Genomic DNA, 69039 nt, shown 5'->3' on the forward strand with positions numbered 1-69039 from the left:
GCCCAGAATTTAATGACTTGTCAGGAGTCATGTAGCTAGTAAACATTTGAGGCAGGATGCAAATTCACATTCTAATTCTAAGTGCAACTCTCTTATCTACTGTATCATACTCCTTGGAGGTTAGGGGAAGACACTGTTGCTCTGGATTGTTAGAGATAGATCTTCTGTTCTTTGGAAGGGAGAAAGAAAGGGGAAAGGAAAGGAGTAAAGTAAGTTGCAAAAAGAGTGGGTAAAAATGATTGAAAAGGTAGTGATGGAAGAAGCAGGGGGAAGAGAAGGGACAAGGAGGAAAAGGAAAGAGAAGAGAGGGAAAGGAGAAGGGATAAGTTATCTAGAGTTTAATAAATCATTCGATAAAATATTTCATTACTATTGTCATGGAGAAGATGGAAAGATGTGGAGTAGATGACATTAAGAGGAGAGATGGAAAGAATGGAAGGAAGGAGAGGAAGGGGGGAAAGAAAAAAGGAAGATTAGTTGTAAAATCAAGGTAGTGGGGAAGTTAAAAAGAGAAAAGAGAAGGAAAAAAGGATAAGAGGAGGAGGAATTAGGGAGAGAGGGAAAGAGTGGGTGAAAGGAGAGGCAAAGAAGAAAGAAAAAAAGGAGGGGAGGAAAGGGAGGTGAAGAATGAGAAGCAGAAAAGATGAGGGGGACAGGAGAGGAGGAGGAGAAGAAAGGAAAAGAGAAAAAGGAAGATTAGCTGTAAAGTCAAGGAAGTGAGGAAGTTAAGAAGAGAGAAGAGAAGGAAGCAAGGAGTAGAAGAGGAGGAATTAGGGAGAGAGGGAAAGAGTGAGAGAAAGGAGAGCAAAAAAAGAAAGGTAGAAAGGAGGGGAGGAGAGGGAGCTGAAGAATGAGAAGCAGAAGAGAGAGGGGGACAGGGGAGGAAAGGAGAAGTAGAAGGGGGAAGAAGAGGATGAGAAGGAGGAAGAGGAAATTAGGAGCGGAAAGAGAACAATATGGAGAGAGGGGGAAAGGAGGAGATGGGAAGACAAAAGAAAAGAAAGGGGAAAGAGAAGGGAGGGCGGGGAAGGGAACTGGGGAGAGAGTGAGGGGAAGAGGGGTGAGAGGAGACCAGGCAGGAGAAGGAGGCTAGAAGGGATGGCCACAAGGACGGCATCGCGCCTGGTGCCATCCTCCACTCACCCACGTGCCTCTCACCTTTGGGCATTTCCCGCCTCTCCCTCCCATCCGCTTCTCCCCCCCTCCCGGACTGTCCATTCGCTGGGCTCTCATTGGCTGGCCTCTAGAACACGTGCTCGGGACCATAGCAATTGCTGCCCTTGTCTGGCGCCGCCTAGAGGGAGAGCCGTGAAACTTTGCTCCCTAGGTCGAATTGGTAGTGGTACGAGAGGGGGCGGAGAGAAGGCAGTGGCTGGGCCTGCGCATGGGCAACAAGCCAGAGTGGGGGAGGGGTGAGAAGGTAAAGAATGCTTTCTGCGCATGCTCAAATCACTGCAGTACACGCCGAGAGATTCGGGAGGCTAGTGAAACGTGCGCATGTGCGGGGGACCCACGTTGGGTCGGCTAAGGGGGAGGGGGGAGGAGGAGGCGAACTTGAACTTGACGTTCTTCCAGTGCCCCTCAGGACCCCAGGGAATGTGCCCGGGCCAGCTCTGGGCCTCTCAGTCCCCTCCCCCCCTTCAAAGTTGCCTCTAATATGGCTTAGCCCTTACTATAACGCCGTTTATCCTGCTGCCTACATTTAAGGCGCAATTCAAAGTTCTAAGGGTTTTCTTCTTTTTTTAATGGCATTTCCATTTCTCCTTTACGTGATCCCTCCACGTCCCCCCATCCCCGTTTCCCCTTGTTCTGTAAACAGCCACCGTCCTCTTCCCTCCTAGCTTCACAATGGCCACCATACCCATAGATCAGGGTGGGGAGAGGTGAGAACAATAAAAACAGGTCCCATGTCTAGGGCTCCTTCTTAGTTACCCCATGCCTTCCCATAACGGAACAGAAGACGTGTTTCTTTACTTCTTTTCCTGCAGAGGAGAAAATCTGACGGTCAGAGGGTCTCAGCCAGCACCCCACAGCTAGCACGTGTCAGAACAAGACTTCAGACCTTCTAACTGTAACTTGCTGGAAAAGACTCTCTTTTAACTCTGTAAAGGTAGTGGTGGGCCGTGTGAGAGGCTGGGCCAGAGAGACCTCTGTGCTGTTTGCTGGGCAAGTCCTTCAATTCTCCACCTCAGCCTTCTCCTCTGCAAAATGGGCTGGTCCTACTGGCAGCATTTACCTTCTACCAAGGTGGTTGTGTGACTGAAAGGAGATGTGCGTTCTGCGCAGTCTGCGGAAGAATGAGCTCGAGAAATGCTGACTATTACTGCAGATGAGGAAGGTGAGGTCCAGAGAGAAATGACTTACCTCCAAAGTCCATTACAGAGCTGAGGTTCAAGCAGATTTCCTGCAGATCAATCCTCTCCTCCACCAGACTTATCTTAGGGGAAGAGAAATGACTTACCTCAAAAGTCCCTTACAGAGCTGAGATCCAAGCAGATTTCCTGCAAATCCAATCTCCCCTCCTCCACCAGGCTGATTTTAGGGGGAAGAAGTTGTGAAGGGAAGGGGACAGAAGGAGTAGGGAGGCAGATAGAGCAGGACCTACAGGAGCTAGCTGAGGTGAGAAAAGAAGCTGAAGCCTCAGAGATATCTTTAGAAAAAAGGGCCTGGCTGATTATCTAGTTTTATTATCTCATTTTTCCCAATAAGAAAACTGAGGCTGAGAAGTTAAATTGGCGGAGATGACACAGGTTGGAGAAGCCTGGAGAAGATGAGGGGAAGGAATGGGGAAAAGAGCTGCAAGTACAGAAAAGAAGACGGGGAGAGAGTTGAAGGGCAAAAAGGTCTGGAGAATGTGCCAGGCATTGCACAAAAGCAATTTATTTACAAATATCTTATTTGATCCTCACTGTAACCCTGGGGGGTTGATGCTGATATTACTCCCATTTTAGAGTTGAAGAAACTGAGGCAGATAATAATGAAATGACCCAGAGAAAGGTCTAAAGTTGAATTTGAACTCATGTCTGTCAACACTCCAAGCCAAGTAGCGTATCCACTGGGCCACCTCAGTGTCTCTGGGGGACTCGGGGAGCCTAGTGGAAGGTAAGAAGGGAGTTGAAGGCTGAGTGGGGGCTGAAGGATGTGGTGGTTGGTGGAGCATATTGGGGTGAGGGAGGGAGGACAGGATTGGCTGTGAGAAGGTTGAGGGGCCTAGATAAACAAAGGGTGCTTGGGGGAGCAGAGGGCCCTGAGGGAGGTGAGAGTGGTTAGTGCTGCACAGGGGGTTGAACCAAAGGGAAGAGGTGAGGATCAAGGCGGTAAGAAAAGTGGAAGTGGTTAGAGCCCTCATGGGCTTGATAGGGGTGAAGACAGCTGGGAGTAAGAGGGTTTTGAGGGAGATGAGATGATGAAGGAGGATGGAGGCTGGCGATTCAGAGGAGACTGAAAGTGATGAGAGCCAAGGGGTGATTGAGAGGTTTGAAGGTGGGGGTGATTGGGGGTCCAGAGTGTAGTAGTGGGCGCCACTCTGAAGAGGTCCCCCAGACCTCCTGTGTGAGGGGCACAAAGGAAGGTAAAGGAAATGGGGACGTTTGGGGGTTCAGAGGGAGATGGCTAGGGGTGCAGAGGGGGTTGAAGGACGCAGGAAAGCTGGGAGATGGTTGGGGGAGCTGAGGAGACTGAGGGAAGGAACGAGGGGCGCAGAGAGGGGAGTGGGACGGGCAGAGGTACGCAGGCGAGCTGGGGGAGGGGGTATGTCTGTGCTGGAATGGGGGATGGAAATGGAACAGAGGGGCGCCCCCTCCCCCATGTTCCATTCCTCCTCCCCCGCACTCTTGAGTGACACTCCGCGTATCCAATCTCCGAGCTCTAGGGGGGCCGGGACCAGTGGGGCGACCAATAGTTCGGCGGGGGGCGCATTAGGGGCGGGACTGGGGAGGGGGCGCCTGGGACCGCAGGAGGGGAGGGGAGGGGAGGAGAGGGGGCGGGGCCCGGGCCGCAGCTTCTGCAGTGGCGGCGGCGGCAGCGGCGGCGGAGGCGGCGGAGGCGGTGTGGTGGTGGCGGCGGCGGCAGCCATGGATCGGGGGCTGCAGAGATCCAGGTACGGGAAGGGAGCAAGTCCTGGGGGCAGGGGTGGGCCTCGGAGGTTGCTCTGGCCCTTTTGCAGCGCCCGGGGTGCGCAGGATCTACCCTAACTCCTAAAGACCCTGGTCAAGGGGCGCCCCCTTCTGGGCCGGTTGCAGACGGGGACCCCCGTAGCAAACCTCCCCAGCCTTTTGGAAACGCCGGGGGAGGGGGGGGGGGGTTCACTCCATTTTAGAGTCAAAGGTGAAGCCATCCTCCCTTGCCCTCAGATGAGAATGTCCCAGACTTGGAGTTGCCGTGGGTGGAGCTGAGGCCGGGGTCTCCCTCGGAGTTCGAGCTCTGGGGCAGCTCCCGGGCCCCCGGGGAGAAGAAGCAGGAGTTCCCTGCGCTCAGGCCCTGGGAGGCCGAGGCTCCCGCCTTCCCGCTCCCTGGAAACTCTCCCTAGATCGACGTGTCTTAGAGAAAGGAACCGAGTCCCTTTAAAGAGTTGTCAGGGAGCCCTGGGAAGGAGCAGAGTCTGGGTTAAAGATCGGAACCTTCCCCATTAGCACCAAGAAAACAAGACAAATCTTTTCTGGAGTCAAGTTGCTCCCCTTTCTACCCCCCCACTCCTACCCCAGCTTTCCCAGAGAAAGGGGAGGCTCTGGGACTCCCTGGAGTTGTGGGGACTCCCTGGGATCCCCGGGAGTAAGAGGGAGCCATTTAGCAGCAGAGATATTAGCGGCACATTCCTGGACCCCCAAACCGGAATCTGGGAGACTGAGGGAAGAGTTAGGAAAGCCTGGGCTGGAGGGGGGCTAGAAGAGCCTCTCCTTGTCTCTCCCCCACTTAGTCTCTCCTCTCGGGGCTGTGGAGTTAAGAAGGGGGTGCTAGGAGCTAATGCTGTAACAGCAGGTGCAGCGGAATGGGCGTGCCCGAAGGCAGATAGTGGGGTACCTGGTGCCAACAGCAACTTCCCTAGGGGTCCCGGTTCTGGGGCTCTCCAGGCTCCACCTCTTCCCCCTCCGGTTCCTGGCCTGGTTAGATCTCTTCCCATGTTGTAGACATCTCCGCCCCTACTGTGTCCCCCCCCCCCCATCCTGAGTCGTGGCTCTCACCCTGGCAGGGAACACCCCCTGGAGGGGGGAGGCAGGTTTGGCCCCTCCCCTTGGCGCCTGGGCCTGGCTGGGTGCGGCCCCACCCACCCGGTCTCTCCGCCGAGCTGGGGTGTCTCTTCCCCCCAACCCACCCAGAGCCCAGCCCCTTCCTGTCCTGTCATCCACCCCCCCTCCCTTTGCTCACTGCCACCCACTCACAACTCGCACTCAGGCCCAGGAACGGCTCGTTCTCTCCTGGCTTTGCTTACCCCCAGTCTAACCCCCCCCTGGACTGATAGGATCTGGGGGCACAGACACCAGCGGGGGAAAGGAGAGGAGGGATGGCCCTGGAGGCTGCCCGGAGTGGTGGGGAGGCCAGCAATGGTGAGTGGGCCCTGGGAGGCCACTGGGTTTGTGAGCTCACTTTTCCCCCGGTTCTCCCTCCCTCTTCTGGGTGATAGGGACCCCCTTTGGATGGGGAGGGGGGTGCAGCGAAGGGCTCCCGGCTGGGCACAGTGCCGGGGGCAGGCCTGATCCTGGCTGCTGAGAGGAGGAAGCAGTACCCAGGAGACGGGGCTCCCTGGGGTCCCTGGCTTCCCCAGATGCTAGGATGTGCTTGCCATATCCCTTAGCCCTTTCCATGGGGCTGAGGGGCTACCCTGGCTCTAGGAAGACTGTAGGGGTACCCGGGGCACTTACCCCCCTCTTGGTGTCCTCTGTGAGTCCTATAGCGGTTCTCAACTGCCTGGACTGGGATCTAGCAAAGCACCCCCTAAACCCCGGGCCCCAGGTAGTCAGCTTAACATCCACCCCACCCACCTCTCAACCTTTCGTTCTTGGGTGACAGGGCCACAGGCCGGGGAACAGCCAGGGCTTGGACCAGGGAGGAGCCCCCTCCCCACTTTTTCACTGGTGTTTTGGCCCAAAACCCCTGTGTTTCCATGTGGGGAACTATGGGGGCCTTTCCTTGTTTGGAGATGAGTGAGAGGCATCCCCTTTCCTGCCCTTCCCCCCTTTCCCTGGCCTCTGCTAGGGGCCTCCCTGACCCCGCCTCCTGTTCTCAGCTGGAACATGGGGAGGTGATGGGCCCCCCCAGCTGCACGTCCCAGCCGGGCACGGGGCCAAAGAGGCGGAGAAGGGCCAGGCTGGGAGCCAGGCGGGGAGAGGGGCCAGCCCGGGGCAGAGAGGAAGCCAGGGCGGGGTACAGAGGGGAGTGTCGGTGAGAACTGACAGGAGGATGTGCGGGTTCCCTGGCCAGATGGACCCGGAGGCCCACACCCACAGCAGGGGTGCCGGCACGGAGGCCCATGTGCGTGAAGGCGGGCTCCGGCCCAGAGCCGCCACCCACCGTGAGAGGCCGGGCCTGGGAGACCCAGAGCTCTCAGGCCTCGGGGAGGAGAGGGCTTCTGGGAGCCGGGTGGGGGACGGGGACACCCGGGGGTCCTCAAAGCCCAGAATCCCTTGGAATCTTAGAACCTTGAGGTCCTAGAATGTGCCAGGAGACTCTTGAGAACCTAGAACATGGCATATCAGAGCCGGGAGGTCCCTGAGAACCTAGAACATGGCGTTTCCGAGCTGGAGACCCCTGAGAACACAGAGTCTCAGAGCTGAGAGAGATCCCAGCCCAGAGACAATGGCACTTCCTTCCCCGCCACCACGTGGTTACAATGTATCCCCTTCCCTGTAATTACTCTCTCCTTAGATACTTTGTTTCACTAGCCCAGATCTTATTGTTTTCCTTTTTAAAGGGGACACTAGGGGTAAGATTTCAATGTCCAAGAGCCACAGCTCCTGGATTCTCCTCCCTGGCTGGCTCCAACTTCTGCCTTCCTACCAGCGGGCCAGCCCCGCTCCATCGTGCTCCAGGCAAAGACTGGGGGCTTGCCACAGACCTCCCCCCCTTCACCCCCATTTTACAGATGGGGAAATTAAGGTCTGGGCAAGTACAATGTCTTCCTCAAGGTCACAAAGTTCCAACTCAGATGTGGATTCCCGATCCGGCCGTTTACCGGCCATACCTCCCAGCCCTTCCAATTGTGGGGGGGGGTTGCCTCCCTCCCCGCTGGGCCCGCAGCTGCCAGAGGGGCAGGGCCTTCTGTCCCGGGGCCTTCCTTCTCCCCTCCTCCCCCTCCACTCCCCTGTTCCGGCTTGTCTGGGGCCCCCCTGGCTTGGGTTGTCCCTCCCACCCCCACCCTCCAGGCAGGAAAACAAACGGTCAGAACAGAACAGAATGTCCTCCCAGGACGGGGCCCCCGGCAGCCCACCGCAGAGGGGAGGGGGAGTCAGCTGGAGCTCCCAGCCCCACCCACTTCGGGCCAGGGGAGGCCCCTGCCCCACCCCCTTCTGCAGTGATCCCAGACCAGGGGAGACAGGTCTATTTTTGCCCCGGGCCGGCCCGGCTGCCGGCTTTGAGGCGGCGTCCCCACCCTCTGGGCTCCGGGGAAGGTCGCAGGGGCTGCCGGGCAGGACTAAGAGAGGCACCTCAAAGGGGGGCCGGGCCCTCCTGCCAAGCACTTGATTTTCCTGCTCTGAGGCCGGGCCTTCGCACCTTGCTCTGCCCTGCTTCCTTCTTATTTCTTTATCGCTCCCCTCTGGGCTGAGTTTCTCCATCTCGGGAACCCAGGGGGCTCAGATAAAACAGAAAGGCCCTTCCCACGATATCTGTGCATTCTGAGCCCCTTCCAAGCTCCTTTGGCTTAACTAAGCGCAGGGACCTGGGGCTAATGATGATGCTGGCGGCCGCTTTCATGATACATTAAGATTTGTTGGTCACTTTATGGATCTTATCTCACCTGGCCCTCCCAACGATCTTGTGCTCTTGTCTCCATTTTATAGACAAAGAAAATGAGTTTGCTTTTGTTGTCCCCATTTTACAGATAAAGAAACTGTCCATGTCCCCGTTTTACAGATTAAAAAAAATTGAGTTTGTTCTTGTTATCCCCATTTTACAGATAAAGAAACTGTTTGCTCTTAGCCCTATTTTACAGATAGAAAACTGAGTTTGAGTGTGATTAAGTTAATTTGCCCAGGGTCACACAGGTAGCTAGTATCTGAGGGGGAGTTTTCCTGACTACCTGTCTAACCCTCTACCTACCAAGCCGAGCCCTACCCCGTGGAGAGAGGATTGATGTTGATCACTCTTCTGGCTCCTGTATTCTGTTCCTAGCTCTTGGCTGTGCTAAAAGGGAGCACCGGTCTCTCCCGAGACCTACAGGAGAGATGCCTTCTGCCCCACCCCTCCTTCCCAAGACCCGAGACCTTTAACCCCTCGTTCTGGGGCCTCAGCACCCTTCCAGGGGCTCCTGGCTCAGTCCCAGCCGTGGGACCTCTCCCGGTCTGGTAAACAATAGATAAGTTAAAGCATGGAAGGGGCCTGTAGGGAGGGGGGGGGGGAAGGGAGTCAAGGAGCAGAGTGGATGAGCAGAGACCGGAGAGGAGCCGGGAATCCAGGTGGCATGTACTGGAATGGAAACAGGTAGTGCTCTGGGACAGGGAAGGCTCTCAGAAGCAAGACTGTAAGAGTTGGGAGGGCCCTTAGAACAGAGAATGGCAGAGCCGGGGCTGGGCCGGGAAGAAGGAAGGCCTGAGCTTGGAGAGCCTTCGGAATATAGACCGTGGCCTGTGATAGAGCGAGCCGTCCACAGCCAGAGACGAGGGACTGAATGTGGATCGCAGTCAGTATTTTCCCTTTGCGGCTGGTGGGGTTTGCTTGCTTGATTTTTCTTTTTAATCTCCCCCCCCCCTTTTGATCTGATTTTTCTTGTGCAACATGATTAATGTGGGAATATGTTTTGGGGGGAAAGAATATAGACCATGAGAAGTGAGACTATTATCCTCTTAGAGCAGGGAAAGTCCTAGAACAGAACAGATCAAGGGCCTTTAGAATATAGAATGTCAGAGGTGGGAAGGCCTTAGAGCAGGGAAAGTCAGAGCTGGAGGGGCCAGGGTAGAACAAGGAATGTTGTTGAGTGGGGTTTAGAACAGTGTCAAAACTAGAAGAGAAAGTCCTAGAACCGACTGGAAAAAAAGTCTTAGAACAGAGAATGACAGAGCTGGAGGGGCCAGGGTAGAACAAGGAATGTTGTTGAGTGGGGCTTAGAACACAGTGTCATACCAACAGGATGATTTCAGAAAGGCCTGGAGAGACTTACACGAACTGGTGCTGAGTGAAATGAGCAGTGCCAAGGGATCATTATATACTTCAACAACAATACTATATGATGACCAGTTCTGATGGATCAGGCCATCCTCAGCAACGAGATCAACCAAATCATTTCTAATGGAGCAGTAATGAACTGAACCAGCTACGCCCAGAAAAAGAACTCTGGGAGATGACTAAAAACCATTACATTGAATTCCCAATCCCTATATTCATGCCCACCTGCATTTTTGATTTCCTTCACAAGCTAATTGTACAATATTTCAGACTGATTCTTTTTGTACAGCAAAATAACATTTTGGTCATGTATACTTATTGTGTATCTAAGTTATATTTTAATATATTTAACATCTACTGGTCATCCTGCCATTTAGGGGAGGGGGTGGGGGAGGGTAAGAGGTGAAAAATTGGAACAAGAGGTTTGGCAATTGTTAATGCTGTAAAGTTACCCATGCATATATCCTGTAAATAAAAGGCTATTCAATTAAAAAAAAAAGAACACAGTGTCATAGCTGGAAGGGAAGGCCCTAGAACAGATTGGAAAGAACCTTAGAACAGAGAATGCCAGAGCTGGAGTTGGGGAGTGGGCTGGGCTTAGAACACAGAATGTGCAACCAAGGCAGTCCTTAGGAGAAATTTTATATCTCTAAATAGTACGTGTTTAAAATAGAGAAAGAGCTGCTCAATGAATTGGGCCTGCAACTAAAAAAAGAACAAATTAAAAACCTTCTCTCCTTCTTCCTCCACTCAGCTCTTCCTCGTTGCCCAGCTCCTGGGTCTCCCCTGGTCTCTGTGGCAGACCTTGGGGTCCGAGGGGCTGGAGAGCCTCAGAGGTGGAGATGGGGCAGAAGCTGCATCCCATTTTATTCCCATCCCTCTTCTTGGGCAGGTCCAACACAGAACTTCGGAAGGAGAAGTCTCGAGATGCAGCCCGGAGCCGCCGGAGCCAGGAGACTGAGGTGCTCTACCAGCTGGCCCACACTCTGCCCTTTGCTCGGGGGGTCAGCGCCCATCTGGACAAGGCTTCCATCATGCGCCTCACCATCAGCTACCTTCGAATGCACCGTCTGTGTGCAGCAGGTGAGGGCCTCAGAGGGATGGCTTCCCCCTCCCTAGCAGCAAGACCTCCTTACATGAGCCATGTCCTCAGGAGGCAGCACCTCGGAAAATCTCTCCCCCTTGCTCAGCCCTCTTCCTTCTGCCTCCTGAGCAGCTCCTCTTCCTTCCCCCACTACAACCACCTTGCCTCCTAGTGCCCCTGAACCCCTTGCTTGGAGAGTCCAATCTCCCAGAAGCCTTCTGGGCAGAGCTGGAAGCTGGAAGTTCTCCCGGATGGCTCACTGGCGTCTCTCCTTCCAGGGGACTGGAGTGAAGTTTCAGCAGCGGGTGCGGGGTCTGGGGAGCCACTGGATGCGTGCTACCTGAAGGCCCTGGACGGCTTTGTCATGGTGCTGACGGCCGAGGGGGACATGGCCTATCTGTCTGAGAATGTCAGCAAGCACTTGGGGCTGAGCCAGGTGAGGCCACTGCCGCTGGGATGGGCTTATAGACCATGAGAGTCCCAGAGCGCCCCCAAAGCTCATTGAATCTGAACCCTTCCAGCGTAAGGGAGCCCCCTGAGAGGGCGAGGGACCAAACAAAGCTCACACAAGTCAAAGTTATGGGGCAGCGCGTTTTTATTTTTTATTTCTTTCTTCCAACATTTCTCCTTCTCTGTCTCTGAGAAGTAGTGAGGTCCCCACAATTGAAGGGATTCGAGCAGGGGGTGACTGTTTTGAAGGGGCTGGTGTTCAGGAATGGGCTGATGAGGTGTCCTTGAGCTCTCTGCCCCTCTCTGGGCTTATCCGCCTGATTCCGGAGGTTGAGGGTGTGGCCCTAGGCAGGTGCTGGACCCGGGAGGGATTTGGCTATCCAGAGCCAGGCTGGAGAAGTGAATTCTGGGGGCAGGAAGGAGAGACTGAGCCCAGGCAGGGGCTAGGCAGGGAATGGGGGGGGGGCAGGTTTCCAGAGGCTGCTTTTTGGTCATCAATTTAGGAGGAGGGGTCCTGAGGTTGGGAAAAGGGACCCCCCCCCCCCGACACCTTCTTCCCTTTGTAGCTGGAGCTTATCGGACACAGCGTCTTCGATTTTGTCCATCCCTGTGACCAAGAGGAACTTCAAGATGTCTTGACCCCCCGACAGGGTGAGGCTTTGCCACATTTTCCCAAGCACAGAGTCCTCTCTGCCTCCGGGGAGTTGCCATCCTCTCCTTTCTTTCTGCCTCCTGGGAACTGTCATATCCAGAGGGAGAGTCCTCTCAGCCTCCAGGAAGGGGGAAGGTTTTCTCTGCCTCCAGGAGCTGCCATCCCCAGGGGAGGGTCCCCTGTGCCTGTCTTAGGAGCAGGAGGGCAGGGCAGGGAACAAGGCCTTGAGAGCTCGGTAAAGTGAAAAGAACACTGGTCCTGCAGTCAGAGGGTCAAATGCCACCGTGCAACTTACCTGTGTGACCATGAGCAGGTCCCGGCCTCCTGGGCCTCCGCTGCAGTGAGCTGATGGCCTTGAGGTCCCTCCCTGCTCTCTTCGAGGAAGGGGGACCCAGGCCTGTCCTCGGGAAGCCTCAAGCTTCCTGTTACGGAATTGGGGACCGGCCCCCATGGGAGAGACCCCGGGGGCAACGCCTGATCCATAACCTTCTTCTGCCCCTCCCCAGGCCTGTCCAAGAAAAAAATGGAGGCTCCCACGGAGCGGAGCTTCTCCCTCCGCATGAAGAGCACACTCACCAGCCGGGGGCGGACCCTCAACCTCAAAGCTGCTACCTGGAAGGTGGGGAACTCCAGGGACGAGGAGGGGGTCCAGGGAAGGCTGGGAAATGGGGAGCCTTAGGGAGGTGGGACAGTCTCTAGGGAAAGGTTTCAGTATTGGGGAGAGGGGGCCTGGACACCCAGGCTTGGAGGCTCTTGAGAACTGAGGACGGGTCATTACAAGGGGAAATTTCGGGGGGCAGTTACAAACCAGGACAATGAGGTTTCTAAAGGGAACGAATGAGAGGCTGGGAAAGATGGAGAGGGGCGAGGGGAGCTGAGGTACCTTAGGGGAAAGTTGGGGAGAAGCAAGGAGACCGAGTGGGGAGGCCTTTGTGACGTCCTTTCTTTAAGTCTCAGTTTCCTGCTCCGTAATATGAGGAATATTGCATTAATGGCCTCTCAGGCTCCTTTCCTCCCTAGGTCAGTGGTCCTTTGAGGCAGGTCCCCAAGAATGGGGAAGATTGGGAAAACCAGGGGGCCCATCTGGGAAACTGAGCCACTCAGGTCCATGGAGGCAGTGCCAGGGAGCCCGAAGCTGGGGCCACGGAGTCTCACATGTCGAGGAAGCCTAAAGCAGAGTCAGGACTACCTCGCTCTGGCCCTGGGCAAAGCTAGGGGGAAGCAGGGCTGAACGAGCTGATGGCCGCCCTTCCCTACCCCAGGTTCTGCACTGTACGGGGCACATGCGTGCCTACTCCCCACCTTCGGAGTCCTCTGCGGGTGGGGCGCCCGGGCCCGAGCCACCCCTGCGCTGCCTGGTTCTGATCTGCGAGGCCATCCCCCACCCCAGCAGCCTGGAGCCACCCCTGGGCCGAGGGGCCTTCCTCAGCCGCCACACCCTGGACATGAAGTTTACCTACTGTGATGAGAGGTGCGTTTTGCGTGCTCCCCGGCCTATGGAGAACCCGGGGCTCCTCCTCCTCCCTCTCCAATCTGTCCTCCTCCCCTCTTCCCTCCTCCCCGGTGCCCCCGCTCCCTCTGCCTCTATTCCCTCTCCTTCTGGTTTCCCCCTCCCCCCGCCCTTGCCTTTGGCCCCCATGCCGAGGATTCTGGGCCGGAGCAGGTCATGAGTGACGGGCCGTGTCCCTCCCCCAGGATCTCCGAGGTGGCCGGATACTGCCCGGACGATCTGATTGGCTGCTCGGCCTACGAGTACATCCATGCCCTGGATTCTGATGCCGTCAGCAAGAGCATCCACACCCGTGAGTGCCCCAGGGCCCCTCTCCCTCATCCTGACCCCCCCCCAATGGGTGACCTTAGTCCAGTTTCCAGCCCCAGCCCCGGTGGGGATGCCCCCGGCCTTTCCTACTGCCCCTGACCCTCCTTCTCTGCCTCTCGCAGTGCTCAGCAAGGGCCAGGCCGTGACCGGGCAGTACCGCTTCCTGGCCCGCAATGGAGGCTACCTCTGGACCCAGACCCAGGCCACGGTGATCTCAGGGGGCCGAGGGCCCCAGCCCGAGAGCGTCGTCTGTGTCCACTTCGTGCTGAGGTCTGTGCCAGCGAGGGGAAGGACTGCGAGCTTCTCGGGGCGGGGGTTGAGGAGACTGGCAGAGGCTGAGACCTTTACAATGGAAGGATCCATATGGTGGGAGGGGGGGGGATTTCAGCCTGGGTTTTGAACCCAGATTTGTTGCCTTCTGGGAAAGCTCCTTCCTTTTCTGAGCCTCAGTTTCTCCATCTGTAAAATGGGTTGGGGTCGGACTCAGTGGTCTCTTCCAGCATGGGATTTTGTGGGAAACATGGCCCTTTCTGTCAGTTTATGCCTATGGGGACCTTGGAGATGGGACATCACCTAGCAGGCTTGGGGGGGTGGCCCTCCAGGGGACACGAATTGTCCCCAGCCCTGACACTCTGCCCCCTCTGCCCCATCCTGCCCCCCCAGCCGGGTGGAGGAGACTGGGGTGGTTCTGTCCCTGGAGCAGACGGAGCAGCCCACGCGCCGGCCCCCTCGCCCCGCTGAACGGGGGCCCCCCTCGGAGAAGAGCCCCCAGGGCCCCGGAGACGGCTTTGGTATGGGGGAGGAAGCGAGGGGGGCCGGGAGGGGGAGGAGGAGAGGAGGGAGGTTCGTGGATGTCCCACCTGCCGTGCAGCCCCCCCCCCCCCCCCCCCCGCTCCGTGTGCGGACATCGTCCCTTCCCACCCGACCAGCCTCTGGCTCCCGCGCCCCCCGGGATCCTGCTCATGCTCCTCAGCTAAGCCTCCCGCCTGCCTTCTTCCCTACCTCCTCCCTCCGCTCTGGCCCTCGCTCCCCCCGCTTCCCCATCCCCGCCTGAAGTGCCTTCAGATGCTCTCTGATCAGTGGGACTCATGCAGATCCCCTCTAGGAAGGCTTCCAGGCTCTGCTCTCCCCAGCGCCTCCGTCCCGTCCTCCCAAGATCCCACGGCTCCCAGGACGAGCCTTCCACTTACGCTGCCGCCTCCCCAGCCTACACGGTTCTTGCTTCCTCAGCCAGATTAGGCAGCTCCTTTCCTGATCCTGAGACACTGGGATTTGCTCCCGCTGTCCTGCAGGATCACAGGAGCCTCCAGGCCCCACCCCCAAATAAAAAGCATAGATATGCTGAAGGGCAGGATCCTCGGGGGGGGCCCCTTGGAGGGCCCGGCCCCCAGTAACCATCCCAGTACGTGTCTCGCAGATACCCCAGGCCCCAGGATCCTTGCCTTCCTGAAGCCCCCAGCTCTGAGCGAGGCTACTCTGGCTGCTGACCCTCGCCGCTTCTGCAGCCCAGACCTTCGCCGCCTCCTGGCCCCCATCCTGGATGGGGCCGCCCCCGCCCCTGCCGCCGCCGCCCCTGTCACTGCCGCCGCCGCCGTCCCCAGCGGACCCTCCGCCAAAGAGCGTCCTCGAAGCCCTCCGCCGGTACGCAGGCCTCCTGGGCCAACTCACCGCCCTGAGCGGGGCTGCTTCTCTGGGGGTCCTGGTCTGGTGTGGGCTTTGTTTGGAAAGCAGTGGGAGGAGCAGGAGAAATCTCTGAAAGGTTCTTGGCGCTGTACCTGGCATATGGTGATCCTTGACCTGTCCCTGCTGTTCGCTCCAGCTCTGACGTTTCTTGTTCTAAGGGCCCTCCCAGCTCTGACATTCCTTGTTCTAAGAACCCTTCCACACATTCCCTGTTCTAAGACCCCTCCAGACTCTGATATTCCCATAGGGTTCTCTTAGCTCTGACATTCCCTGTTCTAAGACCTCTCCCAACTGACATTCTCTGTTCTAAGGTCTTTCCCAGTTCTAGGTCTTCTTCTCTCAGGCCCTATATCCTCATTGGTTTGATTCACTTTCCCCCTCACTAAGATGTTTCACCTAGAACAGGATCTAGACTTACTCTCTAACCTTTGGCCTCTCTGACCACTGACTGCTCCCTCCCCTCGATTCCCTGCCTGTCAGGATTCCTTGCTCCTGGCTCTGGATGTCGGTGCTCCTTGACATTTGATGCCCGGGTGAGGAAGCGAGGCTTTCTCTCTCAGGCTTTGGGCCAGCGGACCTCGGCTTTACTTGGCCCCTTCCCCACCGGAGCCTTTGACCTCAAGATTCCCAACTTCTCAACCTTTTTGCTCTTTTCCCCTTTGTACATGGAAACATTTCTGTTTGTTTATGATGTTTCTTAAGAGCCTTTTAAAAAAAGGAAAAAACATTTCCAGTGGTTCTGTTAGCAACTGAGCCAGTTGTGGCTGCTCCCTTTGACCTCAGATCTGACTCTGCTGACCTCTGGGGTCTGGGCCTTTGGAGCCCCGGCTCCTCCCCCACCGTGCGGTTCTTGGCTTCCTTCTCCATTCTGGCTGGACTTTGAGCTGCCCGTCCCATGTGGGAGACGACACGGGCCTGACCCCGCTCATTTTCTGGAGTTCTTGACTCACCTGTTGCCTAATCTCCGCTCTCCCACAGGCCGATCTCCCAAATGACCTCCTTCTGGAAATGGAGAACGTACACAAAATGTTTGGATTTGGGAAGACCCTGGAAGCGGTGGAAACTCTGGATGTAGAGCAGGTAGGGCCGAGACTGTGGGCCGGACTGGGATTGGGCTGCTCTATCATGCCGGCCTCTTTCTTTTCCTTGAATGGACAGATCTCTTTGTCCCTCTCAGGCTTAGTTTCCTCATCTGCCAAATGGGCACAATAGCAATCTAGAAATGGCATCTGTTGAGTGCCCTACCTGGGAACCTAGCTTTAGATTTGGAAGAGAACTTAGAGGTCGTGGAGCCTGAAAAGTTTATTTCACAGATCTGGAGGTATGCTCAGGGTCCCCCAGCTACTACAGGTCTGAGGCAGGATTTGAACTCAGGTGCCTCCCGATTTTCTGTGCCCCACCTAGTCATAAAGGAGGATCATGGGACGAAGAGCCAGACATGACCTTGGGGGCATCCAGTCACTTTACAGATGAGGTATCTGGGAAGTCAAGAAATGTTCCCCAAGTCCCCCAGCTGGTCAGTGGCCCCCAGGGGGCCTGAGGAAGGATATCTGGGACAGAATCTGAAGCCAGGACCCTGACTTGTGCCCCTCCCCTACCTCTCTTGTCCCTGCTGGGGCAGGGTGGGCCTTGGGGTACCCAGAAGGAAGAAGAGGCTCCTGGGAAGGGATGTGGTGCTAGCGGGGAAGCAGCTGTGTGGGAGGCAGGCCCAGAAACTTGGAAGGCATGAGATTCTGGGACATACTTTCTAAGGGCTCTCCCAGCTTTGACGGTCCCTGGGACTTTTCCTGGATCCGGTCTGGAGCGGGGCTTCATCCGGAGGCTCCGGAGAAACAGTCCTGTGCTCTTTCCTCACTCAGACCCTGTCTGGGGGGCACAGAGGGGCCCTCATGCAGGGCCTTCCTTATGCAGAGGCCCAGAGAGGACGGGCTGATGGGCCCAGGCTGCAGGGGGAATACGTGAGAGAGACAGGATCTCATCGTCCCCTAGCCTCCATGCTGCCTTCTTTTTCCCCCAGCTCCCATGCTTCTTTCCCCTTAGTTCTCATTAAGATCCTCCATCATGGATGCAGCGTGAGATCGCAGACTTGGCCGTCGGGGTTTGAGTTCAAAACCATACTCTGTCACTAAGTAACAGAGTCATCCTCATTGGACCTTGGGGAGCCCCTGAGGTCTTTTGCAGCTCAAAATCTGTGCTCCTGGGAGTCTGATCGGTGTGACCTCTGAGCCTCAGTTTCCTCTTCTGTAAAATTCTGCAAAAAAAAAAAAACAGGCTATCCTTAAGTCCCTGGCCAGTGCTAGGTGTGGGGCTTCCCAGCCTTTCTGGGTGACACGAGACAGAAGGTGCCACAGGAAGGAAGGGGCTGCAGGGGTTAATGCGTCTCCGGCCTCAGTTGTGTCCCTGGCATCTTTTCTCAGCTCCAAGTGGGAAGGTCTCTTAGGTGGGCTTCTCTTCCTCCTCTGTCAGGACATCGAGGCACTGGAGTTAGAGATGCTGGCCCCCTACATCTCCATGGATGATGACTTCCAGCTCAATACCAGCGATCAGCCCTCCAGGGCCTTTCGGCGGCGTCCAGGAGCCACCCCACGCCCTCGCGCCCGCAGTTTCCATGGCCTGTCTCCCCGACCCCCGGAAACTCTTCCTTTGCTCCGGTGGGGCAGCGACCCCCGGCTGAGCCAGAGGACCTGCCCCACAGAAGGGGACTCCACAGACACAAGCTCCCAGGCGGGAGCTCGGAAGAGGTGAGACGGGATGGAATACAGAGGGACGGGGAGCGGGACAGATTGGGTTCTAGATGTGCAATTAGAGCTCTGTGTTGGGTGAGTACTGAGCTTGTTGCCTCATCCTAACTGAGTGACCTTGGGCAAGTCAATTAATCCTGTTTACCTCAGTATCCCTATCTGTAAAGTGAAAAGCTTGGACTAGAAGCTTGGACTAGAAATCCTTTGTTTCTTCCTTCCTTTCCCTTCTTGCCTTACTTTCTTTCTTTTTTCCTTCTTTCCTTCCTTCTTTCACTCTTTCCTTCCTTTCTTTCTTTTTTCCTTCCTTCCTTCCTTCCTTCTTTCCTTCCTTTCTTTTTTCCTTCCTTCTTTCTTTCTTTCTTTCCTTCCTTCCTTTTCTCCTCCCTTCCTCTCTTCCTTCTTCCTTCCTCCCTTCCTCTCTTCTTCTCTCCCTCCCTTCCTCTCTTCTTCCCTCCTTCCTTCCCTCCTTCCCTCCATCCTTTCCTTCTTCCTTCCTTCATTCCTTCTTTCCTTCTTTCCTTCCTCCCTCCCTTCTTCTCTCCCTCCCTCCTTCTTTCCTTCCTTCCTTCCTTCCTTGCTTCCTTCCTTCCTTCTCTTCTTTCTTTCCTTCCTCCATTCCTCCCTTCCTTCCCCACCTCCCTTCCTCTCTTCCTCCTTCTTTGTTTCCTTCCTTCCTTTGTCTCTGAGGTCTCTGTCTCTCTATCTCTCTGTCTCTCAGCCCACAGACCCTTCTCAGAACCACATTGTTAAAAGTATAAATCAAATACAGAGCATGACACAGGAAGTCAATTATATTAATAATATTAAATATTAATATTAATTATTATAATTATATTAATTACTATATATTATATATAATTAATTATAATAATTAATATTAATAATAATATTAATAATATTAAAATAATATTAAACACAAGTTCAGGAACCGTAACTAGAAGCTCTCCAGCTTATCAGCGTGTTCCAAAAACATGGAAAAAGTAAGTAACATCTGCAAGCCCTGAGCACAGTGGCTGGCACATAGTAGGTGCTTAATGAATCCCTCCCATCCTCTAGCTGTAGTTAGACTAAGTTAGAGAACCCAAGGACTGTCCTCCTCCTCCTCCTCATTCCTGGAAGTCGCACTGCTGCCAGAAACCACTAGATGGAGCCATAGTGCCCAGAGCCCTGGAACTGAGTCACAAAGACCTACCTGTGTTCAAATGAACCTTAGACACTCTGTGACCCTGGAAAAATGATTTGCTGTGGCCTGCCTCAGTTTCCCCAGCTGTAAAGTGGGGATAGTGATAGCACCCGCCTCACAGGACTGTTGTGAACATCAAATGAGACGGTGTTTGTGAAGCCCTTAGCGTGGCGCCCGGCATACAGTAGGCACTTAATAAATGCTTGTTTCCTCTCTTCTTCCCCTCTGCCTCTCTTCATATATCCTGAGATCATACTGGCTCCTATTAAGAACCTTCTGTGGGCAGAGTGGCAGGCTGGCTAGAGATCTGGGCTTGGAACTAGGAGATCCGGGTTCAAAAACCGCCCTGCCCTGTAAGCTGTGGGACCCTGGGTAACTCATTTGGCTTCTCGGAACCCCCAGGAAACTCTCTTAAGAATTAGGGTTGTGGAGAGGATGGCAGCCTGCATCAGTAAAGGGAGTTTCCTCCTCTGGGAGGTCTCCATCCCTCGTGCCGGGCTCTGCTCTGATGCGACGGGCACATCAGTGGGCCAGCGATTTCTGCCCTCAAGCGGAGATCGACTGGCGACATAAAAACAAAGGATTATGGGGTGGGGCAGAATGCGAACGGGAGAAAAGAACAGATGCGCCAGGAAACTCTGAGGAGGAGGAGGTAGGGCCCTTTCAGGCATGGGTGAACTGGGAATCTATGGGGAGAGAAGCTGGAAGGGGAGACATGGGGGGGGGGCTAGCCAAGTGCATGGGGGGGTGAGACAGGTACAGTTGCTTAGACTGGCCAAGCCTCGAGCTGAGCAAGTAAAGCCATGTGTTTTAAAGGGGGAAAGGGATCTGGAGCCAGAATTTGGTCGCCTGGAGTCCTAGGGATCCTGAGCAATCTGGACTTTATCTCAAAGACAGGAGGGAGCCACTGGAAGATTTCTGAGCACAGAAGTGATATCATAGTGATGAAAATAGCACTTGTTTTATTTTTTAAGAAGCACTTACTAAAGCCAGTTATGCATTCATTATTAAGCACATTTTATAGATCAGGAAAGGGATTTTTTTTTCTCCTGAGGTAATTGGGGTTAAGTGACTTGCCCAGGGTCACACAGCCAGGAATTATTAAGTGTCTGAGGTTAGATTTAAACTCAGGTCCTCCTGACTTCAGGGCTGGTGCTCTATATCCACTGTGCCACCTGGCTGTCCTAAAATTGATTTTTTTAAACCAAAATGTAAGCAGTTCTACATACCTCCACTCCATTTGCTCTTTTAAGATTGGGCTCATTCTGCTGAGATCTTTATAGGATCCAGCCTCAATTTCCAGAGTGTTAGTTTGCTTTACCTCCCAGAGTGGGTGGCATCTGCAGAGAAACATGATTTCTGTACCTTTATTCAAAAGAGAGATGGTGCTGCCTGCCAGCTGTGCCAGCTGTGCCAGAGGACTCCCCCTTAGCCAAAGACAAGACCCTTTAGGGCCTCTGTCCAACCATCCGTCTGTGAGCGTTTTGTCCACATTTACTGCGTACGTCTTTTTTTCAGCCAAATGATAGGAAAAGAAAGACAAAGAGCTGCCCTTAAGGAGCTCCATGTGCCTCAAGGAACTGGCACGGGACTCTCAGCATGGTGTGCTCTCATCCAAGATGGCTCTAGGCTCCAGGGGCACAGCAGAACCACACTAGCTCGAGTGAATCCCGAGCTGTGCAGATTCAGAGCCACGTCCGCTCCGGCTGTGCCCGTCTGTGCCCGACCCGTGGGAGAGCATTTCTTGTCTGCTCAGCCATGGTCATACGCGCTGTTCCTGGACAATGATGTTACTGTTCAGTGACCATGTGGGAGAAAGCTTTAATTAAGCAGTCAGTGAGCATTTATCAAGTGCCTACTATATGCCAGGCGCTGTGGGTGCTGGGGATACCAAAAACCAAAAGGCCCTGCCCTCAGGGAGCTTATATTCTAGTTATGTGCAGAAGATCGTTCACAGCAGCTGGGGTCCTGAGCGAGGAAGGGCTTATTCCTAAGAGTTCTTGGCTCTCCCATCTCGGTGCCTCCTGGTACGGACCGAGATGTTCTGCCTCAGCTTCTCACAAACACGAGGGAAGGACCGCCGCCCCCAGTGCTCTGCTTGAGCCTTCTGAGTCCTGAACTCTCCCTCCCTTTCCCACAGGGCCCTGCCCCAGAGCTTGGAGGAAGACAGCGGGACGGAGGCCCTGGGAGTGAAGCCCCCCAAGCGTTCCCCCAGCCCGACGACTGACCACTTCCTGCTGCCACCCCTCAGCCTGGTATGTGGGGGAATGGGGGACCGGGGCTTGAACCTCACATTTGATCTGGGAGGGAAGTGGGGCCCAGAGGGAGAAAATCCCACAGCTATTGCATCATGGTGCCCGCATCTAAAGGTCACTGTCCTGGTGCCTTCTGTGGTGGAAGCAAGTCAGGAGAGACTTCCTCTGTTGCTGCCTCTTTTTGTGAAACTCAGGTGGGATCCCAGGTGTCTGAGCATGGGCTCTCCCATGGTTGCCAGGGGGCACCATGGATGATGCCCTGGGCCTGGAGTCAGGAGTACAAATCTAGCCTCAGACATTTACTAGACAAGTTGCTTAACTTCGGTTCACCTTAGGTTCCTCATCTGAAAAATGGGCACAATAGCACTACCTGCCTCCAAATAAGATAATATTTGTAAAGCACTTTGCCAACCCTCAAGTTCTTTATAAAAGGTTAAAGATGATGATGATGATGTTAAAACTATAAAGATAACAACAAAGATAGTAACAAGATTGCCCAGATTGTGTTCCCTTATGAAATTCTTTGTTTTGTTTTTTTTTGTTTGTTTGTTTTGTTTGTTTTTTTCCATTGTGTTTTTTAAAGTTAGAATACAAAAACCCGGGGCAGCTGGGTGGTGCAATGAATAGAGCCCCATCCCTGAAGTCAGGAGGACCTAAGTTCAAATCTATTTTCAGACATTTAATACTTCCCGACTGTGTGACCCTGAGCAAGTCACTTAACCCCAATTGCCTCTGCAAAAAGTAAAGCAAGAATACAAAACCCTCAAACAAGCCTGGCTCTCCAAAAACTTTCCTTCCCCTGGGAGAAGACGCTTGCGCAGGGAGAAGCGAATAGCCGAGATATTCAGAGTCACTGGTAGGGTGAGAGTAGGGCTGCTTCCTTGGAAGAAGGGGTCCTGCAGCTCTGGAGCAGCTCGATGAGGAGGGATGATATTCCTCCCTGCAGAAATGCAGCAACCCACTAGGTTGGCTATTTTCCGTATGTGGAACTCATGTGAGCTTCATCAGTCAGTGAATCATGAGCATTTATTAAGCACCTACTTGGATACTAAGCACCAGGGATACAAAGATCTCACACAATCAACCAGAATTCTGAAAACAGATTTGTTCAGTAATTTTTCAGTTACATCTGAGCCCTGTGAACCCATTTGAGGATTTCTGGGCAAAGTAGTCTGCCCATTTTGCAGATGAGAAAACTGAGGCAAACACAGGGTGCAATATTTGTCCAGGATCACACAGCTTATAGGCCAGGTTTGATTTCAGGAAGGAGGGAACGGAGAGGGGTGGCCGCCTGGGGGAAGGGAGGGAGGAAGGCGACTTAGCGGGTCTGGGAACCCCAGGGGCATTTGCCAATTCCTGCCTTTCCCCTTCTCCACCAGAGTTTTCTCCTAAGTGGTGAGAGCACCCCTGGGACCCAATCGGATCCTGATACCAGGCTCCTGGACCTCGAAGAGCCCATGGGTGAGTGAGGGGATTCTGGATAAGAGGAGACATTTCAGCAAGGACCCAGCAAGGTCTTTCCAGGAGGGTTGCTGGATTCAGGAAAGAAACGTCCAGTCTGAGGGATCGGTCTTCTGGCAGTAGTTAGTGGGGGGGTCGCAGAGGCAGATTTGGGCTTGGCAGAAGGAACCATTTCCTGTAGCTGTAGCTCAGAGCTCAGGGAGAGCTGGTTGTTGAAGTAGAGAGATCACAGGGTCCAGACTTGTCAAAACCCGAGAGGTCAATTTAGCTCGTCCCCCTCAGCATGAGGAACTGAGGCAGACAAGGCCAAACGATTCACCCGCGGTCACCCAGCAGATATGTGTCTGAAGCCAGATTTGACCTTGGGCTCTCGATTCTAAAGCCAGTTCTCCTCCCAGGAGGCCCCGAGCTTCCTTCCCCCTCTGGGACTCTGAGGGTTCTGCCACATGGGAACGTCTTTGTCTCCCCAACACTCGGCACATCTTACTTAAGTGCTTCAGAAATGCTTGCTGGCTGACTGATGGAAATGGCGCAGGAGTTGTGCTCTTCACCCTCCGAGCCATCCCCCCCAAACTGCCCTATCCCCTTAGGGAGTCTTTTTTTTTTTTTAAATTTTTATTTCCCCAGTTAAAATAACTTTTTTTTTTTTTTTTTTTTTTACACATATGTTCCTTTTTTATAAGTTCCACATGAATCATGTGGGGAGAGAAAAATCAGAAAAAAGGGAAAAACCACCATGAGAAGAAAAAAAAACAAAAAAAGAAGTGAGCGTATGTTGATTTACGTTCAGTCTCCAAAGTTGTCTCTCTGGACGTGGATGGCGGTTTCCATCCAAAGTCTCTTGGGATTGCCTTGGATCACCGAACAGCTGAGAAGAACCGAATCTTTGTTGCCGTATACAGAGTTTTCTTGGTTCTGTTCGTTTCCCTTAGCATCAGTTCGTGGAAATCTTTCCAGGCCTTTTTTATAGAACAACGATATTCCATCACTTTCATAAATCCTAAGTTATTCAGCCGTTCCCCAACAGACGAGCTCTACTCATTGTCCAAACAGAAGAGCTTATGTTTGGTTGTTGAGGTAATAGGGAAGCACTGCAGTTTATTGAGGAGGGGAATGACTGGCAGAGATTGGAGAATAGATGGAAATAGGGAGAGACCAAGGCAGGGGAACCCCCCAGCAGGCTGTTCTGTGACAAAGGCTACGGAGGATGTTTCTGGGGTGACTGACTTTCCCTTTCCTGCCCCATCCACAGCCCTAGGCTCCTCCTCCCTGCTCTCTTTCTACGAGGATGAAGATACGGCTCAGCCCAGGGGTCACTTCCAGCTGGAGGAGACCTTGTCTCAGGAGCTCACCCCTGGCACCTGAGGCGTGCTCTCGTCTGTTCCCCCCTCCATCCCCTCCCTCCCCATTTCCCCCTTTCTCCCTCCCCTCACACCCAGGACCTCAGCCACACTCCAAGCCCGCAGCTTACGCACAGGATAGAAGGGTCAGGGGCCGGGGAGAGGGATGCGTACCCCTCCTTGCCCCCCCCTTCCCACACCGGGCCCTACCTCACTGTCCCCAAGCACCCTAGCCCTCTGCAACTCAGGGGATATGGGTGGCTCAGGGAGAGCCAACTAAACCTCAGCTGGGAAGGGGGGGAGTCCCATTTCGTTCCCACTGGTCCCCAACCTTCTCCAAGGGGGCAGGGACCTCCCCTCTCCCCTCTTGCTCCCTTCTCAGGACCTCTTGGTGCTCATTTATTTACACAGTTACCTCACCCATATTTTTAGGGGTTTACTTTATAAATGGGGGTTTTCAGGGCGGGGGGTGGGGGAGGGCTAAGGACCTTTTCTACAGCATGCTTTATTTTTAACTCTGGGGTACACATAACCACCTTATTGATGAGAAAATCTTCCCTTTTTGTGATAAATGATCTCTCTTTGAAATTGTGATAATCTAAAGGTACGGGGAGGGGGTGGGGAAGAGCTGAACCCCCTACCCTCCGGTTTCATTGGGGGCCCTTTTACCCAGACCTCCCCTCTCCCCCGTCCCTCGTGGTACACTTCATCTCTTCAGATCTCTACCTCCTCAGTGCCTCTCGTTCTGGACCCTACTCCAGACAACCAGGCACGTGGGTAAATCCTGGGCCAGTCATCAGCCAGCCTGGCCTCTGGCCCCAGCCCTGGCTCTTGTCTGACTTGATCCGATCTCCCTTGCCTTTTCTGTGCCTCAGTTTCCCCCAATTGGGCTTAACAGTCAATCGGGACCCTTCCAGCTCTGGCCCTTTGTGGGTCTGTGAGGAGACACCCCTCTGTCCTCACTCCACATAATCAGAAGAGGTCAGAGATGGCAGGGTTGGGGAGAGACTTAGAAGTGAGAGATGGGATTTTGAGAGCATCTCCTGCTCCCGTCCTCATTTGCACGAGGGATGGGATGCCCGGAGAGGGGAGGGGATTTGCCATACAGCGAGTCACAGAAGCACAAAAAGAACTCTCATTTAGGATCAATGGAAACAGGCCGGAGTGGGAGACAGACTTGCTCCCAAAGCCGGGACTTAATGTTGGCTTTGCCCCCTCCTGGCTGCAGACTCCCCACCTCCGTCTCTCCCCACTTTTGTCTGCTGCCCCAGCCCCAGGAAAGGCGCGGACTTTGAGGCACTCCCCTGGGGCCAAGCCCCAATTCCAGGCCGCCCAGTCACACGCACATCTCCAGCTGCAGGTCTCCAGGCCGAGACAAGCTTGGGGAGTGGGGTCCAGGACACCCCTCCCTCTCTCCCGCCTCCCGGAGACCCGCCTCTCATCCCTGTCCCCTCTCCCCTCTTTGCACGATGGTGCTGCCCTTCAGGTCTTCTCCCCAACATGCACACACCAGACCTTCCCACCCTCCTCTTCCTGGGAGCTCCCTCCCCCCAAGCTGGGGGGTCGGGGAGTCTGACCAGATGGTGCTAGGGGGGTGTGGGCTAAGGACTGGGGCTTTCTCCCAGCTCTCCTCAGGAGCTCAATGGAGGGGACTGGGGAGGGGGAAGGGGAATTGGGGGGGTCATCTCTGTAACTACCACCCCCACCCCCAATAAAGCCTTCAGCCTGAGAGGCACCAGAACTCCCAGCGTGTGCATCTGTGTTCATTGGCTGGATGCGTGAATGCTTCTGTGTGTCAGTGGGAGAGACCGAGCTGAAAAGGCCCTTGGAGCTCCTCCTAGCCCAGAACGGCTTAAACTTTCTCCACTTGTGACTCCTTTGCATCTGAGACCTTTTTACGGGACCCCAGGTTTATGGATACAAAACTAGGTGTACAAATCAAACGTTTGCTAATAATAAATCATTTCACAACCCCCACGTTCACAGCTTAAGAAGCTTTGGTCTAGCCCAACCCCCTCACTTTACAGATGAGGAAACTGAGGTTTGAGGAAGGGAAATGATTTGCTTAATGTCCTGCAGCTGACTCCATCTGTGTGATTTGTCATTTCCTTGTGATATATATAACTTGCTTCCTGTCTCCTTACATCTCTGTGTTGTGCCCTTTCCTCCGCTGTGCGTAGTTGGGTCACAGATCTAGTCCTCTTTATTTTTACAGACAGGTAAACTGAGGCCCAGAGAAGACATGGGTTGTGCTGAAGGCAGGATTTGAATTTGCAATCTGGTCTTTATAATAATTAGAATTTATATAAACTATCAAGTTTGCAACGGGCTTTTTACAGATCATGTGTGTATTATGCTTATCTCTGCTGGGACTCTTTAACCCAAGTGCCCAGAATACAGCAGGTGCTTACTAAATGCTTGTCTTTTGATTTTGTTATTATAATCCTAACCCCCCTCCTCCCCAAGGGGATAGTGCTAAGGGTTATCAATTGAGCAATATATATATAAGTACTCTCTGGATGTCAGACTCCATTCTAGATGCTGGAAATAGGAAGACAAGAAGTGTAAGCACTTTGCCTCTGGGAGACAGAAGCATCACAAATCAATAAACATTTGTTTTACGCAGGTACCGTGCTAAATGCTTGTGATACCAAAAAAAAAAAAAAAAAAAAAAAGACAAAGTGCAGTCCCTTTTATCAAATCTAATGGAGAGACATGCACACAAATGCAAAGCAAATTATCGACGGGATCACTGTTGTTCTGTTATTTACAATCACGCTCCGATTTTCTGACTGCCCCCTTTGGGATTTTCTCAGCAAAGACACTGGAATGGTTTGCCTTCTCCAGCTCATTTTATAGATAAGGAAACTGAGGCAAACAGATTTAAGTGATTTGTCCAGGGTCACACCGCTAGGAAGTGTCTGAGGCCAGGTTTAAATTCAGGTCTTCCTGATGCCAGGACAGGACTCTGTCCATTGTGCTACCCAGCTGCCCCAATAGGAGATGATGGGGAAGGCATTAGAATTTGGAGATTTGGGGAGTGGGCTCAGAAGAGAAGGAGCTCGGGGTCAGAAAGCCCTCACGTGGAGGAGGAGTTAGCATTGGAAATGATCATGGGAGAAAACTAGGGATTCTGGGAGAAGATCCCGTGTGCAGAAGGCCAAGGGCAGGAACTAGAAGCAGAAGGTCAAATGTGTGGGGTCCAGTTTGACCAAACCAAAGAGAACAATGCTAGAATAAGCCGGAAAGGTTGGTGATAGGTTGGGGGAGGGGCTTTCATTTACCCCTTTTATTGTGTGTCTGTTAAATGTCTGTAGATAGACAAGATAGATAGATAGATGTGGATGAACAGATAGACAGGCTAGATAGATGTTGATGGATAGATGATAAAAGCTATGGATGGAGAGTTTTGGATGGACAGATAGACTAGATAGATGTAGATAGGATAGACGGATGTGGATGGATAGATAAACAGGATAAATAGATTGGTTGGATGGATAGAGAGATAGCTGTGGAGGATAGATAGATGCTAGTAGATGAAGAGTTATGGATGGATGGATGGAGAGCGAGGTAACTGGTGTGTAGTGGTTAGAGCACTGGGCCTGGACTCAGGAAGACCTCAGGTCAAATGCTACCTGGAGACACACGGCTGTGTGAGCCCAGCCGACTCCGTCTTTCTCATCTTTAAGATGGGGGTAACCGGAGCATCAGCCTCCCTCAGGTTGTGAGGAGTAAATGAAAGAACTCGTGTAAAGTGCTTTGGAAACTCTCTAAACACGGGTGGATGTTCCTAAGTAGAGGCACAAGGTGCTGCCTGTTGTCAGGGAAAGGTCCACGGGGGCAAGGTCGTGGGTGCCTTCGGATCTGTGGGAGAGCGTAGTGCGGCCCGTGTGGGGTAGCTTAGGGACCAGGCCTTGAACCCCAGGCACTCTGGTTCTCACTGATCGGCCAACAAGGGTCCCAGCAAAGTCCCAGGGGTCGTCGTTCCCATGGTTCAGAAGTGCTGCTGTTTTGGCCGGTAACCCAGAGCGTCGGTTCCTCCCGGACTGAGTCTTTCTTTCCTGTCTGGGTAAAAGAGGCCATTCTTTGCCTCCTTTCTTAGCCAGCCTTAATCACCGAAGGGGCCTCAGCTAAACGGAGAGCTGGGAAAGGCCTTAGACTAAGAGGGCAAGGGCTCCCGGGGCATCCGGGGCCGTCTCCCGTCATCCTGAGTGAGGGCCCTGGGCCCGGTGCCTGCACCGCCCCCCACCCCCCAAATCCAACCCCCGGGACGTCCCCTTCCCAAGGTCAAGGGCAGACAACAATCAGCAGTAGGAGCCGCCGCTCCAGGGCCGGTTCCCACTGGGCCCCGCGGCCCTCCCTGCCCCTCTCCCGCCTCCCCTTCTTTGGGTGAGAAACGGAGGGGCCTTTACTTGGTCTCCACGGCTATTAAAGTCAAACTGGGCAAATGGAACCTAACTAGGAAACGGGAACCCAAAAGACACCAGAGAACAGTCAAGGGTGGAGGTACTCTAAAAGCCGCAAGTCGCTCCTGGGGCGCCGAGGGGCCTGGAGGCCTGAATTGGAACAGAACCCTTTGTTCTCTGCCCCCACCCCCCACGGTTATCTTCCCCCTTCTAGAATGGAAGCTCCTGGGGGCAGGGACTGGTGCTGGAGCTTCCGGAACATGGGCTTAATGGGTCAGGGGAGGGCTTGGTGGCTTTGGGGTTTCAAGGGCGGTCTGCCAGTCGAGGCTGCCAGTCTTGCGAGAACCGGCCGACAGCAAGTCTTCCCCGCATCCCCAGTGAGTCACGGAGAAGAACCTCTTCCCCTTCTCTCCTTCCTTCCTCTTCCCCCTCCCCCCTTCTTCTCCCCTGGTTGGGAGACTGCTGCTTGACAGGAGCCTCGCCCCCGCTGCCTTGACCTCGCCCGGGGGCCGCGTGACCTCTCTCCGAACTCCAGGCCCGCTAAGTTGTCACGTGGGCTGCGCATCCCGCCCATCGTCAAGGTGCGTCTGACACTTGAGAGGGAGGGGGTGTGTGTGCGCGTGCGTGGGTGTGTGTGTGCGCGTGCGTGGGTGTGTGCGTGCGTGGGTGTGTGCGTGCGCGTGCGTGGGTGCGCGCGCCCCCTCCCTCCTGGGCTGGAGGGCTCGCCCCCCGGCAGGGGTCCCGACCCGAGCAAGCCTCTGGGAGCGGGGCTCAGCCCCCCCCCCCCCCCCCACCCACCGGGCCCGCGGGCCCCCCCCCCCAGGAAAGGGCGCCCATTTACGGCAAGGACAGCTGACGCCGACAGGCCGCTCGCTGCGCCCGCGCTTCACAAGCAGGGCCCCGAGGCCCGAGGCCCGCAGCCCCGGCCCCGCCCGGAGGGGGCAGGGCCACATCCTCTCCCCTTTGGGGGGCGCGCTACGGGCGCCCCCAGCCCGGTTCTTATGCCCGCTCTTCGTCCCCCGCGGCGACCTCCCCCCGAATCAGTTCCCCGGAGTCTTGGGGGGCTTTTCTGCAGCGGACGCGGCTTCTTCCTGCGGCCCGCGCCCCGGCGGCCCCTCCTCCCCCGCGTCAGCACGTGCGGGGCCCCACACGAGGCCACGGATCGGCCCCTGGGGGACCCGGCATCAGGAAGCGCCTGCTTTGTGTAAGGGGCCGAGGGGGAGGGGCACAGGACGGAGCGGAGCCAAGCCTGGCCCGGGGCCTCTGGGCAGGGCCGCCGGCCCCCACGAAGCCCCAGGCAGATCCAGTCAATAAGGATGGGGGGGAGGGGGAGGGGGGGAGGGGACACGCGGCCAGTCCAGGCAAGGCCCCAGGGCCGGAAAATCTCCGCGTTCTACCCCGAGGGCCATAGGGAGCCGGGAAGGTTGCAGGGCACGGCCAGGGACCCCCGGCGAGCGTGCAGAGAGCTCCGTGGGGGGCTAACCGAGGGACGCCCGCCGTCGGACGCCGCTGGTCGGCACAGAACTGAAGCAGCCCCGCCACGAGGCACCGATGACCTCTCGGGAAAAGGTCACGGAAATAAACAAACGGGTGATGAGCGGCTCCTCCAGGAAGCCCTCCGGGACTTCTGGTCCTGGCTCCCGGTCCTGTCCCGGCCTCGCTGGCGGGTTCTGAGCTAAATCTCCCCTCCCGCCTCAGTTGTGCACGTCCGGGTAATGGGACCAGTTAAAGGGGGATACACCGTCTTGAGAGGTTCCAGCCGGCTCTAGACGTTCTAGAAGCCTCAGGGTCTCTCTACGGCTGGCGGGACGCCCCGGGGCCGGTCTAGCCAATCGGGTCCTCCTGACTCTCGATGGTTCGCAGCCGAGGCCCCGCCTCCTTCCCCCGGGGGGAATGTGCGGCCTCCCGGGTCAGCGGTGCGCATGCGCACGGGAGGTCGGTGTGCGAGGCCGGCGCACTGAGCGAAGGGCAGGGAAGGAAGAGGGAGAAGAGGGGCGGGCGGGCGTTTTACGACAGTTGCCGGCGACCGTTGCCTGGGTTGTGGCGGTGGAGGGGTAGGCGCGCTTTGCGGCATGGCGATGGCGGAGGGCGAGCGGCCTGGCTGTGCGCCTCCCCCCCGGGACGAGCCGCCGGCAGACGGCACCCTGAAGCGGGCTGAGGAGCTCAAGACGCAGGCTAACGAGTACTTTAAAGGTGCCCCCCGGGGCTGGAGGGAGGGCGGCGGCGCCGGACGGGCGGGCGGTGCCATGGCAACGGGCGGGCGGGGGGAGGAGGGAGGCTGGAGGGCGCTGCCAGATAGGGAGCCACGGGGAGACTCGGGACACCGGCGCTACCAGATAGGGAGCCGTGGGGAGATTACAGGGGAGGCGCCCCGCAGAGGGTGCCCCGAGGAGGATGCTGCCACCTGGGGAGACAGGTGGAGATCTTGTCCAGAGAGGGAGCCTTGGGGAAATGGGGAGAAGGTTGTCACATACTGAGCCATCTGAAGGCATGAGGAGACTGCTGCCAGATAGTGAGCCATAGGGAAATGCGGAAGGGTGCCACATTGTGAGCCATAGGAAGAGTGCTGCCAGATAGTGAGCCATAGGGAAATGCGGAAGGGTGCCACATTGTGAGCCGCAAGAAGAGTGCTGCCAGATAGTGAGCCATGAGAAAATGTGGAGGTTGCCACATGGTGAGCCGTATGAAGAGTGCTGCCAGATAGTGAGCCATAGGGAAATGTGGAAGGGTGCCCCATTCTGAGCCATAGGAAGAGTGCTGCCAGATAGTGAGCCGTGAGAAAATGTGGAGGTTGCCACATGGTGAGCCGTATGAAGAGTGCTGCCAGATAGTGAGCCATGGGGAAATGTGGAGGTTGCCAGAGAGTGAGCCTTATTGCTTGCTGCCAGAAAGCGAGCCAAGGGAAAGTGGTGTTACCTGGTAAGCCGCAGGGAGACTGCTCTAGACGGTGAGCCGTGGCGGGAGGAAGGGGGGGGTGTGAAGGTTGCCACATAGTGAGCCGTGTGAAGACATGAGGAAACTGCTGCCAGATAGTGAGCCACCGGGAAATGCGGAGAGTTGCCAGATAATGAACCCTATCAAGATTGCTGCTAGATAGAGAGCCATAGGGAACTGTGGAGGTCGCCACATGGTGAGCCGGTCTGCTGCCGGATAGTGAGCCATAGGGGGAAATGGGAAAATTGACTACTGCCAGAGAGTGAGCCATCAGGAAACGTGAAGGTTGCCACATAGTGAGCCATTAAGAGACTCGAGGAGACCGCTGCCAGATAGTGAGCCACACAGTAAGCCATATTGACTGCTTCCAGAAATGGAGCCATAGGGAAATGTGCCACATGGTGAGCCGGTCTGTTGCCAGATAGTGAGCTGTGTGTGGGGGGGAATGGGAAGATTGCCACATATTGTGCCCTATTGATGGCTGCCAGAAAGCGAGCCATAGGGAAGTGTGAAGGCTGCCACATAGTGAGCCATGTGAAGACATGGGCTTGCCAGATAATGAGCCATGGGGAAAGGTGGGAGCGGTTGGAGCACGGTAGCAGGTTGCCACATAGTGAACCATGGGTCGATATGAGGAGCCAGGGGGGAGATGGCTAAATAGGGAGCCAGGGGAAGAGCTGAGGGGAAAGGGCCCAAGATCGGCAGCTATGGGGAGGGAGGGGGCCATGAGGAGAGAGGGAGCGTGCTGGGGAACTGGGAGGATGGGGCTCTCAGGGGGCTTGTGTACTGTTCCAGAGGGAGCCGGCAGGGAGCTGGGAGGGGCACCTGATGGTGACAGGCCTGGCCAGCCCCGAGCCCAGACTAGGAGAAGGGACTTAGAAACAGGAACGTAGGAAAAAGTGGCCTGGCCAGGCCGAGGCCGAGGCAGGACTTGAACTTGGGGCTTCCCCCCATCACCCTGGGCTGGGCTGCGGCCTGTCCCCGGCTCTCCTTGCTGCTCTCCTGGGGCCCTGGAGGGAGAGGTGGCTCCCACGCCCACGTTTCCCCATCTTCTGTTTCCGGAGAAAGCTGAGGGGATACATGGAGCTTCTAAGTCAGGACAGACAGGTGGTGGCCCAGTGGCCTGCCAGAGAGGGAGCCACCAGGGAAGGGGGCGTGTCCGCAGTGACATCATCCTCCGTGGGAGGCAGCACCCTCCCACACAGCAGGGAGGGGACCAGGGCCCCTTTACAGGTGGGGAAACTGAGGCCCCGGGGCAAGCCCCCTGGGCCTGCTGTTCCTCCCCCCTCCACTTTCTGTAAGTTAACAATGCAAATGGGGGAGGGAGGGGATACCCTTCTTTTACCATCAACCCCCATCAAACCCCAACAGGAAATAGCTGAGTCTGAAAAGGAGGGGGAGGCCACAGGAAATTGAGACAGGTGGGAAGGAGGCGCTGCCCTGTGCCTTTTGGGGGTGCCTTCTGTACCCCCGCCTTCTGAGCATATCCTTGTCAAGCAAGACACTCGAAACCACGAGGAGGGGAAGCAGCAGCCCAGAGGAGGTCATCTAGAACCTGGCTCTGCCCTCATGACCTCTGCCCCCACCTCCCCCTGTACCTCAGTCCTCCTGCCATCTCCCCTTCACAGCCTCCGTGCAGTGTGACCAGGAAGTGACCTCTCCCCTTGACCTTCCCCCGCCCGTGACCCCCAGACTAGCTGCTCCCTTTCTGCGCCGTCCCTGGGGAAATCCTTGCTTCTTGGGTGTCACCTCCCGGAAACCCTGAGATAGCGCCTGGCCCTGCCCAGCCTGGCCTCCGCCCCCTCAGATTGCCCGACGCGCTGCCCAGATTTCCTCTGGGCGTCTCTCCTCTGGCTCAGCGGTCTTGGGCTGGAGAGAAGGTCCCCAGGCAGGACCCGGGCACCCCTTCCTCCAGCCCCTGCCTGCCCCAGAGCCCCAGGGCGGGGGCCCCCGGGAAGGAGGCCGGGGCAGGGCCCGGGGGGACGGGCAGAGGTTGGAGTCACTCTGGTAGCACTAGGGAGGTTTAAGGTGGGCCCGAAGGTTGACATTCTCAACATTCTCAATGTGCCTCAAGAGGCTCACAATCCTGCGGTGCTCCGGGGAGGAGGGTGAGCTCTGAGGCACATTGCCGGGCCCGGAGGAGCCCCTGCGGAGGGTGGGCTTCCCTCCAGCGTGGCGGGTGAGGAAGGAGCTGGGCACTGACCCGGGGCCGCCCGCGCTGAGAGGCTGGCTGGCCTTTGGCCCCTCCCCCCCGGGAGGAGCCTTCTGTGGGGAGGCCCTCTGTTCAGTTCTGGGTCCACTGAAACCCCCGGCTCTTTTTCAGACCAGCTGCTCTCTGGCTGTGCCTCCCCCAGCGTGTATCTGTGCACTCTCTCTCACACACAGTCACACACTCTCACATCCGCACTTTTCCGCTCAGACAGAGCTGCCCCCTGCGGCCCTAGAGGAGCTCGGGCCCTCTGGGTGAGAGGGAGGGTGGGGGGGGGGCCATGGGTGTCCCCTCCCCCGTCCCCACGGGGCCAGACATCGAGCCCCGTCTCCCCCCGAGGTTCCTGGGTGACTTTGGCCGAAAGGATGAGCAGCGCTTCCGGTGGGAGGCGGGACCTGCGGCCCCCAGGGAGCAGAGGCCTGGCTGGGGCGGCGCCGGCTCGGGGGCCTCGGCCTCTCCCGGCCCCCTTGGGTTCCAGGTGGGAGAGCCAGGCCGGGGGGCCTGGAGTGACCCGTGGGAGCGCCTGCGACATCCGCAAGGGGAGGCGGCTTCTCACCGGCCCTTCTCCCGCCCGCCCAGGCAAGGACTACGAGAACGCGGTCAAGTTCTACAGCCAGGCCATCGACCTGAACCCCAACAACGCCATCTACTATGGCAACCGCAGCCTGGCCTACCTCCGGACAGAGTGCTACGGCTACGCCCTGGCAGACGCCACCCGCGCCGTGGAGCTGGACAAGAAGTACATCAAGGGCTACTACCGCCGGGCCACCAGCAACATGGCCCTGGGCAAGTTCAAGGCCGCGCTGCGGGACTACGAGACGGTGAGTCACCCCCCCTTCCCCCGGGGGAGCCAGGGGGGTTCCGGAGCTGGGGAGGGCCCAGACACAGCGCCCCCTCCCAAGGGAGGGGGAACGGGCCCCGAGAAGGGCCGCAGGGGGTCAGGGGGCGTGGGCCGGAGCGGGGGGCTCTTCCCCAACCGCCAGGAGGGGCCCCGAGGCCCGGGGAAGGGGCCCCACAGAAGGTTCCCAGGCGTAGGAACAGGTTTGAGAGCGGCTCCCATTTGATGGCCCCCCAAGGGAACCATCTCTGACCCAGAGAGGACACACAGCTCCAGGTGGGGGTTGTTGCTCTGCCGTGGTCAGAACCAGGAGTCCAGAAACTCGGGGAGGCGGCGGGCAGAGCGGGGCACGTGCTCCTGGGAACGTGGGTCTTGTTGCTGTCACAATCCTTTCTGGATGTGGTCCCACCCCATCGCTGCCCCTCCCAAGAAAAAAACCCTGATAGAGCGCGGGTGGCGCTGGGGAGGGCGCCCCTGTTCTGTACCCCTGGGAACTCCCCCCGCCCCCTTCCATCCCCCAGGGAGCCTATGGTTCTGTGTGCAGACCTCCCCGTGGTCTTGCTGTACATCCTCACTCGCTAAAGGTCTGGGGTCTTGGCGCCTCAGCGCGCCGCGCCGAACATCAGGTGTGCAGGGGCCTTTGTCACAGGGGGCTCTCAGGCCCGCGGGTGTCCCCCTGCTCAGCCCCTCCCCCCAATGTTCTAGACCTTGGGGGGGGGCAGCTTCCCTGCGGCCTTCGGTGGGCTCCGGGAGGCACGTGTCCCATGCACACAGCCAGGAGCTGGCCGCTTGGGGCGTCTGTCCCCATTATAGGGGCCCTGCCCCCTTCCCCCCCGCCCCCCCCCCCGACCCAGCAGCCTCGGGCCGAGTGTGCCGTGGGCCCCGGGATGCCGTTTCTCTCCATGCGGGCCTCCTGGCTTCTGTGAGCGGGTGTAGACGGGAGGTCGCCAGGTGTGTGATCCTTGGCTGAAAGGCTGCGCCGTTTCTCCCCTGGCCTCCTGGGCCTTTCTAAGGCCCGGCCTTGCTCCCTGGGCTGGGTCTGTCGGCCATCTCTGCTGCTCTTCCCTGGCCGTGGGGGGCACCTGAGCCGCCTGCTCTGGGAGCTCCTGGCGGGGCAGGCTTCTCCCGGGGCAGATCCCAGAGGCAGCTAGGGGCTCATTGCCCCACTCGGGCGCCACCGTGCCTGTGGCGGCACGGTGAGAGGATGCTCGGCAGGAGTGGGGGCCCGGGGGCCTGCAGGAAGGAGGCGTGTTTGCCTCTAAGGATTTGCACGGGGACTTTTGGACCCTCAGGGTAGGAGCCTCCAGTTTATGAGCTGGGGAATCTTCGAACCTGGTGTGTGCAAAAGGAAATGGGGCATGTTGGGGAGCTGAGGGGGATCCCTGGGGCCTGGGAAGTTGGGGATTGAGGGGGCTGGGTGGCGGGAACTCCTGCACCCCACTGGCGAAAGCCCATTTGTCCTGACTCCACACCCTTGTAGGCCCCCACAAATGTCTGTGTCAGTGGGGAGCCCAGCCCTGGCCCTGCCCACCCCCACCTTGGTAGCCCAGAGGACTTAGACCCCGGCTCGCTGATGTTCCTTCCTGCTCCAGGAGTCTCTTACCCTGCTGCCAGCCCTGAGCCAGGTGGACGGGAAAAATGGCCGCCCCGGCCCCAGAAGTCCTCGGGCTTTCTGGAGGAGGGTGGGGAACAAAGGCGCTCTGGGGTGTCCTCTGGGGCCCTTCCCTCACTGGCCCCTGGCATGTGCACAGCCCCGTTCCTGAGACCTCCTGGGCAGTCATGGGGCTTCGGGGCCCTCTCCCTCCGCTGTAAGCTCAAAGGGTCCTGCCTGGCTCTGGGCCGGAAGCAGGCAAATGACTGTTTCCAGCTCCCTGTGTCTGGGACTTGAGGAGTTTATTTCCAGCCTCGGTTTCCCTCTGTCTCACTCCCCAAGTCCTGTTAGCAAAGCACCACTTGGGGAAGTGCCCCAGGGTCTCTGCGTCTCTCCAGCTCCGGGTGTGTGGGTGTTGGGGAAGGAGCCCCGGCTCCCTTCCCTGCCCCTCCTCGAAAAGATCCCGTCCCCTCTGGGTCGTCTGAAGGCTGCTGTGCCCGGCACTCGGACCCCAGAAACCTCCAGTGTTTGGCAGCAGAGCCGCCCCCTGCCCCGGCCTGGGCAGGAACCACCAGGATCTGCCACCCAGAGGCCCCAAGCCGAGGCCTTCCCTGGGGGTGCTTTAAGTGCAGGAGCTGGGCCTTCCTGCCCAATTGGGCCCGCCCGGGTCCCACCTGGGACCCTGGGACCCAGAACTGGACTGGGCGGATGTGCCCTTTGGCCTGGGACCAGCTCCCTGTGCCTTCTGGGCTCAGACTGCACGCTGCCACTGGTGGCCGTTGTGGGCCCTTCCTGCCGCCTCCTCCTGCAGGATTCCCCCCGGCCGGGAGCCCCTCTCCCTTTGCCCTTGTTCTGAAGCGGTTCCATGGCCTCCCCCCACACCGTCTCCTTCCTCATCTTCAGAGTCAGTCAGGCCCGGCCCCCGCTTTCTGCTCCCTGACACGCTCCCCATCTCCCGTCCAGGTAGTGAAGGTGAAGCCCAATGACAAGGACGCCAAGATGAAGTACCAGGAGTGCAACAAGATCGTGAGGCAGAAGGCCTTTGAGCGCGCCATCGCCGGGGACGAGCACAAGCGCTCTGTCGTGGACTCCCTGGACATTGAGAGCATGAGTGAGTTGCGCGTTGCCCCCGGGGGCGGGGCTGGGGCCCAGGGCAGGGGGCTTGGGCTGGCAGCTGGGTCTTGGCAGCGGCCCTGAAGCTGGGAGCCTCCTTCGAGGCGGGCGGCAGCATCACTCTGGTGCTCTGTCTGCTCCTAGGGGCTCCTCCCCTCCCCTTTCGCTCCCACAGCCCTCTTGCCTCCCCAGGGACAAGCTCAGGGGAAGGTGGGGAGCAGGGCAGCCGGGCCTGGGCCTGCCCATGTTGCCAGCTGGTGTCCCCGAGACAGGGCAGCTGGTGGAGCTCGGGCGGAGGGGCCGGCCCGTCTTTCTCCATGTAGGCCCCCACCTGCTCCCTCACCCTCCGCCCCCGCTCTGGTCCTAGGTGGCCCAGGTGCCACGGGGCGAGAGCCTGGCTCTTGGGCCCCATCCCTGGCTCTGTGCTGAGCCTTTGCTGCGGCCTCAGGTGGCCCTCCCGCTGGCGCTCCTTGGGGTTCTCTGACAGCCGGACGCAGCCGTCAGAGCCCCCAGCCCCCGAGGGGGGGGGGGGGTTTCTCCCAGAATCCCTGTGTTCTGTCCCTGTTCTCACTTTGTTGGTGTCTCCCTCCTGGTCCTGGGGGGAGAAGCAGGATCTCTTAGCATCTGGTTCCGTGTTGGGGCATTGGCGATCCTGGGGCAGGCAGACCTGAATCTTGGGATGGAGCGGCTGAGCCCGGGAGCTCCGGGGGGGGGCAGGGCCCCCCATCTGGCAGCCGCCCCCCGGACCCTCTTCTGGGGGCTGCGCTCGGCCTCCTCTCACAGCCCTAATCCCCTCGCCCCCAGACTCCTCCATTTCCTGCCCTCTCTTCTCTCCCCCTTCCTTCCTTCCTGCCCTCACTTTCTCCATCCTTCCTCTTTGTCTCCAGGAGAAGAAGGTCCCGAAGTCTCCCCTTGTCTGAACTTTGTTTCCTTTTACCTTGTGGTCGGGGTTGGAGCCTGACCGAGCCAGTCAGCTCCGTATTGTTAAGACATCCTCTGCTTTCTCACATCCTGCTTCCCAGGGTCTAGCCAAATAACATCCTCTTCCCTGCCAAAAACAAAGAACATCGGGCCGGCCTGTGCTCCCCCAGGCCTCTCGGCCAGGGACTGCTGGGGAGCAGCGCCCTGTCTGCTCTTCTTCAAGAACTATTGGGTCTCAGAGATTGAGGGGTCCAGGCCCCCCGGGCCATTCCCGATCAGTCTCCTCCCCTCCTCCTGCAGCAGGAAGGAAGGCCAGGGTGCAGCTCACAAAGAACCCGGACTACTTTTCTTCCCCTCCTGGCGCTGCTCCTAATTCTGGCCTCTCGGGGCCAGTCCATCCCCGGCCCAGCCCGCTCCCCGCTGCCTGGGTTACTGCACCAGCCTTTCTCCTCAGAGCTGCCTGGAGTCCGCAGCTGGGACCCAGAGCCAAGTACCCCCTGGGCCAGGCCAGGCTCTGCGGTGGGCAGGCCTTGTCCAAGACTGGCCTGCTTCGGCATGGAGCTGCGCGGGGCCTGGGATGATGAACTTGGAGAAGGAGGGCCTCCATGCCCACACAGTGGGGAGGGAGGAGATCTGTATGGGATGGGGGAGCGACACCCCCAGACCCCAAATCCTTGTACAGGCAAAGGGACTGAATCTCAGGGATGGAAAGTAGTGCGTGGCTGAGAGGCAGGACTCCGGCCTGGGCTAAACTGGCGCCTTGTAAACACCGAGGAGACTCGGGGTGTCTGGGAGCTCCGCCATGCTTTTCTCCTGCTAAACTCCCTCCCAGGTTCCAGGAGGCCCATTTTAATTTCATGGTGCAGGGAGCTGGTGAAACACTAAGGGAGTCACAAGTCCGTGCTATACTCTTAAGGAAGTTGAACCAAGGGAACCAGTGAAAATGAACCTGATCTCAGAGACAAAGAAGCGGTTTGGGGGGTAGAGAGGCAGGATGCAGCTCAAGCTCCTGCCTCCGGGGCACCAGTTAGTACCCCCTAAATGCTGATGGGGATTCCGGGGACCTCAGCATCGGTTTTGCCTAAGGTCAGTTTGGTGATCAAGCCAGCGCTGAAATGCCCAGTTGGGATGTGTTTTGCCCCAGTCCCTCTGGCTTTATCCCACTTTGGACTTCTGTCCTTCCGGGCTGCAGAGCTTCACGTATCTCAGCCTTTCCCTGGAAATCTCACAGGCAGGGACCAAAAATACCAGGAGTTAAAACTCAGCACTTGTTACTGGTGTACTTTGTGACCTTACGTTAGTTTCTTTCTCTCTCCGAACCTTAGTTTCCCCATCTGCAGATTTAGGGGACTGGACCAGATGGTCTGTTAGGGCTCTTGCAGCTCCAGGGGTCCATGGCCCCATCATTCTAGCTTAAGAAAGACTTGTACTGCTTTTCCCACAGCTTTTTTAGAAGATGCTCTTCCCCTCCACTTCTGCACCTTCCCAGGGTCTCTTCCAACTCTCCTGTCCCTCTAACCACAGGCTCTTCATTTAAGAACAGAGAGAAGATAGAATAAATCAACAAGTTCTTTGCTCATATATCTCAAAATCTGAGTTACTTAAAAGAGTTCAGTGGTTCTCTGTTCTCTAGATTTTTTTTTTTTTTTTTTTTAATTTGTTAAATCTTGATTAGGTAAGGAAGCAAGGTCTAGTTGAGTCCTCATGGCAGCAGCCTCCCTTGTGGCAGCTAGGATGTTGAGGAGCTCCTCTCTCTTCCTCTTGGCCAGGGTGTGAATTCCCACCTTTTTTGGGGTGGGGATGAACTTAGAGATTCACTTATCCTTGGAGGTTTTTACCAATTCCACGGCCTACCTTTCATAAGGAGTAAAGCCACACACGTCCCGGATCTTATCTCTCACAGACTTGGTGGGTTTGGTCAAGCGTCCACAGCAGTGGCAGCGTCAACGACTTCAGACCGTTCTTGGTGACTTTGTGGCCCTTGTTGAGATCCGCCGTGGTGCTATTGTAGCCCCAGTGGCGGCCACAGCAGAAGGCGATGTAGTTTTTGTTCTTTTACCTGTGACATAATCTTTTTCTTTTCTTTTTTTTTTTAAACTCTAAACAAGAAAGATTTGATTTCCCTACATAGTTGTTTGTTTTAATTATACAACTGTATTTACTTGTGTTCCTGTTGTTTGGGATGTTTGCAGATCAAATAATCTTTCTTTTGTGTGTTTTTTGTTTTTGGAGCAATATCTCAAGTACCTAGCTTGTTGAAAGTTTATCTTGCATTGATCAATCAGTGTATAGGATCTATTGCTTTGGTTTATAACTTGAGTGCCTTTTTCTTTTTGGAATATACTGTTTCCTTAGGTTCACTGATTTCTCATGAACATCAAATAATCTTTCCTTCATATTTAGAGAGCTCTCTCCTTGGTTGCTTGACAGAATTTTTTGTTGTTTTTGTAGCTGTGAAATTCAATTAACATATATATCCTAGAGCTTGAAGCATGTTTGTTTTCCTCTCTGATGTCCATCTCTGGATTCTGTGTATTGCTGTCTGTACTCAGAATTTGGGACAATTTTCTTAATGCCCTTTCCTGTAGGCTGTTGCTTTTTGATTTGATGTTCTCTTTTGGAAGGTCTATGATCTGGAAGTTTTCTTTACATAGCCTCACTTTTATGGAATTCATGTGCTCTGTGAATGTGCTCCTCTTTGCTTTCCTTCTGCCAAATTGTTTTCTATTTCAGTATTTTTGTGTTGAGATGTTTATTCTCTCAGAGCCTCTGCTCTGCTTTGGAGGAGTTTTCTGTCAGGTATTCACTTTTTCTTACTCAGCTATTTATGTTTTTAAAGTCATTCTACCTCTGATTTCTGAGCTTCAAACTTTTATCTCTATTTTGAATTATTCTGGAGTTGCTTCCTACTGTTCTAGGATCTCAAGAGTACAGAGTTTTCCTTTTCTTTGGTTCATTTTCTTTAATGGTATAATATTTATTCATTATGCTTTAGATTCTCTTTAAGCTTTTAATTACTTTTCCCTTTTTTTTATAAAATAAATTTTAAAGAATTTATTTTATTTAAAAAATTTAAGAAAAATAGAAAAAGAATACAAAACTAAATAAAGCAAAATGAAAGAACATTGTCTTGTGCCTGACAGAACATCAGGGAGGATTCAGAATATGTAACAGCAAATGATCAGCTTAAGAAAGTATTGAATTATGTTCAGAAGTGTCCATCTTTACTTCCTTATAGTTGTTCTTTGATTCTTACCGTGCACCTTCTGTATTCTTTTTTGCCCTTTCACCCCCTGTCACCCCCAAGCAGGCTAGAGTTAAGAGTCCCTACAACTTGCAGCTCAGTTGCTCTAGAGCAACTTCCCTGGGACTGGTTCCCCCTTCATTCTTTGGCTTCCTCCCCTTCCGTTGCTGGGCTGTGGGAAGGAGCGCGTGGGGCCTGTGGGCGGCTGGCCCTTGCGAGCCCAAGCTTGGCTCCCTCCGCCCCTGGTCTTCCTGTGGGGAGCCCCCATCTCCCCAGGCCGGCTTCGGGCTTCCCTGCCTTTTGTGGTGGCTTGTTCGACCCTTGGGGAACCGCCCTTTGAGGCTGGGGCCGAGGTGGTTGCAGGGGTCCCCCCAGGCTCGCCGGGGCCCACAGCTGTCACTGACCAGAACGCGGGTTGTCAGCTCGGTGCAGGGGCCCCGGGGCCCTCGAGCCCAACCTCTGACTTTCTGCCACGTTGCAGACCCTGCCTCGGGCGGCCTCTGGGAGAGCTCTGACGGTCGGGATGTCATTTGTCTCATTAACCTTCCTTAAGCACTGTCCCTGCTGCTCCTCGTGCCCGCCCTGCTGGGTCCTCCCCACCGCTGGCCTGGCACACGGCTGTGGGCATCCGCCGGCCCCCCCGGCCCCTTACGACAGCCGGGGTGTGGGGCCGTCTCCTTAAGGGCTCTATTCCCACCCAGCAGCAGAGAGAAGGGCCCGGAGCTGGGATGGAGGCCCTGCCGCAGGGGGAGGTGGGGCATGCTGTCCCTGAGACGGCTTCTGGGCTCAGGGGTCGCCTGTGTTTTCTTTGCAATCCTGTGAAATGGATCTTTGTCTTCTCGCCTGGCACCGTGGGATGGGGCCCTTGCGTCACCGGGCCAGGTCCCTCCGTCTCAGGAGATGATTTGGGAACGATAAATGGCGAGTTCAGACTTTGTGACAGACCCTTTGGCATCTGGCTCGAGCCCAGGCCCTGCCTTTGGCCGGCTCCCTCAGGCTGCCCAGGCTGATCTCCAAGACCTGCCTTTGCTCTGGGGTCCGGACCCTTCTCCTCTGAGCCCCCCCTCCCGGGCCCAGACCTCGCGCCCCCTGAGCTCCGGCTCTGCTCCTCTAGGAGGGGCAGGACAGTGGGCGCTGACCCCTCCCCTCTGCCCCCAGCCATCGAGGACGAGTACAGCGGCCCCAAGCTAGAGAACGGCAAAGTCACCCTGCCCTTCATGCAGGAGCTCATGCAGTGGTACCGAGAGCAGAAGAAGCTCCACAGGAAGTGCGCCTACCAGGTGAGCCCGCCCGGCCCGGCCCCCGTGGGGGGGGGGAGCCGGGGACCAGGGGTGGGGGGGGGCAGGAAGTAAGGCTTGGAGCTTGAGCAAGGCAGGGGGCCCTGGGGGGCGGGGCTGTCCTCTGTGCTCATAGCTCCTCTCCCCCCACTCAGATTTTGGTGCAGGTGAAGGAGATCCTGTCCAAGCTGACCACGCTGGTGGAGACCACACTCAAAGAGGTGCCTCTGTGTTTGGGGGTGGGAGCACCCTGGGGGAGGGGGAGGGGAGGAGCCTTGCGGGTGGGGCTGGGGCCTGGCCGGCAGACACTTACCCGGCTTGGGTTTTGTCTCCCCTTGGCTGTCTGTCTCTTCAACCCCCTCCCCCTATCCTGACCTTCCCCCATCTCTCCCTGTCCCCCTTTTGGGCCATCTCGGCGTCTCACCCATCCCCCCACTGTCTCTCCTGTCTCTCTCTCTCTGTCTCTTATCTCTCTCCCCTCCCCCTCTGGTCTCTGCCTCCGCCTCTCTCTGTGTCTCCCTCTTCCCTGACCTCTTTTCTTTCAGACAGAGAAGATTACAGTCTGTGGGGACACCCACGGCCAGTTCTATGACCTGCTTAACATATTTGAGCTCAATGGTCTGCCCTCGGAGACCAACCCCTATGTATCCTTTCTGGGCCGCCGGCCCCCGTGGGCAGCCTGGGAGCTTTGCCCCTGCTCAGTGTCCCCCCCCAGACGTCCCCGCAGTCAGGCAATGGCCCTCGTGTCCAGCCTCAGCTCTGCTCCCCGGCCCCCTGGACAAGCCCCCCCCGGCACCTTGGGGTTGTCCGGCCTGGTGCGCGTGGGCTGCCCTTCGGCTGCAGCTGCTGGCCCTGGGACCCCCGTGGTGCCTGATGGGAGTGGGGCGGGAGGGCCTGGGGGCCCCTTCCGCCCCTGCAGGTTTTCCTGAGCTTCCCCGGCACAGATATTTAATGGAGACTTTGTGGACCGAGGCTCCTTCTCGGTAGAAGTGATCCTCACCCTCTTTGGCTTCAAGCTGCTTTACCCTGACCACTTTCACCTGCTGCGAGGTAAGCGGGAGCCGGGTGCGGGCACAGAGAGGCGGGCGCCAGTGGCGGGCAGGGGCCAGAGCCGCCCGGTCCCTCCCTCAGCCCCGGCGGCGCACAGAGCCCCAGGTTCCTCGAGAAACATCGCCGGGCTCCCTGCTCCCCCCGGGCCCCTGGGAGGCGGGCGCTCACCCTCCCCCGGCCCGGGCCTCTGTAAGGAGGGCCCGGGCGGCCTCGGCCTCGCTCCGGCAGCCGGCGCTCTCCAGGCCTTTGTAGTCAGATTCTCGGTGACGCCCTAGTGGGGGTCCCGCCGGGGGCCGACGCCCCGACCCATGCCCAGCCTTAACCAGCAGGCCTGTGAGCCAGGGTCTTCCCTCCATCCCTCAAAATCCCCCAGGGAACCACGAGACAGACAACATGAACCAAATCTACGGCTTTGAGGGGGAGGTGAAGGCCAAATACACAGCCCAGATGTTTGAGCTTTTCAGCGAGGTATTTGAGTGGCTGCCCCTGGCCCAGTGTATCAACGGCAAGGTGCTGGTAAGCCTTTGTGGGGCAGGGGCAAGGGGCAGCCCTGGGGGAGCGGGGGAGGGAGGGGGGTGCCCTCACCACGCCTCCTGCCTCCCCAGATCATGCACGGGGGGCTCTTCAGCGAGGACGGGGTCACCCTAGACGACATCCGGAAGATCGAGCGGAATCGGCAGCCCCCCGACTCCGGTGAGTTCCGTGGGGCCCTGGGCACGTCCCTGCCAGAGTGGGACTTGGGGCGGAGGCGTCCGGGGCCCGGGCCCTGCTAACTGCCCCTCTCTCTTCCCCGTCCTCACACAGGCCCCATGTGCGATTTGCTCTGGTCTGATCCACAGCCCCAGGTCAGTGAGCGCTCACCTCGCGCAGGGTCCCCGGAGGGTGGGGGGAGACGGCGGTGGGGGGCTGGGGGGGAGATGGCGGCTGGGGGCCCGGGGGGCGGGGGGAGATGGCAGCGGGGGGCTGGGAGGCCAGGGGGCCGGCTCTGACCCTTCTCTCCTCCAGAACGGGCGCTCGGTCAGCAAGCGAGGCGTGAGCTGCCAGTTTGGACCAGACGTCACCAAGGCCTTCTTGGAGGAGAATCGGCTGGACTACATCATCCGCAGCCACGAGGTGAAGCCTGAGGGCTACGAGGTGGCCCACGACGGCAAATGCGTCACTGTGTTCTCTGCCCCCAACTACTGGTGAGGAAGCCGGGCCCTGCTGGGGCCCCCCCGACCCCCCGACCCTCTGGGACCGCTCCCACCCTCAGGCCCTGCTGCCTCCCCCACCCCTGCCGCGCCACCTCTGGGGCTCCCCTGGTTCTGCCTCCTGATGTGGCTGTTCCTTACCACAGCGACCAGATGGGCAATAAGGCCTCCTACATCCACCTCCGAGGCTCTGACCTGCGGCCCCAGTTCCACCAGTTCACAGCAGTGGTGAGTCCCCGGGTGCCCTTAGCTTGTAGGTCTGGGTGAAGATTGGGCTGGGGTCAGGGGCCAGGGAGCAGAGGTCGGGGAGCACAGGCCAGGGGTCAGGTAAAGCATGGGCAGGAGCCCCGAGGAGCCTCCCTGACAGGACTTCTGGTCTCCTGCAGCCTCATCCCAATGTCAAGCCCATGGCCTACGCCAACACGTTGCTGCAGCTGGGGATGATGTGAGGGGGACGCAGGGGCCTGGGCGGAGGCTCCCCTGGAGCCGGGCGCCGGCCCAGCCCTCGCTCCCAGCAGGAGGCTGGCCTGGCCCAGAAGTTGGAGACCCGAGGAGTTCCACCTGCTTTTACTTTGTAAACTTTGTATTTATTCCCCCACTTTGGTTCAAGGGGTCTGCATCCCCAGGACAATGGGCATTTGTGGGCTGGGGCTTCTGGGGGCTTGCTGCCCCAGGGCATTCTGGGAGGAGGCGGTGAGAGCCGGGGGAGGGAGAAGGGCAGGGCCAGGGGAGCCGCTCCCACCCCCTTCGTTTGCATGGCTCTGCCCCCTTTCCACCCATCACTGAAGCAATAGGCCCCATGGAGGGGCTGGGGGTCAGGGGTCCTCTCTGCTCCATCCACCAAGGGCTCTCAGTCTACTGGAGCCCCCCAGGCAGGGGCCGAGAGCCAGGCCCGCCCAGAGCCCTCCCCGCCCCACCCAAGCTATTTTACTGTCTGTAATTAAATATGTTAAAATAAAGTCATTATTGTAAACCAGCCTGGCTGGGGAAGAATCAGACCCCCCTGTCCGCTTCATTCCCCGTGGGCCGCTGAGAGTAACCCCCAGAGGTTGGGAGCCCCAGAGCGGGAGGGGCTGGAGAGAGCTGATCCCTGCCTAGGAGGAGCCCAGGCCCCCTCCCATTGCGGCAGGAATTGTTAGGGGGCCCATGCAGTCTGGGGGGCACCAGGCCATGAATCCCCCGGGATCCGCCCCGTCTGGGCCCCAACAAGGGGGCGCTCCGGCCTCCTCCTGGGCCTTGATGGCTGCTGCTGCCCCCACCCACTCTACCCTGGCCCAACAACAGGCAGTGATGGCCCCTGCCCTAAGTGATGGCTGCCGGCCCTCCCATGGCTTCTCCCCTGGGCCTCCCAGCCTTTGCCCTTAGACCAGCCCGTCATGGGCCAGAACTCTGAACTGAGACAAGGGTTCTCACAAGGTGCTGAGTGGGATGGAGGAGACCGCGGTTACCTGGCTTAGTGCCGTGATCTCGGGGATCAGTGTGACTGATCTAATCTCACCACAGGTAACGGCTCCCTAGGGATACACTGGCTTATACTCCAGGCCGGACCCTCCCTCAGCTTCAGAGAGAGGCAGAGAAGACAAAGGGCCGGGGGCGGGAGCTCGGGCTCTGGGAGCCAAGGGGGAATCGGGCCACCTTCGGTCAGGCTCCCAGGGCCGGGGGGTCTCCGAGTCAGAGTTGGGGACCACAGACTCCCGGGGCCGGGACCCAAGCTCTTGGACCCAGATCCATCGCTTCTCCTGCCCTTGGGTGGTGGACCCGGCCTCCTGCACTTCTCCACTGAAGAAAGCTGCCGGGGCCCAGGCCAGGAGACAAGGCTTTGAAGGGGACAGTGGAGGATTTGGACTTTGGCCCCTTCCCCAGACCTCCAGAAAACCACTGGGAGTACTACCTGGGCCAGGCCAGAAGCAGGGCCCCAGACCGCCCTTCTCGGCCCCTGCTTCTGCAGCAGGGAAGGCTCCTGCTGCACCCGCTCTGCCAGGTCCCTCAGAGGGATCCCAGCTGGGAGCAGGACCCGGGAGCTGGGCAGACTCTGGGCCCTGGGTCCATGTTGGGGCTGGTCCCTGCTGCGCTTGGGGCTCCTGGCCCGGACTGGCAGCAGGCCTCTGGCCTGGAGACTGGCTCCAGTCCCTATCGTGCCAGGTTCCCGGACAGGGTGCTGGGGGACACCTCGGGCATCCTGCCTCCCCCCCTCCCCCAGCACTGATGTGCTCGGTTGCCTGGTCTGGGTGCAGTGATTGGCAGGAAGAGCTCCAGACCATCCAGACGCCTCCCCCTGAGCCCCGGGCAAAGGTCCCTTCACTGTCTCTGGGTCTTATTTAAGCCTGTGGCCTTGCTACAACCAGGCTGTGAGCCTGAGTTCTGGGAGATGCCGCTGGGAGGGGGCTGCAGGGCAGAGAAAGGGCCTCCTGCCCCCTGAGAGAGCGTGGTGAGGGGACTGCTGGGCCAGCTGTCCCATGGGGGGGTGGGCGCCGTGTGGGCCTTCCAGGCCAGTGGGTGCCAGCGGCACTTCAGGGGACCACAGGGGCATCCCTTCTGCCTCAGGGCAGGGCTCGGGGTCCAGCGGAGAGTGCCCCCAGTCTCCTGAGGAGCCTGGGGGCGAGGCCATGCCCTGGGGCCAGTGGTGATTGGTTGCTTTGCCGCCAGCCTTGGCAAGTCAGGGAGGGAAACTGGCACTCGGCCCTTTGATTCGCCTTCAGAGAGGGCAAGGTGGCAGACCCGGCTCAGCGACCGGGCCTTCCTCGGCCTCCCTGGAGAGGTTTCTGGCACTGCTGGGGGCAGCGCGTGGCCTGGAGGCTGCCCCTCCCCCTCCCGCCTGCAGTGCGGGGTGGTCACGGAACAACAGTGGAGAGACCCACACCCCGGCGGTGTGCTCGGAATTGTGGGGCTCGACCCCAGCGAGGGCTGCCGGGCTCCCGCAGTAACAGAGACCCTGTCCCAGCTGGCACTCGGGGGGCTGTGGGGCACAGAGCTTTCCAAAGGAGAATCCCGGGAGGGAGTGCCCTGGTTTTACAGATGAAGAAACTGAGGCAGGCAGAGGGGATGCGGCTTGCTGACAGCCCCCAGCTCCGGAAGTCCCGCCTGAGCGGGGAGCAGGGGCTTCTGGCCTCCAGGCCCACCAGGCGCCCGATAACAGAGCATGAAGCAGTCTAGCCGAGCACAGGTAGCACACACAGGAGGTCTATAGTGTCCGTGTTTAACAACTAGCTGCCCAGCGAGAAAGGAGCGCCCAGCAAAACCTTACCAGTGACCTGCGTTTCCCCGGGCTCGGGCTGGCTCCAGCTCCCTGTGACCAAGGAACGTTGAGGGCTTCCCAGGGGCCGGCACTGTGCCCGGACCCGAGCGCCAAGTTCCTGCCTTCGGAGGGCTTCTGCCGGAAAGGAAATGGCAGCGGCAGGAGGTGGGAGGGGAAGGGCGTCCTTCCTGCAACGGCTCCCGGACCGGGGTCTCCCCGAGAGTGTAGCCGGCAAAAGACCCTGGGTCTGAGGGATGTCACCTGAAAGGAGCCAGCTCTGACCAGGGAGTGTCCGGCTGCTAGTACAAGCTGCCTCCCCCGAACCCGAGGCTCTGGAGGGACCAAAAGGCCCTCCCTCCGCCATCCCTCCCCTGTCCCCCTGGGGGTCCCAAGGAAGCTCAGTTGAGATATCCCAGCCTGAAGTGCCCCGCGGGACAGCTTGGCCACAGGAGATGGGATCCACTTGCAGACTGGGGCTCTCTGCCCGGGCGGGGTCTCTTGGGCAGAAGTGGCTGACGGGAGCATCCCGGAGCATGGAGCCGTCTAGCCTATGCACAGAGAGCAGGGGGCAGCCTGAGGGAGGCCGGCAGAGAACAGCGGCCTCCCTGGCTGGCCTCCAGCGCTGCCCTGACGTTTGGCTGGGAGCTGGGACTCCCACGCTTTCCGGACCTAAGAATAGCTGGTCTCCAGATGAGGAAACGCAGATGGGAGATTAATGTGACCGCTCACGTGCTCGGGGAGGAGGCAGCCTTAGAAAGAGGGAAGGGTGGCCCTGGCAGCTTGGTGGCTCATTCTCCAGCCTTCATTAAGCGTCTGCTGGGGGCCCTTGTCCTTCTGTTTCAGTCATATCTGACTCCCGGTGAGCCCACTGGGGGTCTGGGGAGCAGACATACTGAGGGCTTCGGCGTCTCCTCCAGCTTATTTTACAGATGAGGAAACTGAGGCAAGTGGGGTTAAGTGGCCGCCAGGGTCCCCCAGCCAGGAAGTACTTGGGGCTACATTTGATTTCTGGTCTCCCTGGCTCCCGCTCGGCGCTCTCTCCACTGCACTGTGCCGCACCCTAGGCTGGGGAGCCAGAGACACCCCCAACCATCCCCCCCCTCCGGGAGCGTGCCCGCTTTGGGCCGAGATCTTGGTCTCTGCTGCGCAAAGTACTTTTGTCAGGGTTGAGTCTTGCGGAGTAGGTGCCTGAAGGAGTCCAAGGGATTCTGGGACCATGTCTCCTCTCAGTGGGGTCCTCTGGCAGGCAGGGGGAGAAGCTCCTTCCTGAGACCCGCAGGCAGGGGATAGGGGGGAGCGGCTGCTGCTGCTCTGCCCTCTCCAGCACAGGGAGACACCTGCCCCCTCCCTGGGGGACATCAGGGGAGCTCAGGTGAGGTATCTCACCCCCACCAGGGGTCACCAGGGGAGCACAGTTGAGATATCTCACCCCCACCAGGGGTCACCAGGGGAGTACAGGTGAGATATCTCCCCCCTCCCCCCAGGGGTCACCAGGGGAGCACAGTTGAGATATCTCACCCCCACCAGGGGTCACCAGGGGAGTACAGGTGAGATATCTCCCCCCTCCCCCTGGGGGTCACCAGGGGAGCTCACTTGGGAAGAAGGGACTGTAGGCCTGGGAGCTGGCTGGGCTTTCCTGCCCTGGACCCTTTTGCGGTGGGGAACTCCCGAGTCTCTAAACCGACCTCCCCGAGTTCAGATCTGGCCTCCTTCAGCGCACTGGATCGTCCCCATTCATAGATGAGCTGTGTGAGCCTCAAAAACAAAACTAGAAATCCTGCTGTTTTCCCTTTAATTTCCCCCCGTGATTCTACCTCATTCCCCCCTCGGTTCACACCGTGGACACTAAGAAACGCTACAAATCTGGCTTGGTTCATTGCTGTTACTGCTCAGACTTGAGAAAGGAGCCGCTCTCTCAGCCTCGTTCTCTACTTTGCTCCCCTCGGACGAAGCTTGGCCCTGGGTGGCCGGCTGTCCCCAAGCGACCCCCAGGCTCAGCTTGCTTACCTTGGCCCCGGGGGCCCCTTCATTCTGCCCCTCCAGGCCCCGCTCGGGGAAGTTTTGTCGGTGCCGCTTCCCCAGCAGGGCTGCCTCCTTCCTCGGGTTCCTTAAACAGCCCTTCTGGGGATGTGTCATCTGCAGCCTTAGAACGGAAATCCCAGCCAAGTCTGTCTTACGTGGCCTTGGTCCCCCCAGCGCACAGGTGCTTCGTGAATGTTCGCTGACCCCTTGGGGGGCTTAATATTTACTTGTTCAACTGATCTGAGAGAGGAGTCACTGTGCACTAACCATTGCTCCGCCTGGCCGTCCTACAGCACAAAAGGAGCCGGCCACCCCGGTAATGAATGAAGCTCGTTTGATGTCCTTGGGTTCGAAGGAAAGCTCCCATCTGGCAGTGACCCCGGAAGCCATCAGCTGCTGGGAGGGGGCTCTCCTTCACACGGATGCTGCTCCCTTTCTGGGGCCACTTCCCCAGATCCACACATCAGTCAGCCAGACCCCTCCTACGTGTCCTTGATAAGCGGTCCTCTAAAGAAAGGAGCCCCCCTCCCCCACTCCCCGGGCGCCCACTTTGGGACGGTCTACTCGGTACAAATCCGTGCCGACATGGAGCTGAAATCTGCTTCTTCCCGTTGCTCCAGTCAGAACGTGATGAATCCCTCTTCCGCCACACGGCTCTTTCTGTGAGCCCTCTCTTCTCTGCATTGAGCACCCCGGCTCTCCGTCTCAGTCCTCACATGAGTGAAGCCCTTCCCTTTAAAATTCTCTGTGAGCCTCTGAATTCTTCTCTCCCCAGGGACCCCAAGTCAGTGAGTTCTGCAACTCCAGGACGGGCTTCCTCGGCCCAATTTATCGTCTTGTTCGTGGCTGAGACCATTGCTCTGACCCCAACCGGGGCTTTCTGGGAAACATAATAGGACGGCTCATCATTTCCTTCTCCAGCTCAGGTTACGGCTGAGAAAACGGAGGCAGACAGAGTTAAGTGACGGGGTCACACTGCTAGTAAGGGTCAAATCACCAGACGTGAACTCACAGGATGTCCTCTTAGCTCCCAAGCCAGCCCTCTACCCACTGTGCCACCCAGCTCTAACTGAGACAGGGATCTTCTGTTTGAGAAAACTCTGTCTACCAATAGTGGTGCAGCAACTCATTGGCAACTAGTATTGGAGAGCTGACTAGAATGGTGAAAGGTTGGATAACTTGGCCGGGTCTACACTGCCACTATCCATGGTTCCATGTTTTTGTTTTTTTTGTTTTTTTCATAATAGTCATAGGGTGTGAAAATAGACTTCCTCATGACTGACCACTCATCCTCATGGAGGGGCAGCAGCCCCAGAATCCTTCAAGGATCTCTAATATTACCCAGCGTTCTATTAGACCTGAGGTCCCATAGGCTATTTAGTCATTCTTTATCCCAGGCAAGGTTTCCAAGGCAATCTGGGGCAGCTCCTCCTTGGCTGGCCCCAGACTCCATCCAAGATGGGGGTTGGCAGGGTTGTCCGTCCCTGGCAAAGTCAATCTCACCCGAAATATCTGGAGAGTCGCTCGCTGTCATCAAGTCAGATGCTTTCTGAGCCAGTGGCCTGGCCTGGTTCCCGGCTATGCCCTCTGGCACGGTGCCATAAGGGCAGTTCTGGTCCTTGGATTTGTAACGACTGTTCAATGCAATCATCCGGTTACTGTAACAGTTACAGGTCCTTTCTCCCGTGCTTTGCATTCGGTCTGCAGGATGTTTTGTTATCAATATTCCTGCTTCTTTGCCCTGGTCCTTGCCCAGTATTTATGGCAAGGCCAGGGAACAGAAACAGAGAGGGTGCTGCCAGTAACGGGTAGGAAAGCCTGCCTCCTGCTTGCATAAACCAGAAAGCCACCACCCCTTCCTTAGCTTTCCTCCCTTCCTCTCCCCCTCCTCACGAGGCATACCCAATTAAATTCCTCATTGCACTCCTCATACTTTTTTCCCCCCCTCCAGCATGAGCCTCGTGTGTCTCCCGGTCTCTCCTTCCATGAGAGTTAGGGAGTAAAGGCCCAAAAGCGAGCAGGATGGCTGTTTTCTATTTTCAAAGTTTGCTGGGGGTGAAGGGTCAGCACCTACGGACTGGAGACCCAGGGAGATTTCTCTCCTCTTACTGTATGGACAGCTTATGTTGTCTCCCCTGTTAGAACGTAAGCCTCTTGAGGTCAGGGTAGGTGTTGTGCTTGGAATGTTATTGTTCCATCATTTGTCAGTTGTTTGACCCTATTTGGGGTTTTCTCGGCAACAATACTGGCCCTTTCCTTCTCCAGCTCATTTTACAGATGAGGAAACTGAGGCAGACGGGGTGAATGAAGCTAGTAAGTGATGAGACTCAGGAAAATAAGTCTAACTCCCTGCTGGACAATCTGTGCACCATGTCTCCACCTAGTGGCCCTTCCTGGCACGCAGTGTCTGGGCCAGGCGGCCGCAGGATAGAATTACGGTGGCCAGCACCTTGGAGAGCGGCAGCCGGAGACTGGGGGAGGAAGCGGCTCAGTTGGGGAGGCAGTGTTCTCACTGGGGGAAGCGCCTTCCCCTAATACCTGTGCTCTGTGCTGCCTCCAACTCCTCTTAGAAAGTGGATTCCAGCCAAGAGAGACCCCAGGACGTGAAATGTTAGTGTGGGAGCGGACGTCAGAGTCACCTCCTTCCCTCCACTTTACAGATGAAGAAACTGAGACCCACGGACTGGGGGCAACTTGTCCAAGAGCCATAGGAAGAGCGGGCTCCGGCTTGGACAAGACGTCCTGGCTTTGCATCTCCCTGTTATACCAAATAAGCTAATATCCCAAGTGCCCGGTACATAACAGCACTTCTCAGATGCTTGTCCCCCTCCAATCCCCATCAGCCCCATATTCTGGGCTCCACATCTGGGCCCTGGTGGGAATATCTTCCTCTCTCAGAGGCTTCCCCTCATCTGCCGCTGGGCACCCTACAGCTACTTGGAGCCGCAGGCGAGAGCTGGCTGTCAGGTGGACGCCAGCCCTGACGGACTCCCCAGCTCCCATACTGGGGGAACTAGTCCTCCTGGACACCCCACACACTCACTCACCAGCTGTGTGATCCTTAAGCCACTTACTTAAGCCTGCATAAAACTAGAAGAAAAAGGCAAACCACCTCAGTCACTTTGCCAAGAAAACTCCATGGACAGTTGGTCCATGATGTCGCGAAGAGTTGGACGCAGGACTAAAGAACAACTATAATGATACTAAATGATATTTAAATTAAATTTCAGGGTTCCAAGAGCTCTCTATATGTTGTCATTTGGTCTTCAGAGGTGACCGTCCGACTATTCTGTTTTTATTTAGTTCTCTTCTCCTGACTGTCACTGGGTCTCCCCCATAAGAATGTCAAGTTTGAATCAGGAAGAAGCTGAGTTGGGGAGCAGGGGAGAGACTCCTTCCTTCTCCTCCCACTGTGGGGTACATTAGACAAAGCTCTGTGATGTCAGATGACTTAAGTTCCCTTCCTAGTGCTACCCCTCACTATCCATGTGACTATGGGTAAGTTACTCTACTTAAGGCCTGTTCTCTCATCTGTCGTTTGGGAGTGTTGGGCTCCGCAGTGGCTTCTTCCAGCTCTAGAGCTACAGTCCTTCTACTGCCAGGCTAGGAGCTCTCGTGAACATAATTATCTCTGATTACAAAGACCAAATGAAGGATTACAATTTCATTTTTTAGAAGGCTTTTGAAGAAGGAAGAAATGATTCTCATTTTGCAAAGCAGGAAAGGGTCCCAGAGAGAGGAAACTATTTACCCATCTTCACAAAACAACAGGCCCCCTGACTTCCTGTCCAGTCCTTGCCTTTCTCTCCCAAAGGACCTTCAGCAGGTACATGCCAATCCAAGGCTGGCAATTACACAGACTTTAAAAATATCACCTCATTTGATCCTTACAACAACCTGGGAGCTGGGTGCTACATCTGTTCCCATTTTACAGGAGAGAAAACTGAGACAGGCAGACGTTAACAGGTTCACACAGCGAGGCAAGATTTAAACTGCGATCTTCCTGATTCCACACCCAGCACGCTATGCTGATTATTTTTGTAAGATCACATCATTCCTTGTCAAGTGGTGATGGATGCTTTCTTTGGGGTCTTTCTCCTTAGAGCTGTCCCTTAAAGAAGCTTCCAAGAACCCTCTGCTCCTGGAGTGGGAAGTCATCCCAGAAATAGGTTTCGGGAACACTCCTTGGAAAACTTGAGCCAGAGCTGAACGTCTTCTGAAATTTTAGGATCCAGGAGCCTAGGTTTTGAAGAGGAAGGGGCTGCAGAGGGAGCATTCTTTTTCTGCATTGAATGCATTCTAGGGAGGCATTGACAGGGTCTGGAGCCAAGGAGATCAGGCGGAAGAGAGGACCAGGGACGTTTAAGGAAGTGGGAGGGTTTCCCTTGGAAGAGTTCCCTGAGGCATTTTCCCTGGACAGGGAGTTGGAAGCCCTGGGTTCATATTCTGGTAGGATATTTTAATTCTCCGGGCCTCAGTTTCCTGATCTGCAATTTGGGAAAGGGCTGGGGGATCAGATCCCCAAAACCCCTTCCAGTCCTGAGCGCAGCAAAGCCAACACAGAGCTCTAAACTCGGGGTTTCTTTCCCCTGTACTTGTCTCCTTTGCCCACAAGAGGGCACTCCATCCTCACCATCAACTCCATCGCCTTAAAGCCCGCAAAGCCGGGGTTGCCTGAATCCTCCGGGAATAGCAGAGGAACGGACCCCAGGTGCTCCCATCACTCTCCTGACTCCTCCCCTCCCTGCAGGGTTCATGAGGGGCCTGATGAAAACTGGGGAGATGGGATGGGGAAGAGAGCAGACAGTCCCTGCTGTGCTCCTGAGATCAGTGCTGGGAGCCAATGGAAGAGGATGCATTCTATCTGTTGAGGAAACTGAGGCAGAGGGCTCTCTGCCTAAAGTCCAAGTCACTTGCCTTAGTCATCCAGGTTATGTTTAGAAAGCTGGGCTGCAAACACAGGTTCTCTGATTGCGAATGAACTGAAGCATCTCACAGACCTATTTGGGGTTCTTCATTTTGGAAGTGGGGTGGCGTGATGAAATGTGGGGAGAAGGGAAGGGACATGCTCGAGATCACACACTGGATTAGCTCTAGAAGCCAAATCTCCGGCTTGCCTATCTGCCTCCCGTATCTCTCCTCTACTCTCCAAGCCCCTTTTGGCCCAGGGTCACGGGATTTGAGCTGGAAGTGTCCTAGATATCCCATATCCCAGACTCATCACTATATTATTCCTGACAGGTTGTCATCTAGCTTCTGAATGAATAAACAAATGGGGCACTAATTCAATATTTTCTGCATGCTAACACGTGTGACAAAAACAAGACAGTCGGGCCTCTCAGAGAGCTCACATTCTACTGGGAGGGACCACACACGTGCAGAGTTTCAGCTACAAGTCAGAAGAAAAGGTCCCATGATCCTTAGATAGGAGTGCTTCTTTAAAGGAACTCCCATAAGCGCATCCTCATCTGTTGCCCAATCATTCGCCAACACCTGAAACGAGACCTTTCTTTTCTGAGTTTGAAATAGCTGTGACTGGAGCCCTTGCAGGGGCATGTTTAGGCTGTATTTCCACAGGAGTTACTTCACAGTAGGACGGTCGAAGGCCCCAGACTGGAAACTTGACCATTCTCAAGGCTCTCGGATGCAGCGTTCAGGCCTTGTCTCCATCAGGATCTGAAGGTGACGGTGGTAAGAGGGTGGTGACTTACCTCACCTGCTACATATTGCCTCCTGTCTCTCCCCAGGGCGCCCTCTTGGCTCAACTAGGCTGGCTCACCTTCTCTGTGAGTGGGAGTAGGGATGGAGGCTGGAGGGCAGAGGTAGAGACAGGGATGATGGTCACCGCTACAGCCTCTGTCCTTTGGTGCCTATTTATTGGTGGCGGTGGTTCAGCAGTCATTGCTCCTGCCCTTTCTCCATGGGGATTTCTTCCCTCAATGCTAACCACTGGGCCCTACAAGAAGGGAACCACTACTTCCAGGGCAGACTTTCGAGCAGCATTTGGACAGCTCCCAGAGGTGGGGACTTAAATAAATCCATTCTCTGCCATTCCCACCCAGGGCTCTCTGTACTCCCTCTGGGGCCAAGGAGAGCTAGTCTGGGCAACTACAATGAAAGGGGTTGACCTGTCTCTCACCCGGAACCCAGGCGGTTTTAATTCTAGAGCAACTTCTTCAAGCTCAGTAAAAATGCCTGGAGGAAGTGGGCAGGGAGGGGAGGAGAAGGCCTAGCAAGGGAAAGCTGGCAGAATCCCAAAGCTAAAAGGCCAACCTTAGTTTACTTTCCCTGAGATGAGTAAAGTTGGGCCACTTTAACTCATGGTTCCAGGATATACTCACACATTTGTAGTAAAATCTCATCCGCCAGCTCCAATTAGGCAACTAGTCAATAAAGATTTGTTTTGCACCATGTGTCAGACACTGTGCTAAGTGTTGGGAAAACAACCCTGACCTCGAGAACTTTACCATCTGATGAGGGAGAAAACAAGCAAACGAATATATACGGGGCAGTGCAGGACCAATCAGAGATAAGTATCAGAGGGGAGACGCTAGAATTAAGAAGCTTCCTGTGGAGGATGGCATTTCCTTTGGGGCTTAAAGGAAGTCAGGGATGTCAGGGGTCAAAGTGGGAGAGGGAAAACTAGGAAGCTGTTTCAAGGGAATCATGATGAAAATGAGAAATTGGGAGGCATGTGTAGACACTCCATTAATGATTCTCAGCTACTATCACTGGACCTAGAGCACTGGATCTGGAGAAAGATCTGAAGTCAAATTCAGACACAGATACTTACTAGTTGTGTGACCTTAAACAAATCCCTTAACCTTTCTCTGCCTAGTTTTCCACAATTATAGGATGGAGATAATAATAGCATCTGTACCCCAGGCTTGGTGTGAAGATCAAAAGAGGTAATATTTGTTAAAAGCACATAGTATAGTGACTGGCACATAGAGGTGCTATATAATTGCTTATTCCCCTTTCTCCTTTATTTGGTCATTTCACTCCCCACAACAGGAGAGAGGCCATGCTATAAGTAGAGAAGTCTCTGATCTCATATGGACTCTAAAAAAATGGGACTCAAACTTTGGACTTTTTTCAAGTTCAAAGAAGTTTCTTTTTCCTTTCCCCTTTCCTTTCCTTTCCCCTTTCCTTTCCTTTCCCCTTTCCTTTCCTTTCCCCTTTCCACTTTCCTTTCCTTTCCCCTTTCCTTTCCTTTCCCCTTTCCCCTTTCCTTTTCTTTCCCTTTCCTTTCCTTTCCCCTTTCCTTTCCTTTCCCCTTTCCTTTCCTTTCCCCTTTCCTTTCCTTTCCCCTTTCCTTTCCTTTCCCCTTTCCTTTCCTTTCCCCTTTCCTTTCCTTTCCCCTTTCCTTTCCTTTCCCCTTTCCTTTCCTTTCCCCTTTCCTTTCCTTTCCCCTTTCCTTTCCTTTCCCCTTTCCTTTCCTTTCCCCTTTCCTTTCCTTTCCCCTTTCCTTTCCTTTCCCCTTTCCTTTCCTTTCCCCTTTCCTTTCCTTTCCCCTTTCCTTTCCTTTCCCCTTTCCTTTCCTTTCCCCTTTCCTTTCCTTTCCCCTTTCCTTTCCTTTCCCCTTTCCTTTCCTTTCCCCTTTCCTTTCCTTTCCCCTTTCCTTTCCTTTCCCCTTTCCTTTCCTTTCCCCTTTCCTTTCCTTTCCCCTTTCCTTTCCTTTCTTTCTTTCTTTCTTTCTTTCTTTCTTTCTTTCTTTCTTTCTTTCTTTCTTCCCCCCCCTCTCAAAATTGCATGAAGTCTGGCCCTGCTGTTTCCCAGAGACCCAGACGATATAGGGGAGAGTGTGCCCCCTTGGAAGAAAGGGAAGTGGAAATGTCTGTGCCCTGCTTCTTGTTGAAACTTCAAAGTAAATATAGCTCTATAAAAGCTGATCCATGTTAATTAGTTCAATGGAACTGGGACCTTGTCACTGGCAGCTAGGGGTAGAGATGGGGAGAGAGCCACAACATAATGGAGGCTCAAGCCAATAGCATTAAAGAGGGAAACCCCCAATCTTTCAGCAACACCCTTAGACATCCTCAGAATGAGATATGTCGCCAGCCTCGTTCTGAGAGAACGATGCCAGAGTACTTTCTGCACACTGCAACTTGGCAGGTTTACACCAATTTATCCCGGATATCACCAGATCTCTGACTCATTAGATAAATTAGAGAAAGTTGCCAATTCAGTAAGAGCCTGTTACTTGCCCAGAGTCTCATATTCAGTAACAGGGAGAAGCAAGACTTTTATAGCAGCTCTGCTAGAATCCAAATGTCGTATTCCATCCAACACACACACACACACACACACACACACACACACAAACGCACGCACACGCACGTGCGTGGGCCTGTGTGTTTTGTTTCTTTTTTCTATCCATCCCTGTGATCTCTCCTTATTTCTGTTTCTCTCTCTCTCTGTCTCTGTCTTTCTCCTCCTCTTCCCTATGTCCCACTCTAAACTCTAAATAGTTTTATGAACTCCTGGAAAATGGAGTTCAATGTCTCAAAGAGACAAGGATGTCTTTCCGGCATGCGACGGCCTTTCTCCAGGGCAAGCAAAGGATCCTAGATTTAGGGCTAAGAAGAATTTCAGAGGCCATTAAGCTCAACCTCCTTGAGCACACAATGAAGGTAAAAGATTTGGAAGGGAGAGGCATTAGAAGCTGGGGGGATGAGAAGGACCTCACACAAAAGTAGGGTTTTGAACTGAGCTTGGAAAAAACAAAGCTGGTAAGAGGGAAAGTGTCCCAAGTATTTTCCAAGATCAAGAGGATAAGAATGAAAAATGCTCAGGAGTCAGGAGATGGAGAATTCTAGGGGAGCCGGTGTCATCCTCTGGGAATTTAGCTCGGATGAAGGACTCAGAGCTTGAAATGAAAGCTTGGCTCCAAACTTGCTCCAACCTGCCAGAGGCTGTGCCCTCTTGGCAAAGCACTGCCCTGCGTCACTTCCTTTCCATAATGAAACATTATAAGCTGGGAAGATCAGAAGTGTGATCACATTGCTTCCTCCTGGCTTTCTTCAAGTCACAATTAAAACCACTCATTGGAGAGGAAGCCTTTTCCAGTCCTCCTAACCCTAACACCTTTCCTCTGAGATTATTTTCCATATATCCCGCATAGGGCTTGTTTGTACAGTTGGTTCGTCACTGGTGGAACCTGAGATAATTGATGATTTTGTGACACTCTGCCTCATTTACGGTTACCCATGAATCAAAACATCACTCTATGATGTCATCAGCCTCTTTGAAATGAGGGGTCAACAAAATGTTTGAATTTCTGAGCATATCAGTTTATTAAATAATGCATTCCCATTGCATGACAAATCTGGACCAGCGTCCTCAGCGTGGCGGTGCACCTCAAAATATAGAGGAAGACAGATTGTCAAGCATGAGAACAAAAGAATCAACAGGATATAAAACAGGATACAAGATTAGGTCATCGGATTTCTAATTGAGAAAAAGACTAGGGCCTTTATGAGTTTTAAAGGGGTGAATAAATTTCAATGGTTGGGAGGGGGACAGAATGAAGAGGTATAATTCTCTGAGATTAGATAAAGAGGTGACCCACTCCCCCCCAAGTGTCTATATTCAATCAATCAGACGAATCAGGAAACAGTAACTGACTGACCAATACAAGGTCAGTTTTCTGATAAGACATATGGATTGTTTGAGATGTACTACTGTGAGAAAACTTACATTATTCTTTGGATCTGACTGGATTTCTTTGGTCAGAAATACTGAGTCCCTTAGTTAAGGGTCTCTAAGCAGCCGGTAAAGGAAATCCAGCATCCCAACCATTCAGGGCTAGGTTTAAACAAGGCTATAAAGTTTTCTTACAATTCACAAAATTGAATATAATCTTCTGACAAGACAGAAAATAGACTAGACCCATGATCAGATAGAAAGTGATTGGAGCCACAAGGATCCATGGGGTTCACTCAATTCCCACAATTCCCATAGTTTGCATATTGACTCTGATTAACACATATAAGTCACATTAGACTGTAAGTTCCCCAATGACAGGAGTTGTCTTTTGCCTTTCTCTGTAAACAAAGATCTTGGCACAGTGCCTCGCACTTGGTAGGCTAGACTGCCTGGCCTTTTTCATTGAAGAGATTTCCCAAGCAGCTGATAGAAGGGGTTCTCTCCCCTTCTCTCTTACAGTTTTCCATTATCTCTTTTCTCAAGCGCAATACTGAGAAGCACACACTGTACCTGACATTTATTTCGATGTCTGGTTTTCTTGAATTAACCTAAATATTGAAATGTTATCTGTGATTGGTTCAGAGCATGACCTTTTCTTGAGGGTTTTTCTTTTCTTTTCTTTCTTTCTTTTCTTTTCTTTTCTTTTTTTTTTTTTTTTGGCTGAGGCAGTTGGGGTTAAGTGACTTGCCCAGGGTCACCCAGACAGGTAGTGTTAAATGTCTGAGACCAGATTTGAACTCAGCTCCTCCTGACTTCAGGCTGCACCACTCAGCTGCTCCTTCTTGAGGTCTTTATTCCTCTTATGTTTCTCTAGTGAATGGAGAAAAAAATCACAAAAACACCAGAATGCTTGGGGTTAATAAGACTAGCTTGTGAGAGTTTTTAGTCTATGGAGAAGGTTCCAATTCCATCTGACTTCCTTTCTCTACAAAGAAAATAAATTAAAAGCACAAATTGCAAATATGATTTCTAGAATACTTGAGTCCCCAGGCAATCTCTCTCTCTCTCTTTTTTTTAATTATTTATTTAACATTCTCCCTCACTTACATACAAAACAAGTTTTTTTATACTTGTTTTTAAGACGTTTGAGTTCTAGGTTCTCCCCTTTATTCCTACTCACAATTAAGAAACCACATATAAAATTATGGAAAACATTTCTATAAAAGTCAAGTTGTGAAAGAAAACATAAATGTCCCACCCCAATGAAAATAAAAACAATCAAGAAAAATTAAGTTAAAATAGAGATAGAGTAATAGAGAATGCGTCAATCTATATTCAGACTCAGTTCCTTCTCTGCGTATGGATAGGATTTTTCATATAAATCCCTCAAGTAGGTGTGGATGATTGTACTACTGAGAATAAGAAAGTCATTTACAGATGATCATCCCAGAACATTGCTGTTACTTTGTGCACAATATATTTCACTTTATTCATGAAGGACTTTCCAGGTTTGTCTTTTTCTTTCCAAGAGCATCCTGTTCATCATTTCCTATAGAACAATAATATTCCATCAGAGAAACTTCAGGCAATCTCTCAATTACCAAAACAAGATCTTGATTTCCCAGCCAGGTTAATTTCAATCAATCATTAAACATTAACCACCCAGGAAGTGCTGGGGATACAAAAAGAGACAAAGGACTCTGTTCTCAAGGAGATTACAAGCTAATGGGAAAAAGCCTTAATCAAACATCCTTGGGTTTACCTTCCTTCTCCCACACTTTCTATAGCAAGATACGAAACTCTAGATGCTCCTAAAATGATTTTATCTGTGGTAAGCCTCTGTTAGAAAAAGCAAACAGAAGACAAAAGATGAAAGCTCCTTTGTCACTTATTTAAGGCAGCAACATAAAGGGAGTGGATTCACCAAAGTTCTAACAGAAATTTGATCTATCTCTGTGTCTCTTAAATTGGGCTACAAGCCTAGACAAGGCCTGGTTCAAATAAACTGTTAAGAGACTTCCAAGTCTCCTGGAAAGAATTCTATGACTACATTCTCTCCTCCATCCTTCCTTTTCAAACCTTTTAAAAAAAGTTGGGGCAGGAGAACAGCCTTCAAGTCCTGAGCCAAGAGTTCCCTCTGCTCGGCTTGGAAATACAGCTCCTTCTGTCCTCCATGACTTAAGCCTCCTGGGAGGTAGTACTTGCTGCAGATATATTTGAAAAAATGAGAAGATTGTATAAATACACTATGTATGTAAATACACATATTCTGTTTTAGCAAATAAACAGTTATGTTTCTATCCCCATATTTGCAAGTTGTTTAAAAAAAAAAAATAGGTCCCCTACTATTACCACCGCTACTACCACCTACACACACATGACTATAGAACTTTCTTGGGGAACCCCTTTATTTTAGGTAGTCCTTCCATAAATATAAGAATCCCGTAGGGTGAGGTTTTTTTTTTTTTTGTTGTTGTTGTTGTTAAGATTTCTGTTAACTAGTCTTATTGCTGGAATGGCAGGGTGTGTGTCATGGGATTATCTTTGAAAAAATCCAGGCTCAATTTATCATGTATAGGACTGCTTGCCATCTAGGGGAGGGGGTGGAGGGTAGGAGGGAAAAATCCGAACAGAAGTGAGTGCAAGGGATAATGTTGTAAAAAAATTACCCTGGCATGGATTCTGTCAATAAAAAGTTACTATAATAAAAAAAATCCATGCTCACACCATCTCCAAATAAAGCAAAGGAATTGATTTTGGAATGATGCACCCCATGAGTTGTTCTCAAAGGGAAATGCCCCAAGCTGGAGCAAAAGTGATTCCTTTAGAGGGCAAGTGTCTAGGATTGGCCAGCGAAAAGGTGCCAAACCATGACCATGTAGAGGCAGGTGGGATCTAGCATGCATGTGATTCTCCAGGGGGCAAAGTCTTTTCTGTGATTTTATGACCAGCATCCTATTTGAGATGAATACCATTGTTCATATGTGGCTCATGAGAGAGAGTTCATAAGTGTCAAAATATTGGAGCTGGAGCAGCAGCTAAGATTCCATCATCTCCCCTCAAAGAATTGGGACCCAAATTCACTTGGAGCTAGGTATGAAGGGCTCATCTTCCATAACTGCTTCAGGCTGATAAAGGGGATAGGAAATGGGCCAGTCAAAAGAGGGTGCCTGGGGGTGAGATGTCCCTTCCAGAGATTAAAGTGGGAGTTGATATCTCTCCTGTAAGGCCATCTGAAATCTGATTAAGGCTAGTCTGGAAGACACAAATTTTATTTAAATGTTTAAAAGGAAAGCCCCCCCCCCAAAAAAAAAAAAGCAGAATAACAATTAGGAGAAGTGTTGAGAGGAGAAAAAAATATATTAGTTGTAGACCAACATCAAATGAGTACATGACTTAGGTATAAAGGGTAATACTATAAGCAAGTTAGAAAAGCAAGGGATAGTTTACCTGTTAGATCTTTGAAGGAGGGAGGAATATATGATCAAATAAGAAATAGAGAACATCATAAAATGCAAAATGGATAATTTTGATTACATTGAATTAAAAAGCTTTTGCACAAACAAAACCAATGCAGCCAAGAAGGGAAGCAGAAAGCTGGGGAAAATTTTATAGCCTGTGTTTCTGATAAAGGCCTCATTTCTAAAATATATAGAGAACTTTCTCAAATTTATAAGAATACAAGTCATTCCCCAACTGATAAAGAGTCAAAGAAAAAATACTCTGTCACTATTGATTAGAGAAATGCAAATTAAAACACTCCAAGGTACCACTTCACAACTATCCAGATTGTCTGAGATGACAGGAAAAGATAATGATGAATGTTGGAGATGATATGGAAAAACTGGGACACTAATGTATTGGTGGAATTGTGAACTTCTAGAGAGCAATTTGGAACTCTATCCAAAGGTCTTATAAAATTGTGCATATCCATTGATCCAGCAGTGCTATCACTGGGTCTATATACTAAAGAAATCATAAAAGAGGAAAAAAGACCCACATGTGCAAAAAAAAAGCAGCTCTTTTTATGGTGGCAAGAACTGGAAAATCAGTGGATGCCCATCAGTTAGTTAAGGAATGGCTGAATAAGTTATGGTACATAAAAGTAATGGAATATCATTATCCTAAAGTAAATGATGAGTGGGCTAATTTTAGAAAAGCTTGGAAAGGTTTACATGAATTGATAGTGAAACAATCAGAACCAAGAAACATTGTACACAGCAATAGCAAGACTGTGTGATGATTAATTATGGTAGACCTGGGTCTTCTCAGGATTCAGTGATCCAAGGCAATTCCAATAAACTTTGGATAGAAATCCAAAGACATCCAGAGAGAAAATTATGAAGCCTGAATGTGGATCACCTTTTCACCTTTTTTTTTTCCTTGCAATTTTCCCCTTTTATTCAAAATTTCCTCTCCCAACATGACTCATATGAAAATATGTAAAAAAGGAATGTACATGTATCATCTGAAAAAACAAACAAACCAGGATCCCAGAAGTTTGTCCCTGAAACCTTTTAAATCTGAATCTTGAGTCTCCAGAGATAAGGTAGTCACAAGTAGTTAAGAGACCAGAGCGAGTAGCCACAATGAAGAGATTATGAAGAAAATATTGGATAGAGTAGATTGATCAGCAAGGTTTGGTGGGTGGGCATTAAAAAAGTAGTATTGAGATCAGTACAAGAAATACATCTAGCATGGGTGAAATTTAAAAGGGAGGTGTTGGGGTAATGGTAGTATTACGTTCAGTGGTAAAATTGTTCCATTTATAATAACAAGAAAATTGTTGCCAGTAGTGAGGAAAGAGATATTATTGATGAAGAGGCTGCTAGTCTCTGGAGGATGAGCAATCACCTCTGGGAAATATCCTCTAAGAAAAAGGATTGCTGGAGAGACTTACATGAACTGATGCTGAGTGAAATGAGCAGGGCCAGGAGATCCTTATATACTTCAACAACAATACTAGATGATAATCAATTCTGATGGACCTGGCCATCCTCAGCAATGAGATAAACCAAATCAGTTCCAATGGAGCAGTAATGAACTGAACCAGCTACACCCAGCGAAATGACTAAGAACCATTACATAGAATTCCCAATCCCTATATTTTTGCCCGCCTGCATTTTGGATTTCCTTCACAGGCTAATTGTACAATATTTCAGAGTCCAATTCTTTTTGTACAGCAAAATAACGGTTTGGACATGTATACTTATTGTATATCTAATTATACTCTAATATATTTAACATCTATTGGTCATCCTGCCATCTAGGGGAGGGGGTGGGGGGAAGGAGGGGAAAAATTGGAACAAAAGGTTTGGCAATTGTCAATGCTGTAAAATTACCCATGCATATAACTTGTGAATAAAAAGCTATGAAATAAAAAAAAAAGAAAAAAAAAAGGATTGCACTAAAATTCTCTTTTCCAAACCACACTTAAGACATTTCTGACTTAGTTTCAATAATCAAGAGAATATCAGGTAGGTCTCACAAACAGTTGTATCAATATTCCATAATTCTTATGTCACTTTGAAATATTTATAGAGCTTAATTCACCTATATGCACATAATCACACATAAGAATATTCACATATTCTTACATATATATATACATATGTATATATATATATATCTATATATAGCACATGACTAAGTCAGATACTCATTTATGGGTTGTTTAGAATATGACTGAATATTTTCAGTCTTGCTGGAAACAGCAAGGTCTTATTTGCAACTTTGCTCCTTTCTTCCACCGATTACTTGCTCTGATTATAGAAATTTACTATAAGAGAAAAAAAAATCAGGGACATGATTATAATGGTCCTTTTGGCTTAAGTACAAAGGCATATCTATCTATCTATACTATGTATGTATATATATATATATTATTTATATATATATATATATATATATATATATATATAGAGAGAGAGAGAGAGAGAGAGAGAGAGAGAGAGAGAGAGACAGAGACAGAGACAAAGAGACAGAGAAAGAGAGAGAGTGTACAATAAAGCATTCTTAGCTCCATTTGACTTCAGATAAAACTCACAGTTGACAACCAATGTAATAATAATTCTACCTTATAGTTTGACTCAGGTATAATGAGGCTGAAAAACTTTCTGCTCAAAAGCATTGGAAAATTGAGCCAGAAATTGCCCCATATAAGCTTAAACCAAAAGTTGTTCTACGGGTTTCAGCCTGGATACAGAACTCCACTTGAAACAGCTCAGGATCCCATTCCTCTTGTGGCATTTCTCTTCAATGATGCCTTCCTGGCTTAATGAGTCATCGTTGTCAAATGCAAATGAATTATATCTTCCATTTCTTCTTTCTTAAAGACATATTTTGCTAATAGTAACTAACAATTAGGAAAGAGATTTCTTGTTAAGTATTGAACTAATGAACTCTTGGAGGCTACACTCCCTATGGGTCTGGATGCTTTTTAATCTCTATAATTTGAGTTAGAAACTATTTGTATTAAGATAGGGAAAAGTAGGATGGGGGACTGGAGAAAAAGTTGGCAAGAAAGAATTTCTGCCTTTCTAATGGGAGAAGACATATAAAAGGAGGCTGAATGAATATGTTTGACCTAGACATTCTCCTTAAATTTGTATTTCTGGGAGGAAGTAGATAATCAGAGGCAGACTTTTTCCAAGTTATGGTCCCAAAGATATGCTGGCCCCTCTGAAAATCTTCCCTGTTGTCTTGGACTAGTAGGTATGTAAGAATATATTCTCAAAGTCCTGAGGACAATTTCTATAAAAATAATTAGCAAATATAATGCAAGTTCCTCATTCTACCTCTCACACAAGTGTGGAACATTGCTCTCCATCAGAAAAGACAAAGTCCCATATGTCGGAGCCTTGAATTCTAGTTAGAAAATTAAATTCAAGTTTGGTATTGAAAATGGAAACAAAAAACTGTTAAGTAAAACAGAGCCCTTAAAGAAGCAAGTGGGATTTTCTGTATAAAGATGGGCCAGAAACCTCTAACCTCAGGCTGCCTCTTTCCTCCTTTCACTAGTGTTTACTCTAATTTACTCTAGTTATGCTAGTTTATTACCAGTAGACTTGGAACCGGAAATGACAGATGCGAAAGAGTGTAATTACTCATATACTCCCTGCAGCTGTTTCTGCCTCTTTGCCCCCACTGTTTTAAGAGTCATTGAAAACTTATATGCATAGTTTTGGGGAGAGGCTGTCATTTCCTGCTACAGTTGCTAATAAAATTTTATTACACATCTACCGTGCGGCAGATGCTCCGTTAAGTGATGAGGATATAAATAAGAAAATGAAAGACTTCTATGTTCAAAGAGGTTACAGTCCAGTGGGGAGAAGACAACATGAAAAAAGGTGAAAAGGAGTAAATGGCCACAGGGAAGAGCATGTTCTATGGGGTTGGTTAAAATGTTAAGTCCAAGTCCTGCCCTCTATAAAAGAAGGCTTTGGGAGGATTTTGCACTCTACTCTCTAGCCCTTCAATCAGACAGAAGAGGAGGCTGAGGTAGATAGAAAAGTTCTGAGTATCAAAAGCCGAGTTAATAACTTGATGAGATCTACCCCAAAAGCAGACATTTAGAAAGGATCTACTGTTAAATGGCCCCAAAGGGATTTGATTACTTGTCTTATTTCCAATAAGCTCCCTAGGTTTTCCCCAAGTAGTGGTGCTATGAGCCTAACAGATTTTTAGATAGGCTCTTTTGAGAAATGTGAAACTTAATGGAAAAAGAAGAAAAATTGTACTGATTATTTATGGGCTATTGTTTTCCTTTATGTTATTTCAGTATCTTGGGGGAGGGCAATAAAAGCATCCTATACTTAATATACATTTTTACCTTGAGTGCTTTTTTTTAAGGACTTTTTACCCATATCTGTTGAGACCTAGATATGAGGTATATTTGAGCTATATTCTGAGATCTCCTAGGGGCAATTCTGAATGGGCATAAAAATGAACTAAAATAATAATGATTTTTGGAGCAACTCCTCTGAGACTGAATTGGAGCTAGGTAATCTAATGGTCTAGAGAATCCTCTATGAAACTGTGAGTTATATTAATATTAATATGTTTAATTTTCAGATGGGTTTGAATATAATTGGTATAATAGTTTCTGATAATTTTCTTTTTTTCACTTGAGTATTTTATTTTTTCCAATTACATGTAAAGATAGTTTTCAACATTAATCTTTGTATGATTTTGAGTTCCAAAGTTTCTTTCTACCTCCTTTCCATCCCCCCTCCTCAAGACAAGCAACCTGATATACATTAGCCACATAAAATCATGTTAAACATATTTCCATATCAGTTATTTTGTGAAAGAAAAATCGGAAGAAAAGGGAAAAAACCACTACAAAGAAGAAAGGTGAAAATAGAGTACCTCAATCTTCATTCAATCTCCATAGTTCTTTCTCTGAATGTGGATGACATTTTCCATGACAAGTCTATTGGACTTGTTTTGGATCACTGTATTTCTGAGAAGAGCCAAATCTATAATAGTTGATCATCATACAACGTTGATATTACTGTGTAAAATGTTTTCCTGGTTCTGCTCACTTCACTCAGCCTCAGTTCATGTTAGTCTTTCCAGGCTTTTCTGAAATCTACCCACTCATCATTTCTGTTCATTTGTTTTAAAATTATGAATTTGACAAATATGACTTTTTCCATATACAAAGAATAACAGAAAAAAGATTATTTATAAAAATGTGAAACTGTTATAGATAATATATTTTTAACAAGTTTTTATTCTAATGATTTATCAGCTTATTCTCAAGGTTTGAGTTTTCTTCTTTCTAAAATCTTTAATAATTGCAGTCTTTTTTGCCTTTATTTTCTGCTATAACTCACTTTCTGGCTCCTTTCCCTCTGATTGTGGTTTCCTTAAAGAATGGATGTCAAAGCATCTCAGTTTCTTCCCATGATGTTCAATTCATGGCTCACCAGCCTAGGTCTCTGCCCCCATTGAATTTTGGGTTAGAATTGACCCCAGTTGAATGCTGTGCTCTTTCCTTCAGAGTTAATGGCGTGCTGCACAGACCCCGTGTTCCATGTATCATTCCCAAAACACAGTGTCCTATCCTGTTCCCTCAGTTCCTTAGTTCTTTGGTCATCACTAGCATTTCAGAGCTTTGTAATATTGGTGCCACAGAGTTGTGACCCCCAAAAGGGTTTTGCTCCTGAGGGGTTCTGGCTTTTTGTCTCCACCATGGCAAATATCCAAAGTCTGGATTCAGGGCCTTTATAGAACTGGAAAGAAGGTAGGTGGATCAGAGTGTAAGGGTAGGTTTTGTTGTAAGTCTGTAACTTGTCCTTGTGTGAGAGGTAGGAGAAGGGTGTTGAGTCAGTAAGGGTTAGTGAGTATCAGTTCATAAACTTTTGGATTTTG

At 53.4% G+C, this 69039-nt stretch overlaps 2 protein-coding genes across 3 annotated transcripts; both read left to right on the plus strand.

Moving 5' to 3' along the window:
• The first annotated feature begins 3804 nt into the window (after nt 1–3804).
• HIF3A (hypoxia inducible factor 3 subunit alpha) lies at nt 3805–25698 on the plus strand. 2 transcript variants are annotated; one of them, XM_031963844.1, is made up of 15 exons: nt 3805–4099; nt 10208–10398; nt 10678–10835; nt 11416–11500; nt 12008–12120; nt 12764–12972; nt 13197–13303; nt 13443–13590; nt 13984–14111; nt 14738–14961; nt 15982–16083; nt 17470–17744; nt 21068–21182; nt 22562–22643; nt 23896–25696. In XM_031963844.1, the coding sequence occupies exons 1-15, from the start codon at nt 3807–3809 to the stop codon at nt 24006–24008; spliced, it is 2343 nt and encodes a 780-aa protein (XP_031819704.1). In that variant the 5' UTR covers nt 3805–3806; the 3' UTR covers nt 24009–25696. The 2 variants fall into 2 exon arrangements, with proteins under 2 accessions (XP_031819704.1, XP_031819705.1); XM_031963845.1 differs by lacking the exons at nt 3805–4099; nt 10678–10835 and having other exon boundaries at nt 10243–10398; nt 23896–25698.
• Nucleotides 25699–30316: 4618 nt separating this feature from the next.
• PPP5C (protein phosphatase 5 catalytic subunit) lies at nt 30317–45754 on the plus strand. The gene is made up of 13 exons (XM_031963880.1): nt 30317–30582; nt 34112–34353; nt 36925–37072; nt 42398–42519; nt 42672–42737; nt 43062–43160; nt 43461–43566; nt 43940–44082; nt 44172–44259; nt 44371–44411; nt 44572–44750; nt 44903–44984; nt 45143–45754. The coding sequence occupies exons 1-13, from the start codon at nt 30462–30464 to the stop codon at nt 45203–45205; spliced, it is 1500 nt and encodes a 499-aa protein (XP_031819740.1). The 5' UTR covers nt 30317–30461; the 3' UTR covers nt 45206–45754.
• The last annotated feature ends 23285 nt before the right edge of the window (nt 45755–69039 follow it).

This window comes from Sarcophilus harrisii, chromosome 3 (assembly GCF_902635505.1).
Source record: "Sarcophilus harrisii chromosome 3, mSarHar1.11, whole genome shotgun sequence".
Taxonomy (NCBI): domain Eukaryota; kingdom Metazoa; phylum Chordata; class Mammalia; order Dasyuromorphia; family Dasyuridae; genus Sarcophilus; species Sarcophilus harrisii.

Excerpts from the sequence above, each read along its gene's own strand:
- PPP5C (XM_031963880.1), top strand. The coding sequence starts at position 30,462 with ATGGCGATGGCGGAGGGCGAGCGGCCTGGCTGTGCGCCTCCCCCCCGG. Across the intron at positions 30,583-34,111 it reads GGCTAACGAGTACTTTAAAG|GCAAGGACTACGAGAACGCG; the intron begins GTGCCCCCCGGG and ends CCGCCCGCCCAG. Across the intron at positions 44,083-44,171 it reads GTATCAACGGCAAGGTGCTG|ATCATGCACGGGGGGCTCTT; the intron begins GTAAGCCTTTGT and ends CTGCCTCCCCAG.
- HIF3A (XM_031963844.1), top strand. The coding sequence starts at position 3,807 with ATGTTCCATTCCTCCTCCCCCGCACTCTTGAGTGACACTCCGCGTATC. Across the intron at positions 4,100-10,207 it reads CGGGGGCTGCAGAGATCCAG|GTCCAACACAGAACTTCGGA; the intron begins GTACGGGAAGGG and ends CTTCTTGGGCAG. Across the intron at positions 12,121-12,763 it reads TCAAAGCTGCTACCTGGAAG|GTTCTGCACTGTACGGGGCA; the intron begins GTGGGGAACTCC and ends TCCCTACCCCAG.